Source organism: Triturus cristatus, chromosome 7, assembly GCF_964204655.1.
Source record: "Triturus cristatus chromosome 7, aTriCri1.1, whole genome shotgun sequence".
NCBI lineage: Eukaryota > Metazoa > Chordata > Amphibia > Caudata > Salamandridae > Triturus > Triturus cristatus.
The window spans coordinates 1,186,505,812-1,186,577,900 of NC_140590.1; the positions used below are offsets into that span (position 1 = coordinate 1,186,505,812).

At 46.1% G+C, this 72,089-nt stretch overlaps 1 long non-coding RNA gene across 1 annotated transcript; it reads right to left on the reverse strand.

Annotated features, from left to right (window-relative positions):
- Window positions 1–1,982: 1,982 nt before the first annotated feature.
- LOC146811421 (uncharacterized) lies at window positions 1,983–49,660 on the reverse strand. Its single transcript, XR_014965825.1, has 3 exons — window positions 49,587–49,660; window positions 41,164–41,223; window positions 1,983–2,041 (listed from the first exon to the last, which is right to left on the reverse strand). It is a non-coding gene; the product is annotated as an uncharacterized LOC146811421 (long non-coding RNA).
- Between the last annotated feature and the right edge of the window lie 22,429 nt (window positions 49,661–72,089).

A 72,089-nucleotide genomic window follows, 5' to 3' on the forward strand; every position in this document is an offset into this window, starting at 1 on the left:
TTTGTATATATAGTGTCAGTATAGCAGACAGAGTGCGGTGCAGACAGAGTGCGGTGCAGACAGAGTGCGGTGCAGACAGAGTGCGGTGCAGACAGAGTGCGGTGCAGACAGAGTGTTGTGCAGACAGAGTGAGGTGCAGACAGAGTGAGGTGCAGACAGAGTGAGGTGCAGACAGAGTGAGGTGTAGAGAGAGTGTGTTGTAAAGAGAGTGTAGTGAAGAGAGAATGTGTTGAAGACAGTGTGGCGTAGAGAGAGTGTGGGTAATAGAGAGTTGTGAAGAAAGAGTGTGGTGCAGAGAGAGTGTTTGAAGAGAGAGTGTTTAAGAAAGTTTTGTGATGCGAGAGTGTGGTGCATAGAGTGTTTTTGTAAGAGTGTGTTGGAGAGCAAGTGTGTTGGAGAGCGAGAGTGTTGGAGAGCGATTGTGTTGGAGAGCGATTGTGTTGGAGAGCTATTGTGTGGAAGAGAGTATGGTGAAGAGAGTGGTGTGGGGAAGAGAGTGGTGTGGGGAAGAGAGTGGTGGTGCGGAAGAGAGTGGGGTGGGGAAGAGAGTGGTGTGGGGAAGAGAGTGGTGTGGGGAAGAGAGTGGTGTGGGGAAGAGAGTGGTGTGGGGAAGAGAGTGGTGTGGGGAAGAGTGTTTGGGGAAGAGAGTGTGGGGAAGAGAGTGTGAGGAAGAGAGTGTGGGGAAGAGAGTGTGGGGAAGAGTGTTTGGGGAAGAGAGTGTGGGGAAGAGAGTTTTGGGAAGAGAGTGTGGGGAAGAGATAGTGGGGAAGAGAGTGTGTGGGAAGAGAGTGGTGGTGCGGAAGAGAGTGGGGTGGGGAAGAGAGTGGTGTGGGGAAGAGAGTGGTGGTGCGGAAGAGAGTGGGGTGGGGAAGAGAGTGGTGTGGGGAAGAGAGTGGTGTGGGGAAGAGAGTGGTGTGGGGAAGAGAGTGGTGTGGGGAAGAGTGTTTGGGGAAGAGAGTGTGGGGAAGAGAGTGTGAGGAAGAGAGTGTGGGGAAGAGAGTGTGGGGAAGAGTGTTTGGGGAAGAGAGTGTGGGGAAGAGAGTGTGGGGAAGAGAGTGTGGGGAAGAGAGTGTGTGGGAAGAGAGTGTGTGGGAAGAGAGTGTTTGGGAAGAGAGTGTTTGGGAAGAGAGTGTGTGGGAAGAGAGTGTGTGGGAAGAAAGTGTGTGGGAAGAGAGTGTGTGGGAAGAGAATTTTTTGGTAGAGAGTGTGTGGGAAGAGAGTGTGTGGGAAGAGAGTGTGTGGGAAGAGAGTATGTGGGAAGAGAGTGTTTTGGACGAAATTATGTGTGAAGAGAGTGTGTTGGAAGAGTCTGTTGTAGAATAGAGTGTGGGGGAAGAGAGTGTGTGGGAAGAGAGTTTGTGGAAAGATCGGGTGTGGGAAGAGTGTGTGGGGTTAGAGAGTGTGGGGGAAGAGAGTGTGAAGGGAGAGAGTGTGTGGGAAGAGAGTGTGTGGGAATAGTGTGGGAAGAGAGTGTTGTGCATAGAGAGTGTTGTCCTGAGATATTTTGTTGCTGAGAGAGTGTTTTGAAGAGTGTGCGAGTATTGAATAGTTTCTGTGAAATCTTTATTAACTTTGTAACTCTATATTGTACTTATAAAAATACCTCAGATATTGTCCCCGATATGGTCATTAATGTCCATAATTTGGCTTCTCTTATTGTTTTAATAGGTGATACTGGTGGAGCTGGTGGCTTTAGTATGTTTTTTGCTTCTTGTAGGATTTCACTTGGAAGCGTTAAAGGTAGCATCCTTGATATTTTTGTATGTTTGGTCAATAGAACAACATTGTTCTTGGCCAGGAAATTCCTTATAATAATTCCATGTCCTTGTTTGGTTTGATTGTAAAAATCGTTGTTATAGCAAGTGGCTTTAATAGAACCAATTTCATCTGCTAGTGCAAGGTGGTACAAGTTTTTGTTTTCTTGCTTAGCATTTCGGTAGTGTGTTTGTTGAGAACATGTTAAAATATTTGCTCTTATTGCCCTCTGTAAAGGTTTGCTCTCCTCTTGTTTTCCCATCTTAATTTCTTGTATAGAAATCATCTGAAATTAGAATAAATTGTGAGTATACATTTTGGATATAACTGTTGAAAAATTTTACTTTATCCCAAACTAACATATAAAATTATACAACATGCTTATTAAATAGAGAGAGTTATGTAGTGAGAGAGAGTGAGGTAGATACGAGAGTGAGGTAGTGAGAGACAGAGAGAGTGAGGTATTGAAAGAGTGATGTAGTGAGGGTGAGCAATGTTGTGAGGTAGTGAGATAGAAACAGAGAGTGATGTTGTGAGGTAGTGAGAGAGTGAGTTAGTGAAAGTGACAGTGTAAGTTATTTAGTGTGATAGAGAGATTGAGAGAGTGAGGTAGTGAGATAGAGAGAGAGTGATGTAGTGTGTTAGAGAGAGTGAAGTTGTGAGGTAGTGAGATAGATAGTGTTTTAGTGAGTGAGTGATGTAGTGTACGTTTCAGAGAGTGAGTCGTGATATAGTGAGGTAGTGAGAGTGAGATAGTGAGATAGAAATAGATAGAGTGATGTAGTGAGATAGAGAGATAGTGAGGTATTGAGTTAGAGAGTGAAGTTGTGAGGTATTGTGTTAGAGAGTGATGAAGTGTGAGAGTGAGGTATGTAGAGTTATTGAGGTATTGAGTGAGATAGTTAGTGATGTAGTGTTATTGTGATGCTGTGATATAGAGAGAGTTGAGTAGTGAGGTAGAGAGTGAGGTAGAGAGAGTGATTGAGTTAGTGAGAGAGAGAGTGAGGTAGTGAGAGAGAGTTAGGGAGAGAGAGAGTGAGGTAGTGATAGAGAGAGAGCCAACCACACACACATACAGACCCACACAGACAGAGCCACACACACACACCAAGGTGCCAATTACGATCCGGCAAAAAAATTCCCCGTGCGACTCGTATCCGGTCTTTTTACCGTACGAATCGTACAAGTGCCGTACAAACTGCCAATTACGATTCGCATGGTAAAAAGACCATACGAACCGCATCGGGAATGAGTCCCCACACGTCCTTGAGTCGGAAATTGTGTCCGACACGTCCTCGGACTATTTACCGTACAAATGTGAAAGGTGAAGTCCGACCGAGGAATCACGATCCATCCCGTGCGTCCGATGTTACAACCGGACGGAAAAAACACCGTCCGCACCGAACTCCCATAGCAACCATGGAGACATGTGCCCGCATACGCGCCCAACACTCCCCCCAGCCCCCGTACGTTCGAGTCGTACCCCCCCGTGTATGGACACCCGTGTATGTACGGACCGTACCCCCACCCCAACCGTGTATGTACGGACCGTACCCCCACCCCAACCGAGTATGTACGGACCGTACCCCCACCCCAACCGTGTATGTACGGACCGTACCCTCACCCGCGTACGTATGGAGCGTACCCCCACCACAACCGTGTATGTACGGACCGTACCCACACCCCAACCGTGTATGTACGGACCGTACCCCCACCCCAACCGTGTATGTACGGACCGTACCCCCACCCCAACCGTGTATGTACGGACCGTACCCCCACCCCAAACGAGTATGTACGGACCGTACCTCCACCCCAACCGTGCATGTACGGACCGTACCCTCACCCGCGTACGTATGGAGCGTACCCCCACCACAACCGTGTATGTACGGACCGTACCCACACCCGCGTACGTATGGAGCGCACCCCCACCCCAACCGTGTATGTACGGACCGTACCCCAACTGTGTATGTACGGACCGTACCCCCACCCCAACCGTGTATGTACGGACCGTACCCCCACCCCAACCGTGTATGTACGGACCGTACCCACACCCGTGTACGTATGGAGCGTACCCCCACCCCAACCGTGTATGTACGGACCGTACCCACACCCGCGTACGTATGGAGCGCACCCCCACCACAACCGTGTATGTACGGACCGTACCCACACCCGCGTACGTATGGAGTGTACCCCCACCCCAACCGTGTATGTACGGACCGTACCCACACCCGCGTACGTATGGAGCGCACCCCCACCCCAACCGTGTATGTACGGACCGTACCCCCACCCCAACCGTGTATGTACGGACCGTACCCACACCCGCGTACGTATGGAGCGTACACCCACCACAACCGTGTATGTACGGACCGTACCCACACCCGCACCCGTGTATGTACGGAGCGTACCCACACCCGCGTACGTATGGAGCGTACCCCCACCACAACCTCCTAAGTACGGAGCGCACCCCAGGCCCCAACATCACGACCGCAAGTACGAGTCGTACCAAGCCACACACAAGGACAGCACCGTACAACCAAATGGCCCATGTACACACCGTACACACGCTAAAAACGCACGTACACAACCAGGACAAAACAAAACAACACAAGAATACACCATTCGAATGGCACAAAGCCACTAAACATGTCCAACAACCACTAAAATAACACATTCACTGACCTGCAACTGCCAAAAACAAACAGAGGCCCAATACACCACCACTCCTTATAACACACCCACCCAAACTTCAAACACAGCCACACCCACCAATGGACCAATAAAAAGGGCCCACACACACAAACCATGAGCCTTTGCAACAGACTCACTGCTGCCAGACCCCACAGACAACCTACAGCACCATACTACAAGCTACACCACACCTTACACTTGCACACCTTCACACAACCACCTTCACAAACACCCCCTCATCACATTCACACACACACACACCAGCACAACCACACCCACACACCCACAACCATCCACCCCCCCCCATCCACACCCCTCACCATGCCCACTACCAAGAATCCAAAGTTCAGTAACCGAGAGTTGGAGGTTCTAGTCGATGAAATCCTCAGAGTCGAGCCACAGCTCTTTGGAACATTGGTCAGAAACACCAGCATGTCAGCAAAAACAGCCATGTGGCAGACCATCATCGATGCTGTGAATGCTGTTGCGGACACCAGAAGGACCAGGCAGGAATGCCAATCCAGGTGGTACGATCTGCAGAGGAGGGTCCGAGCGAAGATGCTGGAGGAACACAACCAGGCCAACGCCACTGGAGGAGGGCCCTCCCGCAGACCCGTACACTACCAGCCCTGGGAGGAGAGGGTGATGGCCATACAGCCGGTGGAGTCAGTCGAAGGATTAGGAGGACTCCGAGACCCGGGTGAGTACACAAGCAACGCACCTCACATGGGGGGAACCTCATCCACAACCAAAATCACTAACAGGCACGCAACCCCCCCAAACAATCGCATTACTCAACCACACTCCATGAACACGCACATGCCACTGCCGCCACCATGCCCCATGCACCCAGCTGGACAATGTCAAGTCACAGGCCACAGAACACACCAACACATGACACGGTAACCCGGATGGCGGGAGGGTGGGCCCCAAAAATCACACAGTGCAACTCAGAAGCAGACAACAATGCCCCCTGCCCATATGGCCTAGGTCACAGCCAGACAAACAGTGTGTACCCACACAGGAAAGACTCGCCAGCAAATGGCGGACGCCTTGCATCAACGCATGGGGGTGAAGGCACTGTTTTGCACATGACAGCAGCTAATGAACAGCCAACATTGTGAAAGAGTGGCAGCACACACCACCACAGCAGCAGCGCACAGACACACACTACACCCAATGGGTGCCTGGAGATCAGAAACAAACGCACATCAACAAGTCAAGGGCCATTCAAAGATCTGCTAACAGTGTGTGCCCAGGAAGCTGGGCTGAGGTGACAGAGGCTGACACACAGAGGGAGGGAGAGGGGGACAGAGAGGGAGGGAGAGGGGGACAGAGAGGGACGGAGGCACAGGGAGACTGACAGAGGGAGGAGGCTGACACACAGAGGGAGGGAGAGGGGGACAGAGAGGGAGGGAGACACAGGGAGAGCAAATCAGCCGTGTGGTGTGTGGGAATGTCTGCTCGTCAGCCGGTAGACCGCGTGCATGTAGCCAAGGGTGGTCAGTGCCAGAACCCCCCCTCTTCCCCATGGCAAAACACAGGGCCATGTCACAACCTGTTCACGAGCACAACGACAGCTACCTGCATTATATAAGTGTGTGGATACACTCCATGTGCACATGTACAGTGCTACACGGAAGGCGCCAATGCATGGCTCGCCTCACCTGCCCACTCCACTGCTGACTGCAGTCACACTTGACGCAGCAAGTAAGACTGTGCCACACATAGTCAAAGGGGCCAAAGTGGTGCCCAAGGGACACACCCATGCACAAGTGCACTGTGAGTGGAATGCAAGACAGATCCTGATTTCAAGAGGAAATGTGCCAACTTTGAAACTGATGAAACATGGATGTTGCATGGACCAAAATTAACATTGTCTCTCTCACACACAGGTCAACGTCGTGGTTCACCCCCCAACACTGGGGGGGAAGACTCACAGGACCCGGATCTGCAGGAGCCCGATCCCACCGGCAGCGACCACTCTCACCACTCTGCGGACGACCCCGACCGACCTGGCCCCTCTGGTGTCCAACCACCTGCAGCACCTGCGTCAGGTACAACTGTGCCAACCACCACCCCCACTCCTGCCACATCCCAGGACACACCCAGGATCCCTGCCCCACCACCACAATGCAGCCAGGCTGACCAGGATGGACACGGTGTACCGGGCACCCAGGAGGAGGCAGGCGACAACGCCAATGCCACCCCTCAGGGGTCCCGGAGACCCGATGTACCCACAAGGGCAGGCCAGGTGCAAGTGGGCAGGGGTGGTGGGAGTGGAGGACGGCGGAGGCGCGAGCCTGACCAGTTGGCTGGGGAACCGGTATTTTCCCATGTCCGTAACATCCTGGACACATACCGGCAGGACACCACGGGCATGGGCCAGGTTGTGTCCACCCTCAATGAGATCAAGGGGACCCTCGATGAGATAAAGACCCAGCAGGCCCAGCAACATGCCTGTCTACTGCAACACCAACGGAGGATGGAGGACAGACAGGCTGAGCAAGTGACGGTGTTTCAGGGGATTCACGATACACTCCGTCGGATGGCCGACAACATGGGCAACCCTCCCTGTGCCAGAAGGCGGAGAACATCACCACCCACAGGGAGGGAGGAGGAGGAGGAAACATCTGACGGAGCTTCCCAAGCATCGTCACGGCCTGCTTCCGAGGGTTCCCGCAGGAGGCCGGGTCGTCCACGGAAAGGACCGTGAGGGTCGGCGCTACATCACCATCTCCCAGGACACCTGGCCTGGCACCTGGCCCACTGGAGCAACAGCATCACAGCATCAAGAGACATTCTCTGCCACATGGCCCTGCTGGTCACTGTCTGACCAATGTTGACAAAGACTGTGGCATGGACTCTGAGGATTTCAAATGGCAAGGACACCAACTCCCCTACTGAACTTTGGATTCAAAACTCCCGGAAAGCCCCTCACTTTTACCCCCCCCCCAAATAAAATGTCACACCATGAAGAGAAGATGCCTGCTGGTTGCATTATTAACTTACATGTGTGTCGTAAAGTCTAAACATGCCTGAGTTCTCATTTGACTTCAACCATCCACACCCTGGGGCCTGAGTCTGGCACAGGACACACGGGTCACAGTGTATCAGGCAAGACAGACATGGAGCACCATACACACCCGTGATGGGCCCAGCCAGCTGAGGGTGTGGCCGCACAACCGTGCTGACAGACACATTGAGTACAGTAACAGTCATGCACAGAGGTCAGGGATCATGTGGAGTGTCCTCGGGGGCACCCAGGTATGTGTAGACAGGTGGCAGAACCATGTCCCGCAAGCTTGAGTCCGGTGGATGCAGAGAATGGGGGCCTGGCCAACGGTGGATGCATGAAGACGGCACATGTCACAATACCCACACAGTCATGGACATCATGCACAATACACAGTCTCAGCCCACACACACAGCTTGTATCTTGCTACTCGACACATCGACACATAGCCACTATCCGGGAAAACCATGCCAGACACGCTGGATGCACCGTGGCAACACACCAGCATTGACTGAGAAGAGGCACCTTGGAGGCATAGGGACACCTTTATTAGTCATGTTTTCGGGATTGCAGAGGCAACTTGAAGTACACATGAACACATCTTGTGGAGTAACATGTGGGTCCAACACTGGCACCCCCCTTCTGCAGCACAAATGCGTGTTAGCCATGGAACTGGCACACAATTGTCGGCTAACAGCTAAACACCCACAGCTGCTCACGGAGAGCCTGCCATACACCATAGATCCGCTGATGTGGAAGTCCCACACCATGTCAAGCCAATGCTAACCGTATGTGTCCGAGGCCAGTGTCACACACATTGATGCCATCATCACAATCCACTATCCCATCACTGATGACTGTCAACCAGTCAGGCCATCTATTCAGGTGTACACAGCTGCATGTCGTGTCCCATGGTGATGCCACATGGCTGCTGAGGAACCAAACATCTACAGGGGCAGTGTGCATACATCGTGAACAACTGCCACACCCAATACACCCCTGATGCATCCCTTACCCTATGGAGACTTCCAAACGTGTCCGTGCCTGTAACGCTGAGTCAGCCCACGATGACGTGTCCATGAGGAATAGCAGTGCCACAACAATGCAAGCAGCAGACGGCATGCGCAAGTACCTGGGGAAGAGAGACACACAAGAAGTCAGCCACAAAAAGCACAGCCACTTGCATGTGCATTTACTCGACACATGTATGGATGACAACATGCTAGGTCACAATTATGACTGGGGAAATACAACCATCACTGCCAACATCACTCCAGTGACACACCCACACACACCTCTGACTCACGTGCCATACATGCAGGTGGAGACACACATCACAACACATGACACACGGGGACAAATGCGTGCACACTCAGACACTGGTACTCACCACTAAGCAAAGAAGTCGCGTATGAGCCGAGTCCGGATGTCCTCTTGCGGCTCCACATCCTCCACATCACTAGCCCCATTGCCAAGCCCTTCGTCCTCCACGGGTGGATGGTCCTCGTCATGTTGATCCAGGATGAGTGGCACAGCTCTCTCAACTGCCATGTTGTGCAGCATGCAGCAGACCATGAAGATTTTGCAGACCTTCGCAAGGGCATATGGGAGCGCGCCGCCGGTCTTGTGGAGGCACCTAAATCGGCTCTTCAGCAGGCCAAACGTCCTCTCTATCACTCGCCTTGTCCGGCCATGGGCGGTGTTGTAGCTGAGCTGGGCCGGCGTGATGGGGTTGTGGAGAGGTGTGAGCAGCCATGGCATGTTGGGATAGCCAGCGTCCCCTACATGGGAAGCACAAGGACATCGTTGAGACTGGTGAAGCGGTCGTGCTGGTAGGCTATGCAAATTACAGGACAGACAGACTGTACCCACCAACAACACATGCTCTTTCGTTGCGCAGCTGCATCATCATTTCAGGCATCCTGCTACGCCTCATGATGTAGGCATCGTGTGCTGATCCTGGAAAACGAGCACAGACATGTGAAATCACCATGTTGGACTGACACACCACAAGGGCATTGATGGAGTGGTAGTGCTTTCGATTGCGGTACGCCACCTCCCGTGCGTGTGGTGGTACCAAAGCTACATGTGTCCCATCTATGGACCCAATGACATGGGGCATCCCTCCCAGGGCATAGAATCCACGCTTGACCGCAGTCAACTGTTCAGGGGTTGGGAACTTGATGAAGTCATCCAGGTGAATCAACATGGCCTCTAAGAAATCATGCAGCAAACGGCAGAACATGCTCTGGGACATGCCACCAACATGAGCTATGGTATTTTGAAAGGTACCCGTGGCAAGAAAATGTAGGGCAGCCATTACCTTCAGCTGGGGTGTCAGTGCCGTAGGATACCTGTGCTGCGGTTGCAGGTGTGGTGCCAGTCTCGCCGTCAACTCCAGAATCAACGGTTGGGTGAAGCGGTAGAGCCGGATGCTGTCATTCTCCCGCATGGCAGCCAAGTCCGGAATTGGTCGGGCAAGAGGCGGCGCTCTGCAGTAATTTGGAAGTGACAAGGAAGAGTGAGTGCACTACGACAACAATTCACATGTACTGAGCACATGTTAATCTGTCAATACACATATGCTACATAGGGAGTCAGGTATGTGCTACATGCCCAGGACACGTATGGATGCAAGGTGACACTCCTACCAAGACCCAGCTACACACGGTGATTGAGAACCTCCCCATGCCATGCCATGGGAATAGCTGTGTCCCAGTGCAAGTGAACAGCCAGACGCAAGACAGGAGTGACATACGCCCACACATCAGCAGAAGTAGGATGCCGATTGCAGAGACTGGTAGCGGGACACTAGAGCCACAGGTCACATGACATTACACTAGGACAGCCCACACACCTTGCCATGAAGGTGCACATGTCATGACTCACCACACATTCATTGTGAGGATGCAGACATGTCCATGTCACGCTACTCCGTGTCCCATGCATACATGTGCACCTCACATCCGATACCACATGTGGCATGGTGTGCGGAACAGTGTGCAATGTCAATCTACACACAGACACATGTTGGTTGCTGCAACAGCTGCAGCTTTTGAGGGTGCTCCGACATCAACCTGATGGGAAGCCCCCACACATACATGACATCGTCACATTGTGCACCGTGGGTAGTGACAAAGCAGGTGTGGTAACCCCTGTACCGGGCATCAGGGGACACATCCGTGTGTTGGTGTCCGTGCCATGCCAGTGACGCTCACCCCAAGTGTGCAGTTCGACATGCACACATGTCGAAGGAGTCAAGGGCATGCCTGGCACACATTGCACCGTCACACAGTACATCTGTACACATCTCATCATACATCTGGTGCCTTCTCCACTCAGGAGTAATGTTCCACATCACAGCCTGTCACACCTGTGCCCCACACATGTAGTAATGCACAGACGATGCCTTGATGTCCATTCATGGACAAGTATGTCCACCCTATTCCTACCTGTGTGCCGCCTCTCACCACCGTGATGTGTGAAAACCGCCGTACTGCTGCTAAGAGGGCCTGTGTACGTTCCCATATCACTATGGGAGTGCTGCCGTATGTGTACCCATCATGATGGCGAGTGTACAGGCATTTGTATGGTTCGTACCACTACGAGTACGCATACGCAAGAACACCCAGAGTGGTAGGGCCGTACACGCGCCTGTACGCTCCCTATCACCCTGGGTGTCCTCGGGTATGCGAACTCGTAGTGGTACGGGCCGTACACACGCATGTACGCTCACTATCACTACGAGTACGCATCCGCGAGGACACCCAGAGTGATAGGGAGCGTACAGGCGCGTGTACGGCCCTACCACTCTGGGTGTCCTCGCGTATGCGTACTCGTAGTGGTACGGGCCGTACACACGCATGTACGCTCACTATCACTACGAGTACGCATCCGCGAGGACACCCAGAGTGATAGGGAGCGTACAGGCGCGTGTACGGCCCTACCACTCTGGGTGTCCTCGCGTATGCGTATTTGTAGTGGTACGGGCCGTACACACGCATGTACGCTCACTATCACTACGAGTACGCATCCGCGAGGACACCCAGAGTGATAGGGAGCGTACAGGCGCGTGTACGGCCCTACCACTCTGGGTGTCCTCGCGTATGCGTACTCGTAGTGGTACGGGCCGTACACACGCATGTACGCTCACTATCACTACGAGTACGCATCCGCGAGGACACCCAGAGTGATAGGGAGCGTACAGGCGCGTGTACGGCCCTACCACTCTGGGTGTCCTCGCGTATGCGTACTCGTAGTGGTACGGGCCGTACACACGCATGTACGCTCACTATCACTACGAGTACGCATCCGCGAGGACACCCAGAGTGATAGTGAACGTAGGCACGCGTGTACGGGCCGTTGCAATGCATTTGGGGTGCCCTAGGGCCCCGGAACGCACCGTACCTGTGTATGAAGCTCCAAATTACATAGGGGACACATGAGGGCCAAGTATTAAGGCCTACATGCATGCTGGTTGTCATGGAGACCGAGTTCAAATTTCGATTTTGTTCTGGAAGGTGCACAGCAGAAGGCAGTTGGAATTCTTCTACTTTGTTGCAATGTGTTTGTGGGGCTGACATCATGCAGGAGAATGAAACCGATAGAGAACCCACAGACTGCTTGGTTTGAAGGGATTGGAGGAAACATAGGATGCTAATGTGAGTGACCAATCACTCTGTACTCCTGTGCATGATATGGGCCAGCAAGGCAGATATAAGGCAGCCAGGTCCCATGAGGGAGCACTTGCCTGCACATCTCTGTATTCCACGACCCAGCTGCTGCTACTGGAACCATGTCAAGGGCTGTGGAGAGGTCACAGCCATTCACCCTGGAGGAGAACATGGCTTTGGTGGATGTGATCCTCCCACGGTACCCCATGCTGTATGGGCGACCAGGTTATCAGGTGAGTGCAGTGTACACTGGCACAGACTGTGTCCCTTTTTTGTGACTGTGACTTCTGCCATTGTGTCCAGGTGTGACACACATGCAATGTACTGTAGGGGGGGGCCAGGGTGGGGGATGCCTGATGTCTCCCAGCAGTGCCCAGACATGAGAGGGGTGGGTGCAGAGTCCTCCCAGCAGAGCCCTGAGACAGGAGGGGTGGGTGCAGAGTCCTCCCAGCAGTGCCCAGAGGCAGGAGGGGTGGGTGTGATGCACGGTGTGAGCCTGGCTCATTGATTGTGTAGTTGCCCTCATTCCACCTGTGTCCTTTCAGTGGCACGTACTGCTTTTGGCCTTCCCCCAGACGATCATGTCCCTATGACAAAGGTGCAATGCGTTGGATGCATACTATGCCTTGTTGTAAACAGCAAATGTGTTCTAATCTGTGTCCCTGTGACATGTTGCAGGTGTATTGATATAGTGTCACTTGTTCATCCTTACAGGTAGACGCCTCTGCCAAGGCGCAGATATGGTTGGACGCCGTCAGCGCCGTGAGGAGTGCGGATGGTCGGAAGCGGCGCCTGTCCCAGGTGAGGAAACGCTGGCAGGATATCCGGTGCTGGACGCGGAGGATCGCACGGGTCCTGCTGGGGGACTCACCTGAGAGCCACAAGAACCGCGGGCGCCGCCGTCTCTCCCACATCCAGAAACGTGTGCTGGCGGTGGTCTTTCCTGACTTGGACAGGCGCCTACAGGAGATGCAGCAGCCGGAAGGGGGTAGGTACATGTGTGTGTTTGTTGTGTTTCACCAGCATTTGTAAGTGCACTGTTCCATGGATACACTTCCAGGGTTTATGGTGCTGTGCAGATCCTATATAAACACAACAGAATAGGGGGTCTATTGGTCGACAGCACAAGATTAGAGAAAAGAAAAAGTAGTGTGTGAAATATCAAACCCATACATAGTCAGAGCAGAGCACGGAAAACCATCAAACCGACTCAACCAAAGAGACCAAAATTGAGAGCAAAGTCACCTCTCACGATCAGTTTATATCATGTGGTCTCCACCTAGAGCCGAGGTATGCCTCTTGATCATAGAGACTTCCTCGTTAGTGTAAGGCTCTATTGCTCATTTGGGTTGATAAAGAGAAGTCCAAAAGTCACGTGACAGACTGTGACCACCAGACAGAAGAAGTGCAGTGCAAAGAAAAATGTGAAATTTAAAAGGAGATTGTGTGAAGAGTACGATATAATTCACTCATTTCTACACATCTCGATTAAAAAAGTGTGTGAACAAAAAATATATACCAAGCAGTGCCAACTAGTCACTGTTGAATGAGGGTCAACATGTTTCAGCCTTCACGGGATTATAGCCCACGGCTTTCTTCAGGACCTATACAAATTAATGCTACTGCATTCAATTTGATGGATTCCAAATAGTGCATATATAAAATGTGAAAACTTAGCATAAGAAGAAGTAATCAATACAACCTCACTTTGTCCTAATCCTCTATATCACAGGGTGCTAGCATCACCTGAGGAGAAAGGACAGTTAACACACATAGTAGACCAATTCAGAAAAAATGTGCCGTCTACACACAAGCAAATTTAACTTAAAAGTGCCTGGTTGATTGCTCTGAAAGAGACAACGCAATGCTTACCCAACATGATCAGGGATTGCACCTCACCTACCCTGGAACCTGGCTCAGGTTAAGGAGGCCCCGCTCTAAATCGTGGGTAAAAAGAAACAAAAACATCTTTTTTTTATATTATTTATTTTATAATTATTTAATGCCACATTGGAACAACAAAGAGCCAAAATGTACTCCTAGTTGTTCAAACGCGTTAAGTTAAACGCAAAGAAATCCTAACACCCTTAAAGTGCTCTCCCATACAGTGCAGATAACCCCTCCCAGTGAATCAACTCTTTGAAGTGATATTGTTATTACAAGTACAAAGTATAGGCTGGCTAGTATCCCTGGCTAGTAAGAGACCAGAAAGAATCATCATCTGTTTCTTTAACAACTACCGAAAAATGACAGCCATTCTACCTCGTTGTGCTGTTCAGGTGTCTTAGTTCTAAAGAGTGAGGCGCGTTTGTGAGCATGCCTCATCCGAACTCTACTAAAGACTAGTGAGCGAAAAAGAAAACAGAAAACACAGAGATTTGAGCGCTCGGTTAGCAGCACATCTCACCTGTCCGTCGTTGCCCCTGGCTTTCCTAAGCAGGGTGGGAGGCAACGTACCGGAACCGGGAGTGTGTTCAAATACTGTCACCACACAGAGCACGCCTTACGCTGCGTAGCAGGAGACTACGGTGGGCACCGTGTCCAAATGGATAGAACTACAGAAAAACGGCATGCCTAATGGGAGATGTAGTTAAGCGCTGTCAGTGTGCTTCAAGATTCACGCCTTCCGCTGCGTAGCAGAAGACTACGGTCAGCACCATGTCCAAATTGATAGAACTACAGAAAAACAGCATGCCTCATGGGAGATGTAGTTAATCGCTGTCAGTGCGCTTCAAGATTAACTACGCGCAAAGCCTGAAAACATACAAAGCACTGTAGATACAGGGTTGCCGTTGCATTTAACCCTCGGTAAACTTGCCAAACTGCAGTTTTGCTCTATGTCTATTCCAATCTCAAACAGACCCGAGAGTCCCAAATCAATACCATCTACTGTTCAGGTGTCATATACTATTCTGACTGGGCAAAGTCAATTATAGCGTTACAGTGGGAGGAGAGCTCATTATGTATACTCTGCTTTCTGGATAATGTACTTAGTGCACGTCGTGTATTATAAAACGCTTATTTGCATGCTGGTATACCGCAAAGGTTTAATAATTGGTAAGCTCATCTCTATTAGTTTGAATTTGGTTGCAGTAGTTCACATCTAGTGTTCCTATTGTCTGCTTGTTGGGTAATGTGGTGTATTGTAAAAAGCTCATTTGCATGCTGGTGTCCCGCAACGATCAATAGTTGATAAGATCTCCTCTGTTAGTTTCTATTCTGTTGCAGTAGTTCACATCTAGTGTTCCCTCTCAAAGTCCTAAAAGTAAACACAGTAGTGTAGCGAAGGGCCGAGGTTAGTTCATCATCCATTGTATCAATAAACAGCATGTGTGATAAACTAAGACCCGGAGTATCACGATGCCTCATACTGCTGCCCCGCACAGTTATGCAACGCCACTCCTTAATATTGGATGCTCGTCCAGGGAATATCATCATTTAATCCCAAAGTGTCACAACATAGCCTATGGACCCATTTTTGTTCTTTGGTGAACAAAAACCTGGAGATATCACTGATGTGTTGTGGAATGATCGGTTTCTCCAGTATTGTCCAGTGGAACTCATCTGCAGTGTGATTGGCTTCTGTATAATGCCTGGTGAGTTTTGTGTTGGATTTGCGGCACCTGAAGGTGCTCTTATGCTCTGACATGCGGAGCCTCACCTTTCGGGTGGTCATACCCACATATCTCGTCTTACACGGGCATGTGAGTAAATAAATAACATTACTGCTGTTGCAGTTTGTGAAGTGGGTCTGCATCCAGGGTCTATCAGTCCCAATATCCACCGAAGAGCTGTGGGTGGTTTGTGGGCACACCGAACAAACCCCACAGGGATGGTGTCCTGTCACTGCTGGCAGGTCCCATAAAGTACCTAGTGGTCTACTGGGCCCAGTTGGTGGTCGTGTATGGACCAATCTGTCCTTGATGTTGCCTGATCTTTTAAAAGCAAAGAGTGGCATCGCTATTTTCTCCTGGCAACTGTTTAATATCCGCCAGTGTTTTTTGATGCTTTTCTTTATATCATTGGATAGTGTGCAGAAAGTACTGACCATCGTGAGACGTGAGGTTCACGGTTGAAGTGAACAAGAGCCGTTTGGCATTTCTGGACCTATCGATTTTTGTAACCCCTGAGGGCTTAGGTAGTGAATTATACCGCAAGCCCATGTCACGCAATTCGCTTTTGCGTTATGACAGTCAGCACCCAAAGGCCCTTAGGGATAATTTACCCTACGGCCAGTTTCTGAGGGTGCGTAGGAACTGTTCTACAACAGATGGCTTTACCAAACATGCTAATTTACTATCAGAGCAACTTATGGAGAGACACTATCCCCGCAAGTTGGTCAAACGGTCTCTCAAAAGGGCCTCAAATAACAATCGGGAAGCACTGTTGGAACCGCCTGTACCGAAGCCACCATTGGAACGTCTCACGATGGTCAGTACTTTCTGCACACTATCCAATGATATAAAGAAAAGCATCAAAAAACACTGGCGGATATTAAACAGTTGCCAGGAGAAAATAGCGATGCCACTCTTTGCTTTTAAAAGATCAGGCAACATCAAGGACAGATTGGTCCATACACGACCACCAACTGGGCCCAGTAGACCACTAGGTACTTTATGGGACCTGCCAGCAGTGACAGGACACCATCCCTGTGGGGTTTGTTCGGTGTGCCCACAAACCACCCACAGCTCTTCGGTGGATATTGGGACTGATAGACCCTGGATGCAGACCCACTTCACAAACTGCAACAGCAGTAATGTTATTTATTTACTCACATGCCCGTGTAAGACGAGATATGTGGGTATGACCACCCGAAAGGTGAGGCTCCGCATGTCAGAGCATAAGAGCACCTTCAGGTGCCGCAAATCCAACACAAAACTCACCAGGCATTATACAGAAGCCAATCACACTGCAGATGAGTTCCACTGGACAATACTGGAGAAACCGATCATTCCACAACACATCAGTGATATCTCCAAGTTTTTGTTCACCAAAGAACAAAAATGGGTCCATAGGCTATGTTGTGACACTTTGGGATTAAATGATGATATTCCCTGGACGAGCATCCAATATTAAGGAGTGGCGTTGCATAACTGTGCGGGGCAGCAGTATGAGGCATCGTGATACTCCGGGTCTTAGTTTATCACACATGCTGTTTATTGATACAATGGATGATGAACTAACCTCGGCCCTTCGCTACACTACTGTGTTTACTTTTAGGACTTTGAGAGGGAACACTAGATGTGAACTACTGCAACAGAATAGAAACTAACAGAGGAGATCTTATCAACTATTGATCGTTGCGGGACACCAGCATGCAAATGAGCTTTTTACAATACACCACATTACCCAACAAGCAGACAATAGGAACACTAGATGTGAACTACTGCAACCAAATTCAAACTAATAGAGATGAGCTTACCAATTATTAAACCTTTGCGGTATACCAGCATGCAAATAAGCGTTTTATAATACACGACGTGCACTAAGTACATTATCCAGAAAGCAGAGTATACATAATGAGCTCTCCTCCCACTGTAACGCTATAATTGACTTTGCCCAGTCAGAATAGTATATGACACCTGAACAGTAGATGGTATTGATTTGGGACTCTCGGGTCTGTTTGAGATTGGAATAGACATAGAGCAAAACTGCAGTTTGGCAAGTTTACAGAGGGTTAAATGCAACGGCAACCCTGTATCTTCAGTGCTTTGTATGTTTTCAGGCTTTGCGCGTAGTTAATCTTGAAGCGCACTGACAGCGATTAACTACATCTCCCATGAGGCATGCTGTTTTTCTGTAGTTCTATCAATTTGGACATGGTGCCGACCGTAGTCTTCTGCTACGCAGCGGAAGGCGTGAATCTTGAAGCACACTGACAGCGCTTAACTACATCTCCCATTAGGCATGCCGTTTTTCTGTAGTTCTATCCATTTGGACACGGTGCCCACCGTAGTCTCCTGCTACGCAGCGTAAGGCGTGCTCTGTGTGGTGACAGTATTTGAACACACTCCCGGTTCCGGTACGTTGCCTCCCACCCTGCTTAGGAAAGCCAGGGGCAACGACGGACAGGTGAGATGTGCTGCTAACCGAGCGCTCAAATATCGGTGTTTTCTGTTTTCTTTTTCGCTCACTAGTCTTTAGTAGAGTTCGGATGAGGCATGCTCACAAACGCGCCTCACTCTTTAGAACTAAGACACCTGAACAGCACAACGAGGTAGAATGGCTGTCATTTTTCGGTAGTTGTTAAAGAAACAGATGATGATTCTTTCTGGTCTCTTACTAGCCAGGGATACTAGCCAGCCTATACTTTGTGCTTGTAATAACAATATCACTTCAAAGAGTTGATTCACTGGAAGGGGTTATCTGCACTGTATGGGAGAGCACTTTAAGGGTGTTAGGATTTCTTTGCGTTTAACTTAACGCGTTTGAACAACTAGGAGTACATTTTGGCTCTTTGTTGTTCCAATGTGGCATTAAATAATTATAAAATAAATAATATAAAAAAAAGATGTTTTTGTTTCTTTTTACCCACGATTTAGAGCGGGGCCTCCTTAACCTGAGCCAGGTTCCAGGGTAGGTGAGGTGCAATCCCTGATCACGTTGGGTAAGCATTGCGTTGTCTCTTTCAGAGCAATCAACCAGGCACTTTTAAGTTAAATTTGCTTGTGTGTAGACGGCACATTTTTTCTGAATTGGTCTACTATGTGTGTTAACTGTCCTTTCTCCTCAGGTGATGCTAGCACCCTGTGATATAGAGGACTAGGACAAAGTGAGGTTGTATTGATTACTTCTTCTTATGCTAAGTTTTCACATTTTATATATGCACTATTTGGAATCCATCAAATTGAATGCAGTAGCATTAATTTGTATAGGTCCTGAAGAAAGCCGTGGGCTATAATCCCGTGAAGGCTGAAACATGTTGACCCTCATTCAACAGTGACTAGTTGGCACTGCTTGGTATATATTTTTTGTTCACACACTTTTTTAATCGAGATGTGTAGAAATGAGTGAATTATATCGTACTCTTCACACAATCTCCTTTTAAATTTCACATTTTTCTTTGCACTGCACTTCTTCTGTCTGGTGGTCACAGTCTGTCACGTGACTTTTGGACTTCTCTTTATCAACCCAAATGAGCAATAGAGCCTTACACTAACGAGGAAGTCTCTATGATCAAGAGGCATACCTCGGCTCTAGGTGGAGACCACATGATATAAACTGATCGTGAGAGGTGACTTTGCTCTCAATTTTGGTCTCTTTGGTTGAGTCGGTTTGATGGTTTTCCGTGCTCTGCTCTGACTATGTATGGGTTTGATATTTCACACACTACTTTTTCTTTTCTCTAATCTTGTGCTGTCGACCAATAGACCCCCTATTCTGTTGTGTTTATATAGTCTTGTTATGGGGATTAGAATTTGGGTAGGTCTTTAAATATTTTTCCCTTAGACCCTTTATCCAGGTGGCAGTTTTGATGTTTTTGAGCAGCTTTTTGGCTGCGGGTCTATCACAAGGATTATACTGCCTTGGCGGATAATCCCCTTTTCAATGCAGATTTATATAACTGCGTAGCCTACACCCTTTTGTAATCTCCTTTCTGTTAGCATTTAGCCTCTTTGCTGTATCTCAACTTTTGCTTTGGTCATCACAAAATGGCTGAATTCAGCGGTTTGGCGTATGATGACGCAATATTCCAATCCATTCTTGACAATACACCTAGTATACTTGAGGGTTCGAATGCTCCCCTCACAGAGACAGGTAACGATTGGGGCAGAGTCCTCATTCTGAAGAAATCCCATTCACGCTCTTCTATTCATGGCGCCATCATGGCTGAATATTTGAGAGCGAACTGTGCGCCCCCCGGATTGATAGTAACCAATGCCCCTAGGCTTTTTCTAGATGATAGAGCGTTTCTCAAAGACTGGTCACTTATAGCATGGCGCTGCACGCGTGACTGGCTGATTTTAATTATCAGCACAGCGAAGAGAGTGGCTGATTCCATCCTTATAGAGATACAGGCCCTGGAAGCCCAAATCAAAATTACCATCACTGCCACTTTATTTAAAAAGAACTTGGACGAATCAAATAAGAACAATAAGGAGTTTAAGGACTCTATTCTCCTTTCCAAAATTGAAAATTTTAAAAAAGATTTGGCCAAGTTCAAACATGAAACGGTTTACCCTTATACCAGTGAGAATTATACACCTCTTGAGTTCAAGAGTAATGGGAGAAGATATGGTTCTTCCTATTCAGGCTCCAGCTCCGATGAAACATCCAGCGACACTGAGAGACCTACACAACGTTCCAGAGGTAGAGGTAGATACACTAGACCCTACCACCAAAGGGGTTACGGTACACCACAATTTCAACAGTGGTGGCCACCCACCCCTTGGGGTTTTCCACCACAAGCTTTTCCACCACCTATGACAGCATACCAACCAGAATTTGACAACCAGTCTTTTTTAGGGTATGGCCCCCCAAGAAATCGAGGCAGGCGAAGAAACGCACAAGCCCAAGTTCATTGGGATCTAACCTCAGGTCCACCCTCAGGTCCTCATGCCGGGACACGGAGCAACACGAGGAAGAACTCGGCTCCACCCGCGGGCAGTGCCAACCAAACCTCGTAGTGAATCTGAGCAAGCGTATCCTGTCAACAGACAGTTCTCAACAGGGGCCTTGGCTTCGTCACCACCTCCACAGGGGACTCTTTTCAGATCCAATGCGAATTGGCACAGTTTTTTAGAAAACTGAGGCTTCATCACTTTTTCAGGGACAAAACAATAGCTGATCCTGAAGAGAATGAACAAAACACGGGGCTCAGAGTAAAGTCAACATTCAACCCTCCTACACACCTGGTTCCTCCACAAGTTCTCACTTTCGAAAAAGCGGTCACGTGCGAGATCAGCGCCATGTGTAACACAAGGAGTGAGAGGTTTAGTAACTTACCACGAGATGAGAGGCAGGCACTTACTTCCTTGTCCAGAGCAGAAGAAATTACCATCAAACCTGCAGACAAGGGGGGTTCCATCGTTATCCTGGATACCGTTGAATACAGAGCAGAATGCCTCCGCCAATTGGGCGATGAGCGTTCTTACAGGACTCTAAGTCATGATCCTACTGCTAGACTGCTTAAATCTATCGGTGAAATCACCGAAGAAGCTCTCTGTGAAGGTTGGATTACCAACCACGAAGCACAGTTCCTACAGACCAAATTTCCCGTCATCCCCTACTTCTATGTACTGCCAAAGGTACATAAGGCCCAGAGACCTCCACCTGGGCGACCAATCATCTCGGGACAGGGTTCCCTTTTGGAACCACTGTCTATGTTTGTGGACCACTTCCTAAGACCTATCGTCCAGAAGATGCCGACGTATCTGCAGGATACCAAGGATGTCCTGCGGTTGCTTCCCACGGTAGAGTTCGACCCGGAGCGAGACTTTTTAGTCTCCTTCGATGTCGAATCTCTATATACATCCATTCCCCAAGATGAGACACTGGATACAATACGTTCCATCCTAGAGGGTACCGACTTACAGTCTATTACACCTGTACCCTTCATTATGACGCTGGCCAGAATGGCGATGAAGGAGAACTTTTTTTAATTTGAGAACACCATCTACCTGCAAACGTCAGGGACCAGCATGGGCAGCGTTTTCGCGCCCAGCTTAGCGAATCTGTATGTCCATGCGTTCGAGCAGGAACATGTCTTGGCTCCCACCAACCCCTTTTTCTCATCAATCCGCTTATGGAAGCGGTATATTGATGATGTTTTGGTGGTGTGGAGAGGAGATCAACAGTCCATTGGCCATTTTCACCAGTGGCTTAACTCACGGAATGACTATCTGAAGTTCACGGTTGAAGTGAACGAGAGCCGTTTGGCATTTCTGGACCTATCGATTTTTGTAACCCCTGAGGGCTTAGGTAGTGAATTATACCGCAAGCCCATGGCACGCAATTCGCTTTTGCGTTATGACAGTCAGCACCCAAAGGCCCTTAGGGATAATTTACCCTACGGCCAGTTTCTGAGGGTGCGTAGGAACTGTTCTACAACAGATGGCTTTACCAAACATGCTAATTTACTATCAGAGCAACTTATGGAGAGACACTATCCCCGCAAGTTGGTCAAACGGTCTCTCAAAAGGGCCTCAAATAACAATCGGGAAGCACTGTTGGAACCGCCTGTACCGAAGCCACCATTGGAACGTCTCACGATGGTCAGTACTTTCTGCACACTATCCAATGATATAAAGAAAAGCATCAAAAAACACTGGCGGATATTAAACAGTTGCCAGGAGAAAATAGCGATGCCACTCTTTGCTTTTAAAAGATCAGGCAACATCAAGGACAGATTGGTCCATACACGACCACCAACTGGGCCCAGTAGACCACTAGGTACTTTATGGGACCTGCCAGCAGTGACAGGACACCATCCCTGTGGGGTTTGTTCGGTGTGCCCACAAACCACCCACAGCTCTTCGGTGGATATTGGGACTGATAGACCCTGGATGCAGACCCACTTCACAAACTGCAACAGCAGTAATGTTATTTATTTACTCACATGCCCGTGTAAGACGAGATATGTGGGTATGACCACCCGAAAGGTGAGGCTCCGCATGTCAGAGCATAAGAGCACCTTCAGGTGCCGCAAATCCAACACAAAACTCACCAGGCATTATACAGAAGCCAATCACACTGCAGATGAGTTCCACTGGACAATACTGGAGAAACCGATCATTCCACAACACATCAGTGATATCTCCAGGTTTTTGTTCACCAAAGAACAAAAATGGGTCCATAGGCTATGTTGTGACACTTTGGGATTAAATGATGATATTCCCTGGACGAGCATCCAATATTAAGGAGTGGCGTTGCATAACTGTGCGGGGCAGCAGTATGAGGCATCGTGATACTCCGGGTCTTAGTTTATCACACATGCTGTTTATTGATACAATGGATGATGAACTAACCTCGGCCCTTCGCTACACTACTGTGTTTACTTTTAGGACTTTGAGAGGGAACACTAGATGTGAACTACTGCAACAGAATAGAAACTAACAGAGGAGATCTTATCAACTATTGATCGTTGCGGGACACCAGCATGCAAATGAGCTTTTTACAATACACCACATTACCCAACAAGCAGACAATAGGAACACTAGATGTGAACTACTGCAACCAAATTCAAACTAATAGAGATGAGCTTACCAATTATTAAACCTTTGCGGTATACCAGCATGCAAATAAGCGTTTTATAATACACGAGGTGCACTAAGTACATTATCCAGAAAGCAGAGTATACATAATGAGCTCTCCTCCCACTGTAACGCTATAATTGACTTTGCCCAGTCAGAATAGTATATGACACCTGAACAGTAGATGGTATTGATTTGGGACTCTCGGGTCTGTTTGAGATTGGAATAGACATAGAGCAAAACTGCAGTTTGGCAAGTTTACAGAGGGTTAAATGCAACGGCAACCCTGTATCTTCAGTGCTTTGTATGTTTTCAGGCTTTGCGCGTAGTTAATCTTGAAGCGCACTGACAGCGATTAACTACATCTCCCATGAGGCATGCTGTTTTTCTGTAGTTCTATCAATTTGGACATGGTGCCGACCGTAGTCTTCTGCTACGCAGCGGAAGGCGTGAATCTTGAAGCACACTGACAGCGCTTAACTACATCTCCCATTAGGCATGCCGTTTTTCTGTAGTTCTATCCATTTGGACACGGTGCCCACCGTAGTCTCCTGCTACGCAGCGTAAGGCGTGCTCTGTGTGGTGACAGTATTTGAACACACTCCCGGTTCCGGTACGTTGCCTCCCACCCTGCTTAGGAAAGCCAGGGGCAACGACGGACAGGTGAGATGTGCTGCTAACCGAGCGCTCAAATCTCGGTGTTTTCTGTTTTCTTTTTCGCTCACTAGTCTTTAGTAGAGTTCGGATGAGGCATGCTCACAAACGCGCCTCACTCTTTAGAACTAAGACACCTGAACAGCACAACGAGGTAGAATGGCTGTCATTTTTCGGTAGTTGTTAAAGAAACAGATGATGATTCTTTCTGGTCTCTTACTAGCCAGGGATACTAGCCAGCCTATACTTTGTACTTGTAATAACAATATCACTTCAAAGAGTTGATTCACTGGGAGGGGTTATCTGCACTGTATGGGAGAGCACTTTAAGGGTGTTAGGATTTCTTTGCGTTTAACTTAACGCGTTTGAACAACTAGGAGTACATTTTGGCTCTTTGTTGTTCCAATGTGGCATTAAATAATTATAAAATAAATAATATAAAAAAAAGATGTTTTTGTTTCTTTTTACCCACGATTTAGAGCGGGGCCTCCTTAACCTGAGCCAGGTTCCAGGGTAGGTGAGGTGCAATCCCTGATCATGTTGGGTAAGCATTGCGTTGTCTCTTTCAGAGCAATCAACCAGGCACTTTTAAGTTAAATTTGCTTGTGTGTAGACGGCACATTTTTTCTGAATTGGTCTACTATGTGTGTTAACTGTCCTTTCTCCTCAGGTGATGCTAGCACCCTGTGATATAGAGGATTAGGACAAAGTGAGGTTGTATTGATTACTTCTTCTTATGCTAAGTTTTCACATTTTATATATGCACTATTTGGAATCCATCAAATTGAATGCAGTAGCATTAATTTGTATAGGTCCTGAAGAAAGCCGTGGGCTATAATCCCGTGAAGGCTGAAACATGTTGACCCTCATTCAACAGTGACTAGTTGGCACTGCTTGGTATATATTTTTTGTTCACACACTTTTTTAATCGAGATGTGTAGAAATGAGTGAATTATATCGTACTCTTCACACAATCTCCTTTTAAATTTCACATTTTTCTTTGCACTGCACTTCTTCTGTCTGGTGGTCACAGTCTGTCACGTGACTTTTGGACTTCTCTTTATCAACCCAAATGAGCAATAGAGCCTTACACTAACGAGGAAGTCTCTATGATCAAGAGGCATACCTCGGCTCTAGGTGGAGACCACATGATATAAACTGATCGTGAGAGGTGACTTTGCTCTCAATTTTGGTCTCTTTGGTTGAGTCGGTTTGATGGTTTTCCGTGCTCTGCTCTGACTATGTATGGGTTTGATATTTCATACACTACTTTTTCTTTTCTCTAATCTTGTGCTGTCGACCAATAGACCCCCTATTCTGTTGTGTTTATATAGTCTTGTTATGGGGATTAGAATTTGGGTAGGTCTTTAAATATTTTTCCCTTAGACCCTTTATCCAGGTGGCAGTTTTGCTGTGCAGATCCTGTCACCCACAGTGTTGCAGTGCTCTCCTGCCTCCCTTCCCCTCCTTGCAATGTGTTCCCTGGTCTGTGTGTAGTCACTCCATCACCAGGTTATGTAGCCTGACACCTTCTCCAAGTGTACAATGCCTGCAGCATCATGTGTGGGGGTGGTGTGTAACAGGTTTTGTGACCTTGCCTGTGCCCTGTCCAGTTCTGGACTTGTGGGTTCCATGTCAGTTGGCACTAATGCTGAGTCCAGACATGGGAGTTAATCTCTCGAGTGCCAGGCCTTCCAGCAGGCATGTCCCATGTGGTGGCCTGTGACATGATGTGCATGAGTGTGCGTTAGGCATAGTGCAGGGATGTTAGCGTGTGTTGCAGTCATTTGCATTCAGGAGCATGGAGTTGTGTGGCCACTACTGTCCCCAGGGGCATCTTTTCCTAGGTATCATGTGTGTAATCCGAGAATGTCGACAATCTCTGTGTCTACAGCATAGGTTGTGCTCTGTGCCATTGTCCCCTGGCAACATGTATATTGACGTGAGATGTATTACAAGTGTCCACTGTACAGCCTGACCTCATTTCCCATTTACATACTCACGGTGGCCATTGCCTTTGTGTCTTGTTGCAATCATCTGATGCTGCCCATTTTTACATGATAATTTGCACTGCCGCACCTTGGGTTGTTTGTGTGCAATATAGAAATTTTGCATCCCATGTGTATTTCACCCAGACTAAGAGATGTAGGTGCTTCCTGTGTCTCCATAGATTTGTCTCATGTAGGGGGTGGGTGGTGCGGCATGTCCGACATGTCAAGACCTGATTTCTCCTTGCTAGGACTGGCCAGTGTGTGATGTTTTCCTGGACATACACTCAAGGTGCAGTGTGGCTGTCAGGGTGGGCATGTTATCAGTGAGGAACAACCTTTACAACGCAACTTTTACAACGCACTACACTTACAACGCATTTTTTACAACGCATAATCCATTACAACGCATGACATTACAACGCATGACACTACAACGCATTTTTAAAAAGTACCTTTACAACGCATTCCATTACAACGCATACTACCATTACAACGCATACCATTACAACGCATAATATTACACTACACTATCCAACACTTACCCTACTGTTGCACCCCCTGGAGTTAGAATAGTAATTTTTACCCCTATACTATCCAACACTTACCCTACTGTTGCACCCCCTGGAGTTAGAATAGTAATTTTTACCCCTATACTATCCAACACTTACCCTACTGTTGCACCCCCTGGAGTTAGAATAGTAATTTTTACCCCTATACTATCCAACACTTACCCTACTGTTGCACCCCTTGGAGTTAGAATAGTAATTTTTACCCCTATACTATCCAACACTTACCCTACTGTTGCACCCCCTGGAGTTAGAATAGTAATTTTAACCCCTATACTATCCAACACTTTCCCTACTGTTGCACCCCCTGGAATTAGAATAGTAATTTTAACCCCTATACTATCCAACACTTTCCCTACTGTTGCACCCCCTGGAGTTAGAATAGTAATTTTTACCCCTATACTATCCAACACTTACCCTACTGTTGCACCCCCTGGAGTTAGAAAAGTACTTTTTACCCCTATACTATCTAATACTTACCTTAAATGCAATTTAATGTTATGCGTTGTAATGGTATGCGTTGTAAAGGTAGTATGCGTTGTAATGGAAATGCGTTGTAAAGGTAGTTTTTAAAAATGCGTTGTAGTGTCATGCGTTGTAATGGAATGCGTTGTAATGGATTGTGCGTTGTAAAAAATGCGTTGTAAGTGCATGCGTTGTAAAAGTATGCGTTGTAACGTCATACATCCGTTATCAGTATTACCTATGCTGCATGTGCCTCTACTTCCTGCCTATGGTCCCTGCTCATCCCTATTTGCTGCCACGCTGTGTGGTGCAGATGCAGTGCTGTCTTGTCCCCAGGGCCTTGCTCCTCAGTCAAAATTTCTATATCATCTCATTTGCTATAGTGTCATGCTCGCCATAGTTTTTCCATGGCATGGTGGGTCAAATAACTGTGTCTTGCATGCCCTACATATGTACCTTGTTTTGTAGATGTAACTCTTCCTTTGTTTCAGGCTATGCACTGTAACCTACGTGGATTTGACTCATGTGACATATGTATACAGGTGTATGATAACTTTCTGTCTCTTCACCCTGCCCACAGCATCGTTGGGGGACACGGAGGGAGACATGGACACAGACGGCGCGGAGGGACCGAGCACCAGTGCCAGCGGTGACATCGGGGCTGGCACTTCGAGTGGGACTGAGGCGGTGGAGAGTGAACCCGGGGACCTGTCGACTGGCACAACAGAGTATGAAGCTGACGGGTCCGAGGATGATCACTCCGAGTGGGCGGTGGCTGCCCCACCATCTGACAGCAGCCCTTCATCTGGCACCGCCCCCTCCATTGGCATCAGCCGCCTCCCACGTGCTCGTGTCCCTTCCCAACGTGCCCGGTCACCACATGTCTCCTTCCTGCCAGGCACCGCACCCCCTGCCCCTGTCTCCACTGCTGCCGCCAATGCTGAGTCTGTGGACATCCAGCGGCAGTTGCAGATTGGTCAGACTGAGATCCTTAATGTCCTCCATGGCCACAGCCAGGTCCTCAACAACATGGAGGCATACTTGGAGGGCATTCATTCATCGCAGGCTGACCAACGCAACTTGCTGAGGTCCATAGACTCCACACTGACTGCAGCAGTGGGTCTCCTGCAGCGCTACGTCCCACCCCCTACCCCTGCCCCTTCCACACTTCCCACTCCCATGCCTGTCCCACATACACCCAGACGTAAGCATGCACCCACCACAACAGACACAGGCACCACACCAGCTGGGAAGGTCCGCCGCACACCTCCTGACACGCACACACAGGGTGAAGTAGGCACACCCACTGGGTCGGGGGGCAAACGTGTGACACGCAGCCAGAGTGGGAGTCCGCATTCCACCCAATCCACTCCCTCCAAATCCCCTCCCCTCAGCTCTCCTGGCCACATCTCCCCCAAAGAGTCATTCATGGCCGCTCTGTCCCTGAGCCCCACAGTGACACCACCCCGCAAGCGGTCAAGGAAGTCCACGGTCAGGGTGCTTGAGTCCCCCCCCCTCTCCACACCCTCCCCCAGTGGCGCTGCGACCCATCCCTCTGACCCACCTTGGGGCCTGTGGTTCCTTCGGGTGCAGGGGAGTCCCTGGAGGACCTTGCTAAGGTGTGCAGCGCGCTCCTAGAATCCACCTTTGGCCCTGCCCCACCCCCTGTGGTGGAGTCCTCCATCCCTGTACCCACGACGCCTACCCTTCACCCTCCTGTCCCTGCGGTGCCTGTTTCTTCCCCCCCACATGATGCCCTCACCCCTGTGGAAGACAATGGATTGTAACTGTGCAGGCAAGCTAGGGGACACGCATCCCACTGTGTTCCCCATCCAGCTGTGACTTCTGGACTGCCCTATGGGCTTTGTAAATATTGAACTTTCTACGTACATACAATTTTTGGTCATGCTGATTAAAGCCATTTTTGTTTCCTTTGAACACTACTGCTTTTCTGATATTGCTGTTGGTGGGGCTGCTACATGATTTTGGGTGGTGATCATGTGTTGGTTGTGTGGGATATGTAGTGGTGTGCTGGTCATAGGGGGGACCCTGGGATCTGTGTGCCTCACACGGTGTTGGCTACCTCTCTCCATTCATGTTAGCAGTTGCTGCATGTTGCAATTGTCCCAAGGTGTATTCCTTCCTCTGTGTACTCTGACTTCTTCCCTGCAGGGTGTCCCCTGACTTTAGCACAGAGCTGTGTGTCCATTAGCTGGGTGTGTGACGTAGTCCTTCACCTTTGCACATGCATGCTGAGCGATGTCTCCACCTGCATCATTCGTGGCATCCTTGGTAGTCATTGTACTTGTGTATGTGGCCTATTGACATGACTTCATGTGTACATGTTTTCTTTTCTGCGCTATGCATGCGTATACTCCCTGCCTCGCACGCATGTGGTACATGTACTGCAGGGTCTTTGTGCACCTGACTGACATTTGTGGGCATGGTATCTGTGACTACTCCACCCTTTGCGTTCCATGGGCACTGCTGGGAGTGATGGGCACCCACCCCTCCTGTCTCAGGGCTCTGCTGGGAGGACTCTGCACCCACCCCTCCTGTGTCTGGGCACTGCTGGGAGGACTCTGCACCCACCCCTCCTGTGTCTGGGCACTGCTGGGAGGACTCTGCACCCACCCCTCCTGTCTCAGAGCTCTGCTGGGAGGACTCTGCACCCACCTCTCCAATTTCACAATATGTACGCTCATGACATGCACGGATGTGGGTACGCTCCATACGTACGCGGGTGGGGGTAGGGGTCGTACTTACACTGTTGGGGTGGGGGGTACGCTCCTTGCATACGTGGGTGGGGGTACGGGTCGTACTTACACTGTTGGGGTGGGGGTACGCTCCATACGTACGCGGGTGGGGTACGGGTCGTACTTACACTGTTGGGGTGGGGGGTATGCTCCATGCATACGCGGGTGGGGTACGGGTCGTACTTACACTGTTGGGGTGGGGGTACGCTCCATACGTACGCGGGTGGGGTACGGGCCGTACTTACACTGTTGGGGTGGGGGGTACGCTCCATGCATACGCGGGTGAGGGTACGGGTCGTACTTACACTGTTGGGGTGGGGGGTACGCTCCTTGCATACGCGGTTGGGGGTAGGGTCCGTACATGTCCGTCCCCACGCTATGTGATGCTTGTGCGGCCCGTCCCCAGGCCTTTGCCACGTGGGTACGGGCCGTCCCGCCATTGTTGGGGTGACGTAGGTGTGGGCGTGGTACGACTCGTACCCACACTCTTCAGGCGTGGGTACGGAACGTACCTGTATTGTTGTGTTACCGGTTCGCGTCGTCAAGGACTTCCGTTGTGGCGGTCGCTGGCTTAGCTGGACACGCCCCCACCCCCGCGTAGTGACCAGGGCCTGTGGGTCAGGTATGTCCAGGGCATGTGTGCTGTGTGACTTGGGTGGGGGTTTAGTGGCCTGCCCATGCTCCTGCCCCCCCCCCTTTTCCCCCCTCCCTTAGTTGTTCTGACCTTCTGCGGCGTCTGCGTCCGAACCTGTAGAGGAGGTCGAGTGCTATGAGGGCCGGGATGACACGTAGGTTCGGGTCCATGTCTGTCCGTCGCATACGGGTCCTCCTTGTTCGCGTCATCCTGTCTGTCCGTCGCGTACTGGTCCTCCTTGTTTGTGTCGTCCTGTCTGTCCGTCGCGTACTGGTCCTCCTTGTTCGCGTCGTCCAGATTTCCCGGCTGTTTTTGGCAGCCGGAAAATATTCACCGTGCGGGATGACGTCGGTGCGAATCGTAATTCCTGGTTCGTGAATGGCAGGCTGCGAGCGTCCCGACGTCAGGTCGGCGCTTTCCCGGATCGCATTCGTAGGTTTTTTTTGTTCGGTCGGGGTTTTTTACGATTCGTACGGAAATGATGTTCCCGTGCGAATCGTAATTCCAGGTTTGTATATTTGTACGACCGGGTACGCGTCAGACGGAGAATCTGCTCCGTCCGACGGTTCGTACCCAGTTTTTACAGGATCGTGATCGGCACCCAAGTGTATCACTCAGACACACATACAGAGCCACACATACTGAGACAGCCATACACACAGAGAGCTATCAACACACATATACAGAGATACAGACATACACATACAGAGCCACCGACTTACACACATACAGAGTCACCTACAACACATACTGAGCCAGCCACATAAAGATACAGAGCCACCTATACACACATATATACAACATGCTTATTAAATTGCTACCCATAAGGCTTTGTGATCACTATAATATGACTCTAATATGCCATAGTTCGTTAAGTGTACATTAGTATAGATATGATCTAATGTTGACTTGTAGTCTGTTGTATATTGTGTTATTTTTTGTTGACATTGAAATTCGTTTAGCATATATTGTAATAGTAGTGCTGTGTTTTGTGTTTCTTGTGTTAAATCTATGTTGAAGTCACCCATTATTATGTAGTTATAATCAGGGTAAAAGTTTAATATGCTACTTAAAATTTGGAAAAGTGTTTGTATATGTACATGTGGAGGCTTGTATAGCATTACAAATAAGTAGTTGCAATTCTTAAGATGTAGAGTAAAATGTAGAATATCAATTTCGTGTTGTGTTTCATATATTGGCAGTAAGTCAATATTTTACGTTAGTAAATTGCTATTCCATGCTTAGTTATGTGATGGTGGAATTTATCAAATATTAAAAGATGGTACTGTTCTATCAAGAAAGTATTGCTATCTGATGTTCTAGTAGTGTTTATTTCAGTTAAGCATAGAATATCAGCATTCATTATATTTGTGTCTGATTTCAGTGCTGTGTAATTTTTTTGCAGTGATCGTATATTATGTACAATTATATTACACAGTTCGTTATAGGTACACAATTGAGGGACTGATATTTGCAATTGCATATCTGTCCTTAATCTGGCCATTTCTTTATGTACTTTTGAATGTACAACTATTTTGTCTTGCTGAAAGTTTTTAATATAGATGTTAGCTAATGATTTGGCTCTGCTTAAAGCTACATAATGCATATGATGTACTTTGCTATTGTTAAAATGTATGTAAAGTGGTTCAATTGTTTTTCCTTGTGTTCTGTGTATAGTACGTGCAGATGATTGGCGTAGGGGGAATTGTTTGCGTACAATTGTTATAAATTTTTGTGTAAATTGAAAGTGCCGTGTTATAGCATGTATTGGTGTCCAATGAGGCAAAATGTTAGTTGTATACATGTATTTATTTTCTAGCCTCGTACTTTTACCAACATTTTCTTTATCAAAATTAATCCATATTACAGTAGGGGTGTTATTTATTGTTTCTACAAATTCAACTATACCTGTAGCACCATTTGTTAAACCGTCATTAACATTAATATTGGAAGTTATATCATATCTTAATTTTAAGGCAATATGTACTATAAATGGCAGGCCCATTGTTTTAGTCGCGTTTGTAGGTAACTGAGCTAGTATTTTCTTTTTAACTATTTCAGTCAAGTCAGCTGCTACTGTATCTATGGCTGTTGCTGTGTAGACAGGCTAGTTCATTATGTGATGTAATAAAACTTCACTATTAATGTTATCAACTTCTTTGTTTGTTGGCGTAATATAAGGTATAGTTTTGCTAATGCTTATTGGTGGTTCTAATTCTCGTGTTTGTATCTGAATTATATCTGCATCATTTTGGTTCCCTTCTCTAAATCTGTTTAGCAGTTCAGCAAACGGCAAGTCATTTAGCTGTCTCATAATTTTTGTTAACTCAAATAACTTAAAATTTTCTTGCCATAGATGAGTACTTACTGGTCTGTATGAATGCCAAGGGTTTTCAAATATGTACGTGTCAAAAACTGGCTTTAATTGATAAAAATCTCCAATTGCTAATATAGATATTCCACCAAATGGGAGATTGGACATTTTTATTTCTTGGAATCTATTATGTATGAAATTCAATAAATTACCATTGATATCTCATCAATTATTAGCAATTTAAGATGCATTAACTCGTTTTGTAGTGTACTCCTCTTCTCATGAGTTAGTGGTTTATGAGTTAGTGTTTGTGAAACTGGCATTTTAAACGTACTATGTAGCGTTTTACCATGAATGTTATGTGCTGCTTTGCCTGTAGGAGCTGTAAGCAGTACATATATGTTGTCAAGATTTTCTCCTGCTCTAGTATTGTAGTATCGTAGTAATGTTTGGTAAAGCGCTGTAATAAGGAAGCTTTTACCTACTCCTGCACCACCTGTACAAAATGTGTAGCAGGGTTCTTCTTTTGTTTTTATCCAATTTAAGTGATGATATATAAAGTTAAGTTGTTGATTTGTAAGATTTTGCATTATGTTGTCATACTGTTCATTTGGTATTAAATTATTGGTTAGTGCTTCTTCAATACTTGTACTTCTAATTCCTAAATCGAATGATAAGTCATATAGTAATTGTTCATTAACTGGAATTTGAGGATATATGTTGTCATGTGTATCTATATCTGTTTGGGGTAGAATCAATGGTTCTAATGTAATGTTTTCTGTCTCATTGTTTTTTGGTGTTTTATTATATCTATTATGATGAAAGGCAACAGTGCTTTTAATTTCTAGATACCGTTCATAATATGTTTCTTTGTGGCCAGTTATTAGATGTTCTACTCTCCATGGATAATAAAGCATTATCATTTCTCTATAGTAATTTTCTGAGTCATTCTTTTTGTTAAATCTACAATAGCGAATTATTTTAGGGTTTTTGCGTTTTATATAGTCAGTTTCTATTATTTCTTTTTGTATATTAATTTCAAGTTCTTCCTCATCTGAGCTATAAAAGTTATTTTCTGCGAGACAATTGTCATGGTCTGTTTCTTTTTTTCCCTTTCTTTTTTTTTTTTCATCATACCTAGATGCATAGTCAGCTAATGTACAGGTTTCTAATTCTTCAGGCCGTTTGCTGTACTTTACTATAAGGTTTTCAAATTGTATTTTATGAGAAGTATCTGGCAATAAATTAATAGTCTCTATGTCTTTTAATAAGTGTGTACGCTTTTCTGGTGGGCTTGTATTAATGAATACAAAAGAGCTAGAACTTTTCCGTAATGAAATTTGAAGTATAAGATAGACTGCTTCTTGTGCACTTATTTCTGTACAGTTTAAGAATTTGTTACCTATATGCTTAAGTTGATCTTTTATACTAGGATTGTGATATACTTCTTTTGCAGCTTGTGCAATTATTCTGCTCATCCCACGTTGAGATTTACTAATATATGAAACTATATATACAGCACACACATATGCATCTAATATGTATTGTATATCTATATTTGCTTGCCATGCTTGTAAAATTGTAGTATTGTAGTTATTTATAAAGCATTCAGCTGGTGTTCTTTTGAGAAAAATGTTTTTTTCCCTATCATTGACTGTATACATAAAAGATACTGTTTTAAATCTAGTTGCATTGTATTTAAGAACTCATCAAAAGTATAACTTTGGCAGTCTTATGTGTTGATAGTTAGATGTATTAGTTCGATTTGTTGAAGGAGTTCTTGATTAGTTTTGTCTAGTTCTAATTGTTCTAATATATAGGTTTCTGGCATGGGATATTTTGGGTACTGATATTTGCATGTTCTTTTATGCTTGATCCGGCAATTTTTGGTATGCCCATGCCTTTGGAGGGGTACGAAAGGCTCTATATTTGGATCTTGTGTCTTTGCACATGTTATATACTTATTTATAAAAGTAATAACTTAATTGAGCTCAGAATTTTCATATTGTGGGGCATTCTCTATCCATATTATAGCATGTATATGTGGTGATCCCCGTTGTTGGAATTCTACTCTATAAAAGTAATCTAAAATTTTGCCAATTGGGTTACTTTCATGTAATAAAATACAATTAAATAGCTTTCTAACTTGGAAATCAAAATGCCTTGCACATGTAATTGGATTTTGTATTAATGCGCATTTTGTTTCCCATGACATATTGGCAAATTCTTCTTTTGTACATTCTTTTTTTTTTCAGTACGTAATAATATATTGATTAAATGATACCATTTTGTTTCTGCAGCTGATAAAGTTAAAAAAAAAGTTGGTATTCCCAATTGTCTTATCATAGCAAATAGGTCTTTTTTGCATTGCTCCCAATATGGTGGTGAACTACGTATAGTTTTTAGTATTTTGTACCCCTCGTTATATTGGAGAATACTGTTTAATTTTTCTTTTATGTCTTTTACAGTTATAATCTTCCCATTATTAAAGTATTTTCTAAGTGAGATGTATATTTTGCTATGTATTTGTTTTATACGTAATTTAGTCAATTTAAAGAAAACATTTGTCATAGACTTTGCTACTCTTTGATTATTACTTCTTAATTCCCATTGACATATTGTGCTATAATGTATTGGTACATGCCTTTCTTTATTAGTTGGTCTTCGCTTTCCACAAAATATTGTAGGGAAAGCTAAATATTCAGAATCTATATCTTCATATAGACCTCTTGGTGTAGTTATTGTTTCATTAGTTAGCATAGTATCTAAATTCCCTGCGGCAATGTTGTCTTCAGAATCTGATGTATTATTTGTATCTGAAGTGTCATTACAAGGTGGTATAGTTGGCGTTGTATATTCCCAATCTGGATTAATGGTAACTCCATATTCCTTGAACATAGTGCTAGTAGTTGCTAGATATAGAGCAGCATGTTTTACTTTATTTGGGCGAACATTTTCAAAATGGGTATAAGATTTATAACTTAATTTTCTTTTTAATTTAATGGGAATGGTCATGTTATCATTGATTTGCCTTGGTAAAACAGTAACAGTTGTCATAACATCTGCAGGTACATTAACTACTGCAGCAGCGCATGCTCTTAATGGACAAGAGTGGTTCTATGATGCTCCACAGTCTTTCGTGTTACAGTGCATAGAACTTACCCTTACACGGAACTATTTTTGTTATAAAGACAATATGTACCTACAAACTACAGGTACTTCAATGGGCGTGACAATGGCGCCCAGCTTGGCCTGTATTTAAGTGGGACAGTTTGAAGAACACGTCATATATCATCAGTCCAATCCCTTCCAGAGCAAGATCCGTCTCTGGAAGAGGTATATAGACGACGTGTTCTGCATCTGGTCGGGACAAGAAGATGGGTTACTGGAGTTTCTTAACTGGCTCAACCATCAAGGTGCTAGCCTTAGGTTCACATGGAATTACAACAGCCAGACGGCGGTATACCTTGATTTGGATATTTATGCAGAAGGGGACACACTATGCTCCCGAGTACATCAAATACCCACGGATAAGAACTCACTTTTGTCCTACAACTCTTACCATCCCAGAGCCCTCAAAGATAATCTACCGGTGGGGCAGTTCCTTCGGTATCGAAGGAACTGTTCCTCCACCGCAGCATTCCTTGATCAGTCAGAAGGATTATGTGCGAAACTTAAGATGAGGCAGTATCCTCGTAAAATCATCAGACAAGCAAGAAAAAGAGCGATTAACACACCACAGAGTGTATTGCTCCAGAAAACTGAAAAAACAAAAGACGAGTGTCAGCCCGTGGTCATGACGTTTGATCCACTAGCAGCACGGATCCGTCAGTCTATATGCAAGCATTGGGCATTATTGTCAACCAAAGATTTCACCATGCCTCCCCCTAGGTTTGCTTTTAAAAGATCTAGCAACTTAAGAGATAAACTTGTACATACACGGGTGGAAATGTTACAGAAATCGACAGAGTCAACATTACCTTCAGGGCACTATCCGTGTGGAGCATGCTCTGTATGTGGACTTACCAAGAAGACACTGAGTATTGTTTTGAGTTCAGGAAAGATCTGGTACTTGAGACGTTTCAGTAATTGTAACACCGCGAATGTGGTATATAGATTGACTTGCCAATGTGGCCTTCAATATATAGGTCTCACGACGAGGAAGGTGAAAGTTAGAATGCAGGAACACCTGAGTACGATCAGAGCAGGCAAGTTAACCACTAAACTGGTGCAACATTGCCATGAAACTAAACATACTTTTACGTGGGTGGTACTTGAGAAAATAATAGGTAACCCCCAAAATGTCGAGGATCTGTTGGCCTCGAAAGAAGCACGATGGATTTTTCAGGAGAAGTGCGACCAAATTGGGTTAAATGACCAAATCGAATGGAGCAAGGCAAAATATTGAGCTGACAAGTATCTCCCCTTTTTGTTAGGGTGCTGTGGGTGTAAACAAGAGTCAGTATAAGCTATTTTTGCTTGTAAGATGTTAATAAGCTCGTTCTTGAGGAGGAGTATTAGGCGAACACAGTGCACCGTGGGCGTTTTGTTAATGCACCATATGAACAAGATCTTGACAAATAGCAGTATGACGAGTAAATGAGTAGAAACTATCCACTTGTAGAAAGAAAGTTGGATAAATCACCCCAATCTAAGATGGCTCCCATAGTTATGACGCGGGGACGTTGCCGTCTTCCCGCGAAAGATTAAAAACAGAGGCGGAGGGTGAATACGGCTAACCGGTGGAGATAAGGAGCTCCGTGGGGCCTTGGGTGGTAAGGAGGAATGACTGAAAAGGAGGGTGTTGTGTGTTAACATCTTTAACATCTTTAAATTGCTAACAAGTTCGTTTTGTTAATAGTACTATTAGTAGGTGAGCACAATCCATCCTGGGTGGTTTGTTAATGTATCAGACGATTTAGACTCTGATAAATAGCAGAGTGACGAGAAAAAAAGTGTGTTCCACTTCCCAATATCCAATTCTGTGGGATATCCGTGAGGATGCTGAGAGATGTATGAAAAATGATTTGTTCTCCTTTTTTTAAAAAAAATACACCGGGTCATTTGGCATGCCGGGTATGAGTTTTTATATATATATAAAAAAGAAGGGGAATGTAAATAAGCATGCATTTAAATGGCAGAGAGTATCTGCTCATGATTACGCAACATAATCAAGATGAAGTGGCGAGCCCCAATGTAGCTCAGTTAGAACTCGGTGCGCTAGATAGAGGATATAACGAGGGCTACAGGGACTAATGAGAAACTTCATTACCTCCAGATTTGCATTACAGCTGAATGCGGATTCACTGTGAGGACTCACATATGGAGCTCGTGTTGTGACCTGTAAAAAGGAGCTGGTACGCGGATCTGTGGCTCAATAAGGGTAATGAATAGATCTAAGCGAGAGATATAAATATATCCATTGGTGTAGAATTGGTTATCGAGTGAGAATTATGTGTGCTGTGTGTTTTTACTTTTGGCAGTCCCCGAATAAAAGGCTAAGAGGTGTCCCCGACTGGTGCCAAGCGACTGTATTTGCCCTGAAGAAATCGCTACAAACATTTTGGCGATGAAACATGTTGGCATAGTATAATGGTATGCATATTAAGCAACCTTTTTAAGTTTTGAATTGGGTGCGCATATAAGGAGGAATAAAGTTGGTCCTATAGAAAGTGCATCCTTTTCATTTTTTATTCTCACATTTCAGTCGCATCTTGGTATGTGATTATTTCACTATCTACCTTCAAATTTTGGGTTTAATTTTGTGGACACTTTATTTACCTATTTTTTTGGGGCAAGATGACAACCGATGATGATAAAAGTGGGCAGAGCTGGTGAGTACCAATCAGCAAGCTCAATTGGTGTTGCGCACGTGAGGTGTCATCTTGTCTTTTCACATTTTTTCAAAGGATTGTAAAAACACCTGGTGTAATTGACGTGGGAGTTCTTACACTGAGAGGATCATTTATGGGGATTGCTTTTTTCTAAGTTTTTATAAAGAAATTTAAAAATTGAAGGTGAATAGCTGTTGGTGACTGCCTCAAATTAAGAAAGGAGGGGAGTACAAAATACCTAAAGACTTAGGGATTTGAGCCACAGTTTATTGTGACTATACCTTCTTAGACCCAGCCCTGTGTACATGATTATTGATTGAGAGGAGGGCGACTTGGGTTTATTTCCCTCTGCAGCTCCTTATTGTTTGCACATTACCTACTGCACCTGAGAGACATTTTTGGAACCCACGTGGTAGTGTCCTAATTTGTACAAAAGGGATTCTTGGTGCTACTAATCTTTCTTCTAAATTATGCAAGTGTAAGGCTGCTGGGATATCTGGAAGAACAAGGTGGTATTTTTTGTTTAGTAATATAGCTATAACATGTTTTACATATCTCATCTGTTTGTAGTTTACTAATGTTACATGTTATGAATTTTTTGTTCTTTCTAATATTGTTTGTTTTTAGCAAATTTTGCTTATGCCACAATTGATTGCAAATTGTGCAAGCATACTCTGGACCATAGGTTATTTGGGCCTGAAAGTTAGTAATTATGCTATTTGTTGTTTGTAACCTTTTATTAATATCTGTGCTATGTGTATTATCTTGTTCTTGCGTACGCTTTATTTTTCTTTTATTTAGCTGACCGCAATCCTCTGCTGATGCTAATACTGTATTTAGACACTTATTTACCCATGTCTTCTTCCATTAATTTTTAGCTATACATATATTACAAATATTTTTTTTCAGAAAGACACATATGTCATCAGTGATGTAATATCTGACGTCATCAGCAGAGGATTGCGGTCGCGTGAGTTATAGTTGCCTGCACTAGCTATAACGGGGGAATTTCAATGGTTTTTCACGAGTGAAATGCCCAGCTAACTATAACATGTGTGAAACCTATGGTTTTTTAAATGAATTTGCAAGGTTTTTTAAATGCTAATTCCTAACTATAACGTGTGTGAAACCCATGGTTTTTTCAGTGAATTTGTACGGTTTTTTAAATGCTAAGTTATGTATTTATTTATTTATTTAAATTTTTTTAAGGTTTTTCACCATGCGCGCACCGCGCGCACACGTTACGTAGTTCGCGGAATTTTTCCGTTTCTACCGTGCGCGCACGCTACGCGCACTCCGCGATTTTTCGTAAAAAATGTAAAATACATTTTTGCCCTTGGTGGTCCTTCTGGGACCCCCTGACCAAGGCTAGGGGGTCAGGAACTGTCCACCTTGCCCCCTTTTCACGTTCTCCACCTTTGTTTTTCACCCCCTCAGACTGCGAGAGACAAAATGGCGGCCGACACTTCCTGGTTTCGACCGATTCGAATGTTTACTAAGATCTAACAACCAATCAGAATCGTGCTTGCACACGGCAGCGTGCGCGTACGGTAAGTTTTACCGTACGCGCACGGTGCGCGTCTATAGATATATTGATTTAAATGCTATTTTCTCAGGAAATACTGAACAGATTTACACCAGACCTGCAAAAGGCACATCCCTGACCTGAGGACTACCTCTCTGCCAAATTTCAAGTAATTCTGTTCAGCCGTTCGGGCTGTAGCTTGGACTAAAGGTCCTATGGAAAAATGCATGGGGAAAACGCGTTTTGGGACCCCCCCTTTTTCTCAGCCCCCGCTTGACGAATCCCCCCAAGACTTTCAGGAAAGGAGCGGAGCGCCCCACCTATTTTGAAAACTTCACGAGGATTCGTCAATCGGCGCCAAAGTTATTCAAAATAGAATGTTGCGGATTTCCTATGGAAACACGATCCTAACTATAACTATCTACTGGCGACCGGCAGTAGATAATATAGATCTAGAGTTTTTTTTAACAGGTATATATAAATATGTTATATTAAGATATTTATTAAATATTTATTAAGAATTGTTTATATTATACCACTAGGTGTTTTTGTAGCTATAGTTTATGATATATATAGCTATATGGTTATTGATATCTATCTATCTATTTATATATATATAAATATATATATATCACGAACAACACTCCTTCCACTTCTACCAAGGCCTCGGCAGAGAAGAAAGAGATACGAACCACTTCTTTTCTCAGGCAAGATGTTTATTTGAAACCTAGCAGCAGTCAACAGATGACGCGTTTCGGGCTAAGGCGCCCTTGTTCACATAAAGGCTGCAAATGGATTTCGCCATTTTTAAATGATATGCCCTTCCCACCAAAGTCACATGTTCCAAAAGTTAATGAAGAACATAGTAAACAGACTACATACATATATATATATGTATATATTTATATATATATATATATATATATATATATATATATATATATATATAGAGAGAGAGAGAGAGAGAGAGAGAGAGAGAGAGAGAGAGAGAGAGAGAGGAAGTGAGTTATAATCTGTTTTTTATATGTATACTATACAGATGTTTTGCAAACACTCTTGTTACAAGTACTTAGTTAAACATAATAGTTATGTACTTTTACCTCGATGTTGTTTTGTCAAGGAGTTAGCAGCGTGCGAGATTGTTTGAAAGAATTGGCAACCTATGAAAAAGGAAAACAAACATTAATAATGAGGTAACATAATGGTATAAACTAAACTTTAGTATTATACGAAAAAAAAACATTAGTAAATTAAAGTGTTTAATAGAGAAGTTGTATTGTTGAGCAAGTGGTAATAATGTAGTTGAGTATTACTATAGAATGTAGATAAGCATGTATTAAAGATTGTGTAGTAGAGAGTAGTAAATAGTGTTGTGTACAGTAATGTGTAAAGAGAGTTTGTGTGAAGACATAGTGTAGTGTGTGTGTGTAGATAGTATGTGTGTAGACGTTGTGTCTAAGCAGACTATGTGTGGTAAACAGTATGTTAAAGTGTGTGTAATAAAATATGTTTAGCAATGCGTAAGAAGTAATTTTTTGTTAAGACTAGTATAGTATTACTAGTAGAGTTATACAGTATGTTAGTATTTTTATAATAGAGAAATAGTAAGTTATACAAGTGATCTGAAATGTTGGCAATGCTCCAGGTAAATAATACTGTAGGAGTTCCATATCTGCTGTTACTTGCATGCTTATTTTCCCATCCCCATGAAAGTATACATTTTTTATTGTGCATGCATGTTTACTTTTTCAGTAGGAGCTTTTGGCAAAAAGTTTTGTGAAATAGTAGAAGGTGAATAATAAAGTGAATGCGAGTGAAGAAGATAGAGTGTATATAGATATGTGATACAGAAAATGTGTAAGTGTATGTTAGAGTGCGTGTGTACTAGAATGTGTTTGTGTGTGTTAAAGAGAGTATGTTAAGAGTGTGTGTTAGATAAAGTGTGTGCTAAATAGTGTGTGTTAGTGATAATGTTAGAGACAGTAGTAGTGTGTGTGTGCTGGAGATTGAGTAGTAATGCGTGTAATAGATAGTGTGTGCGTTTTAGAGAGCATGTATTAGAGAGTGGGTCTTAGAGAGTATTTTTTAGAGAGCGTGTCTTAGAGAGCATGTTGTAGAGAGTGTTTTGTAGAGAGCGTGTTGTAGAGATTATCATAGAGAGCATGTATTAAAGTGTTTCTGTATGTGGAGTGTGTAAAGTGTATGTGTGTCATGTGTGAGCGTAATACAGAGAGCGTAATACAGAGAGCGTAATACAGAGAGTAATAGATGTAGAGTAAAAGATGTTGAGTAATACAGAGAGCGTATTACAAAGAGCATATTATAGAGAGTGTTTACAAATAGTAATATAGTTAGAGTAATATAGAGAGGGTAATACAGAGAGGGTAATAGAGAGAGGGTAATCAACAACATGTGTGATACAGTGTTTTTTAGAGAGCGTTCCTTAGAGAGCGTTATTTAGAAAGCATGTTTTAGAAAGTAGTTGTAGAGTGTGTTTAGAGTATGTATGTGTGTGTACAGAGTGTGTATAGTTTGTGTGTATAAACAGTCTATTTTTAAAGAGTGTGTTTGTAAAGTGCATGTGTACAGGATGTGTGTGTAGAATACGTGTGTGTACAGGCTGTGTGTGTAGAGTATATGTGTGTATAAGGTGTGTGTGTACAGAGCGTGTGTGTATGGACGTGTGTGTATAGAACATGTGTGTAGAGGGCATGTGTGGAGAGAGAGCTTTTAGAGAGCATGTGTACAGAGACTATGTGTGTAGAGAGCGCGTGTAGAGAGCATGTGTAGAGAGAACATGTGTTGAGCTTTTGCATGTGTAAAGAGTGTATCTATAGAGTGCATGTGTTGTAAGAGTGAATGGTAAAAGTGGATGACTGTAAAAACTGGATGTAAAGTGTGTATGTAAAGAATCTGTAGTTAAAGTATGTATTAGGGAGTATTATTAGAGTTATAAGGATGTATTATTAATGAGGTAATCCTTGGTAGAGAAAGTAAAAAGTAGTGAAGAAATTGACAATGCAAAGTAAAAAGTAGTGAAGAAGTTGACAATGCCTCACGTAAGTGACCCAATAGGAGTTTGCAGATTGGTTCTCACCTGCACTCACTTTATCATCATTAGCTATTGTCAACTTATAGTGCACCACGCTCTCTGCACCATGCTCTCTGTACCACGCTCTTAGTATCACGATCTTTGTGCCATGCTCTTTGCACTACGGTCTCTGCATCATGCTTTCTGCATCATGCTCTCTGCACCATGCTCTCTGCACCATGCTCTTTGCACCATGCTCTCTGCACCATGCTTTCTGCAGTACGCTATCTGCACTACGCTCTGTGCACCATGCTCACAAGTGTGGTACAGAGAGTGTGGTACAGAGAGTGTGGTACAGAGAGTGTGGTACAGAGAGCGTAATACAGAGAGCGTAATACAGAGAGCGTAATACAGAGAGCGTAATACAGAGAGTGTAATACAGAGAACTTCATACAGAGAACGTAATAGAGAGTGTAATACAGACAGCGTAATACAGAGAACGTAATACATAGAGAGTAATAGAGATAGAGTAATATAGAGAGCATAATACAGAGAGCTTATTAGAGTAATACAGAGAGAGTAATACAGAGAGGGTAATACAGAGAGGGTAATACAGAGAACATGTGTAATACAGTGTGTTTTACAGTGTTTCTTAGAGAGCATCATTTAGAAAGCATGTCTTACAGAGTATTTGTAGAGTGTGTGTATATTTAAAGAGTGCATGTTTAAAGAGTGTTTGTAAAGTACATGTTTACATGGTGTGTGTACAGGGCGTGTGTGTAGAGGGCGTGTGTGTAGAAGGCGTGTCCTTTGTAGAGAAAGTAAAAAGTACTGAAGAAATTGACAATGCAAAGTAAAAAGTAGTGAAGAAGTTGACAATGCCTCACGTAAGTGACCCAATAGGAGTTTGCAGATTGGTTCCCACCTGCACTCACTTTATCATCATTAGCTATTGTCAACTTATAGTGCACCACGCTCTCTGCACCATGCTCTCTGTACCACGCTCTTAGTATCACGATCTTTGTGCCATGCTCTTTGCACTATGCTTTCTGTATCATGCTTTCTGCATCATGCTCTCTGCACCATGCTCTCTGCACCATGCTCTCTGCACCATGCTTTCTGCAGTACGCTATCTGCACTACGCTCTGTGCACCATGCTCACAAGTGTGGTACAGAGAGTGTGGTACAGAAAGCGTAATACAGAGAGCGTAATAGAGAGAGCGTAATAGAGAGAGCGTAATACAGAGAGCGCAATACAGAGAGCGCAATACAGAGAACGTAATAGAGAGAACGTAATACAGAGAGTGTAATACAGACAGCGTAATACAGAGAACGTAATACATAGAGAGTAATAGAGATAGAGTAATATAGAGAGCATAATACAGAGAGCTTATTAGAGTAATACAGAGAGAGTAATACAGAGAGGGTAATACAGAGAGGGCAATACAGAGAGGGTAATACAGAGAGGGTAATACAGAGAACATGTGTAATACAGTGTGTTTTACAGTGTTTCTTAGAGAGCATCATTTAGAAAGCATGTCTTACAGAGTATTTGTAGAGTGCATGTTTAAAGAGTGTTTGTAAAGGACATGTTTACATGGCGTGTGTGTACAGGGTGTGTGTGTACACGGTGTGTGTGTAGAGGGCGTGTGTGTAGAGGGCGTGTGTGTAGAGGGCGTGTGTGTAGAGGGCATGTGTGTAGAGGGCGTGTGTGTAGAGGGCGTGTGTATAGAGGGCGTGTGTGTAGAGGACGTGTCCTTTGTAGAGAAAGTAAAAAGTACTGAAGAAATTGACAATGCAAAGTAAAAAGTAGTGAAGAAGTTGACAATGCCTCACGTAAGTGACCCAATAGGAGTTTGCAGATTGGTTCTCACCTGCACTCACTTTATCATCATTAGCTATTGTCAACTTATAGTGCACCACGCTCTCTGCACCATGCTCTCTGTACCACGCTCTTAGTATCACGATCTTTGTGCCATGCTCTTTGCACTATGCTTTCTGTATCATGCTTTCTGCATCATGCTCCCTGCACCATGCTCTCTGCACAATGCTCTCTGCACCATGCTTTCTGCAGTACGCTATCTGCACTACGCTCTGTGCACCATGCTCACAAGTGTGGTACAGAGAGTGTGGTACAGAAAGCGTAATACAGAGAGCGTAATACAGAGAGCGTAATACAGAGAGCGTAATACAGAGAGCGTAATACAGAGAGCGCAATACAGAGAGCATAATACAGAGAACGTAATACAGAGAACGTAATACAGAGTGTAATACAGACAGCGTAATACAGAGAACGTAATACATAGAGAGTAATAGAGATAGAGTAATATAGAGAGCATAATACAGAGAGCTTATTAGAGTAATACAGAGAGAGTAATACAGAGAGGGCAATACAGAGAGGGCAATACAGAGAGGGCAATACAGAGAGGGTAATACAGAGAGGGTAATACAGAGAACATGTGTAATACAGTGTGTTTTACAGTGTTTCTTAGAGAGCATCATTTAGAAAGCATGTCTTACAGAGTATTTGTAGAGTGCATGTTTAAAGAGTGTTTGTAAAGGACATGTTTACATGGTGTGTGTGTACAGGGTGTGTGTGTACAGGGTGTGTGTGTAGAGGGCGTGTGTGTAGAGGGCATGTGTGTAGAGGGCGTGTGTGTAGAGGGCGTGTGTGTAGAGGGCGTGTGTGTAGAAAGCATGTGTGTAGAAGGTGTGTGTGTAGAGGGCGTGTGTGTAGAGGGCGTGTGTGTAGAGGGCGTGTGTGTAGAGAGCGTGTGTGTAGAGGGCGTGTGTGTAGAAGGCGTGTGTGTAGAAGGCGTGTGTGTAGAAGGCGTGTGTGTAGAGGGCTAGGTGTAGAGGGCTAGGTGTAGAGGGCTAGGTGTAGAGGACTAGGTGTAGAGGGCTAGGTGTAGAGGGCTAGATGTAGAGGGCTAGATGTAGAGTGCTAGGTTTAGAGGGTTAGGTGTAGAGGGCTAGGTGTAGAGGGCGTCTGTGTTGAGGGCTAGCTGTAGAGTGCGTGTGTGTAGAGGGCTAGATGTAGAGGGCTAGATGTAGAGGGCTATGTTTAGAGGGTTAGGTGTAGAGGGCTAGGTGTCGAGGGCGTCTGTGTTGAGGGCTAGCTGTAGAGTGCGTGTGTGTAGAGGGCTAGGTGTGGAGGGCTAGGTGTAGAGGGCTAGGTGTAGAGGGCTAGATGTAGAGTGCTAGATTTAGATTGCTAGGTGTAGAGGGCTAGGAGTAGAGTGCGTGTGTGTAGAGAGCTAGGTGTAGAGGGCTAGGTGTAGAGGGCTAGATGTAGAGTGCTAGATGTAGAGTGCTAGGTTTAGAGGGTTAGGTGTAGAGGGCTAGGTGTAGAGGGCTAGGTGTTGATGGCTAGCTGTAGAATGCGTGAGTGTAGAGGGCTAGATATAGAGGGCTAGGTGTGGAGGGCTAGGTGTGGAGGGCTAGGCGTAAAGTGCATGTGTGTAGAGGGCTAGTTGTAGAGGGCTAACAAACATTGTTAAGTATGAACGTACCGTGTTCTATTAACGAAGTGTAAAGATGTATAGTCGATGGTGTGGTTGTAGCAAATGGCTGTAAGTGTTTTTCCCCTGTGTAAGTAAATTATACTGTTATTAAAAGATTACGAAAAAGCTCTTTAAATGTACTACATTTTAAAATGGACTTTCCCCTGCTATGCAATTGCTAAAGTCGTTTTTAAATACATTGTATTTTTGGAAACGAAAGCAGGAACAGCCCAACTTGCTATAACCCTGTATTATATCACAGCTTGTTCCTGACGACATTGTAAAACAATATAAAATGTTAACCTGAACAAAACATTTTTAAATGGAAGTTATCTTAATGCGCCATATACTGAAATATACTTTGCTAAGGCTATGGAATTGGTAAAGTACTTTCAAAATACATCGTATCATTTTTAGCAAAAACAAATACAGCCTAGCCTGCCATTACTCCGCATTATGGCACAGTTTATATGTGACAATTGCAAACGGACATAGTGTTGCAGTGGGTGAAGGGGGGAGGTGTGCTGTGCAATGAAATGGCGCTAACATTAATGGCTGCAGCACAATCAAAATATAAATTCTACGTAAGTCGCTAAATTTTCTATGCAGCACAATTAAAATTTAAAGTCTTCGTACTGTTCCTGTTTGGTATGTACGTATAATAACCTTGAAATCTGTGCACGTTAAAAGCGCTGTTAAATTTAAATAAATCTCTGTGAAAAGTGCACGGAAATAAACAACATATTACAAATACAGGCTAGCCTGCCATTACTCAGCATTATGGCAGTGGGTGGAGGGGGGAGGTGTGCTGTGCAATGAATTGGCGCTAACATTAATGGAGGCAGCACAATCAAAATATAAAGTCTACGTAAGGCGCAAAATTTTCTATGCAGCACAATTAAAATGTAAAGTCTTCGTACTGTTCCTGTTTGGTATGTACGTATAATAACCTAGAAATCTGTGCACGTTAAAAGCGCTGCTAAAATTAAATAAATCTCTGTGAAAAGTGCACGCAAATAAACAACATATTACAAATACAGCCTAGCCTGCCATTACTCAGTAATCAGAAAAGTAACATTTTAACTTATCGTCGTGCATGGTGTGTCTTATTTAATAATACAGCACGCGTATAATAAATTTTCTCCTACTTGTAAGTGGCATATAATATCCAAAAATTATTTACACGCAATTAAAAGTAGGCAAGCCTGCTATTAAGCAGCAATAACAATACAGCGTGTTCCCGAAGTAATTACAACAAATTGACAATAAGTTACAAAAAGCAATTTCAGAAGGCATGATTATAAATTGCGAAATATAACGTCTACGTACTGTTCGCTGCAAAAAATAACTAATTCTCTGTGAAAAGTGCACGCAAATAAACAAAATATGTACACAATGGTCTGTAAAGTAAACTTGAGCAAAAAAGGTGTTAAATGAAGCTTTGTAAATGCGCCACATTTTCAAATTTACTTTGATATTGCTCTATTTACCCAGCTAATATTCACGGATGTAAAAGAAACGTGAGCTAAAAATACCTATCAATTTAAACAAAAACAGGAGCAGGCCAGTATCTCAATATCCTGCATAATGGCAATTTTTTGGGTGACAATTGCAAACAAACATAGTGTTGCAGTGGATGGGGGTGGCTGTGCTATAGAGTGAAATGCCGCTAACAATAATGGCAGCTAGTAATGGGAAAACGAAGCTTGTAATTTATTGTCGTGCACATTGCATCTAATTTGGTACAGCAGCACGTGTATAATATATTTTTTCCTACTTTTGAGTTGCACATAAGACAAAAAAATGATGTATACATACTTTAAAGTCGAAAAGCCTGCTATTACTCTGAATCACGGTACAACTTATTTGCGCGGTAATTCCAACAGAACCATAATAAGGAACACTTTAAGGCGGCATGCTTAAAAGTCAGTAAATTTTAAATGCAGCACAATTAAAAAAAAAAGTCTACGTACTGTTCCTGTTTAATATGTACGTTAAAAAACCTAGAAATCTGTGCACGTAAGAAGCGCTGCTAAAAATCAAAAATGTTGTGAAAAGTGGACGCAAATAAACAACATATTTACACAATCGTCTGTAAAGTAAACATGAGCGAAAAATGTGTAAAAGGAAGCTATGTAAATGCACCACATTTAAAAATATTCTTTAGTAGCGCTATATTTACACAGCTAAACTTTCCATATGTTAAAGAAACGTGAGTGAAAAATACATAGAATCATTTTTTTTAAAAACAGGAGCAGCCCAGCTTTCCAAAACTCCGCATTATAACACAGTTTTAGGCTGACAATTGCAAACGGACAGTGTTGCAGTGCGTGGGGGGTACTGTGCTATAGAGTGAAATGGCTCTAACATTAATGGCGGCAAGTAATATGGAAAAGAAGACTTTAAGTTATCGCTACGCACGATGTATCTAATTTAGTACTGCAGCACGGACGTAATAATTTTTTTTCTTCTATTAAGTTTGACTTAGTAAAAAGTTAAACACACGTACTTTACAGTAGGGAAGCATGCTATTAATATGCATCACTGTACAGCGTGTTGGCGAGGTACTTTAAAAATATTCACAGTATGGAAGAAAAATAACAGTAAGAAGGCATACTTTAACTCGCTAAATTTTATATGCGACACAATTAAAATATAAAATTGACATACTGTTACTGTTTGGTATGTGCGTATTAAAAAACAGAAAAATGGGCACGTAAGAAGCGCTACTAAGAATAAATAATTCTCTGTGGAAAGTGCACGGAAAGAAACAACATTTTTACACAATGGGCTGCAAAGTAAACATGAGCAAAAAATGTGTACAAGGAAGGAATGTAAATGCGCCACATTTGCAAATAATTTTCCTGCGAAGTAATTAGCAAAGTTTAAAAAACAATATAAGTACAGAAAGCACAGAAAAAAGTACAAATTAATGAAAACACGCTAATGCAAGAGGCTATTTAATTTCGCTATGGATTAAGTTACTTACTTGTTTTTCAATGAGGTATAGGTCCGCTGTCTCGAAGTATACCTGCTGGGCTCTCTTCAAGAAATGTTTCCAACTGCTGCTTCGCTCCTTTAAATACTGGAAAAGACAAAAAATGCCGGTTACTCAATTAAATAACAAAAGAGAAAACACTTTGCACTTTAAAAGAGCATGTAGGTGAGATGTTGTTGAGGATGTTGCTGTCTGGCCGTATGTAAATTGGAGATAGGGTTGAAAGGATTGTGGAGGTTGTGACTTGTTAGAATCGTTAGTGCTGATGTGCGAGTTCTGCCTATCTTGAATAACAAAGCATGGTGTTCGTCGTCTGCAAGCGACGTGGCTCCAAGTGGTCTGGCTGTAAAAAAAAAAATGAAAACGTGCAGTTAAATGCAATCTTAGAAAAGTACAAATAATACACAATATAGCTTACCTTGAACATTTTGCTGCACAGACATGACACGATATGGCCTATCTGTACAAAGAGAACATAAAAATAATATAAAGTAGGAAAATACACAAGATGTTTTACCTGACTTTAACAAACAGCATCCGCTGAACCCAGGAAACACGAGATTAGCACGAGCCTGTAAGAGGTGACAAACACGACAAAATCTGAACACGAGCCTGAGAAGAAGGGCAAAAACAACATACAGGCGGGGATAACATTTTTTTTTAAAAAAAATATGACAATACTATTTAAAACTTAAAATACATTATAACAAGCCTAAAAATAAGCTGCCTTACATGACTAGAGCAAACAGCATCCGCTGTACCGAAGAAACGGAAAAGTACATAAAAAAAGCATTGAACATACCATGTTTTCAAAGGAGATGTTAGGACACGAGACAAACGGGCAGGAAAAAATTACTAGAGGCGCAAAAACAAGATGGCTTACCTTACTCGTGCAAACTAACTGCATGATGGACACGAGCCTGTGAAGATCTGAAAAATAAAGTGGCCCAAAAACAAAGCAATACATTACAAAACGAGTAAACACAAAGGTGCCGATTCCGATCCTGGAAAAACCGGGTACGAACCGTCGGTCGGAGTGTTTTCTCCGTCCGACTCGTACCCGGGAAAAAAACCCTACAAACTTGCAAGTACGATTCGTACGGAAAAAACACCGACCGACTGAAAAATACATACGGATGAGATCCGGACATGACGAACGGACGGAGGTAGGCATGTTTTTACGTACCAGCAAGTACGATTCGTACCCACAGCAGTCCGGACGGCAATATTTTTACAACACCCAAAAAGTGCCGGGAAAGCGAAGTACGCCGCGAAACGAGCAGATTAGGGGGCCCGGTACGCGCCGTACCCCCCCAGCCCCCGTAAGTACGCGCCATATCCCCCCCAGCCCCCGTAAGTACGCGCCGAACCCCCCCAGCCCCCGTAAGTACGCTCCATACCCCCCAGCCCCCGTAAGTACGCGCCGTACCCCCAGCCCCCGTAAGTACGCGCCGAACCCCCCCAGCCCCTGTATGTATGCGCCGTACCCCCCCCAGCCCCCGTATGTACGCGCCGAACCCCCAGCCCCCCCGCGGATGTACGGCTCGAACCCCCACCCGTGTATGTACGGACCGTACGCCCACCCGTGTATGTACGGAGCGTACCCCCACTCCACCCGTGTATGTACGGAACGTACCCCCACCCGTGTATGTACGGAGCGTACCCCCACCCGTGTATGTACGGTGCAGACCCCCAGCACGTAGCGCTGGGGATCCGCACCGTACATACACGGGTGGGGGTACGCTCCGTACATACACGGGTGGGGGTACGCTCCGTACATACACGGGTGGGGGTACGCTCCGTACATACACGGGTGGGGGTACGCTCCGTACATACATGGGTGGGGGTACGCTCCTTACATACACAGGTGGGGGTACGCTCCGAACATACATGGGTGGGGGTACGCTCCGTACATACACGGGTGGGGGTACGCTCCGTACATACATGGGTGGGGGTACGCTCCGTACATACATGGGTGGGGGTATGCTCCTTACATACACGGTTGGGGGTACGCTCCGTACATACACGGGTGGGGGTACGCTCCGTACATACATGGGTGGGGGTACACTCCGTACATACATGGGTGGGGGTTCACGCCGTACATCCGCGGGGGGGGCTGGGGGTTCGGCGCGTACATACGGGGGCTGGGGGGTTCGGCGCGTACATACGGGGGCTGGGGGGGTTTGGCGCGTATGCGGGCACATGTCTCCATGGTTGCTATTGCAGTTCGGTCCGTACAGTGTTTTTTCCATACAGTTGTAACATCAGATGGCCGGTACGGATCGTACTTGCGCGCTCGGACTTCAGTTTTCACATTTGCACGGAAAAACGTCCGGGGACGTGTCGGACACTTTTTCCGACCCGAGGACGTGTGGGGGAATTTTCTAATGCGATTCGTATGGACTTTTTCCCATACGAATCATACTTGGCAGTTTGTACAGTACTTGTACGATTCGTACGGAAAAAAATCCGGATACGATTCGTACGGGGAAAATTTTTCCAGGATCGGAATCGGCCCCAAAATGTCTTACCAGACTATCCAGCAAACAGCATCTACTGTACCAAGGACACACGGGCTGTGCTAGATCTGTAAAACAAACGCAAAAGTACATTGAAAAAAACATTTAACAGATGATGTTTCCTATGGAGAGGCCACGACCCGAGATGGACCTTTAGAAGCCAAAAAAAAATATCAATGAAAGAAATGCAAAGTAAAGACCCTGTGATAACCTGTAAAACAAACATAAAAGTATATGTTAGCAGTATTAAGAACCAAATTCACATTACAAGAGACCTAAACACAAAATTGGTAAACTAATTTGAGCAAACAGCATCCGCTGTACCTAGTAAACACGAGCTGCGAGCACTCAGAAACGTAAAAGTACATTTTAAAAGCATGTAACCAACTTTGTTTTCCTTGGAGAGGGCAAAATCCGAGATAAACATGCAAAATACATTAGTAGAGGCTAAAAGTCAAGATGGCTTACCTTTTTCGGACGCACGGCATTCGCTGCACGAAGACATTAGGAGGCCACCAGGCTGTAAAGATCTGAAAAAGAAAGCGGCAAAAAAACAAATCAATACATTAACCCCTACAGCGCTGCGCGGATTCCCCCGCGGTGCTGAAGGGTTCGAGCGCGGGCGGGGCCATGATGGAACGGTTCCGTCATGAGCACAGCTCAACCGATGCTCATGACGGAATCGTTCCGTCATGAGCATGGAAGGGGTTAAAAGATTAATAAACATTACATGTCTTAGTACACTATACACAAGATGGCTTATTGAGCGGAGCAAACAGCATCCGCTGTACACAGGAGACACGAGTTGCGAACAATCAGTTAAAAAAACCAAAAAAGCAATTTTTGAATGCATTTCACATACGATGTTTTTCATGGAGTGTCACATCTCTAGATAAATCCTGAAAAGCAACCAAAAAAAGTAGATTTAAGAACTATTACCGAGATGGGAAGACAGGGGGAAAAATCTAGAAAGCAAACACAAGGTGCATTAGATTGGAAGCTTAAATGACAAAATGGCGAACTTGTAAAATGCATAAGTCCATGCACAACAATAAAACAGAACTTACCGGGCAAAACAGTCCATGGCAGACGGGATAGTGAAGTTGGGAAATAACACGGAAGGTACACAAACACGAAGCAAACAGTAAAGACAAAAAACCATTATAAAAAGAAAACAAAAAGTTGAACTTACCTGTATACTTTCCGTGAAGATATCACCAACTGCCGAGGTAAACAGATACATGCACTATGGTAAACGGAGATGGGAAGACACGGGGCAACAAACCAAATTCAAAAGATATGTTAGATTGTAAGCTAAGTCTACAAAATGGCTAACGTGTACAACGCATAAGTCCTTACACAACAATCAAAGAAAAGTTACCGGGCAAAGCAATCTATGGCCGACGGGACGGTGAAGTTTGGAAATAACACGGAAGGTACACAAAAATGAAGAAAACAGTTAAAAACAAAAAATAAATGACATTGCCAAGACACAGGACCCACCTACAAAGTCTAAAAAAATACACATTAGTACAAAATCAGTCAAAATGGGTTACCTGTAAACGCAAGGCTGTCCATTCACGACGGGCAAAGCTGTCTATGCAGGAACGAAGACGCCAAGACACGGGGCACACCTACAAAGTAAAAAAAAATACAAATTAGTACAAAATCATACAAAATTTCATTACCTATAAGATTGTATACTAATGTCCGCGACGCACAAGAGCAAGAAGATCATCACGGGCAGACGAGACGAACGAACAGACAAATATTGGCTTACCTGGAGCATAGTTTCGTCATGCCCTCGACGCACAACAGCAAAAAATACACATTAGTACAAAACCAGACAAAATGGCTTACCTAGAATACTGTTTCCTAATGTCCTCGACGCACAAGAGCAAGATGATCCTCAGAAGCACACGATACGAACACAGAAATGGCGGACACAGAAAAACAAAAAAAAGTTACCTGCAATCACAGAGAAGTTACCGGGCAAAGCAATCTATGGCCGATGGGACGGTGAAGTTTGGAAATAACACGGAAGGTACACAAAAACGGAGAAAACAGTTAAAAACAAAAAATAAATGACATTGTCAACACACAGGACCCACCTACAAAGTCTAAAAAAATTACACATTAGTACAAAATCAGACAAAATGGCTTACCTAGAATACTGTTTCCTAATGTCCTCGACGCACAAGAGCAAGATGATCCTCAGGAGCACACGATACGAACACAGAAATAGCGGACACAGAAAACAAAAAAAAAGTTACCTGCAATCACAGAGAAGTTACCGGGCAAAGCAGTCTATGGCCGACGAGACGGTGAAGTTGGGAAATAACACGGAAGGTATACAAAAACAAAGAAAACAGTTTAAAACAAAAACCAATGACATTAGAAGCAAAAAGCTTTCTAAATAAGATAACAAAATGTCGCACTTACTTGTATACCTTCCATGAAGATATCCCCAACTGCCGTTTACCTAAAATACGTGCCCCACCCTGACGTATCCAAATCATGAAAGGCAGCGAAATGCACATTCGACAAATATCGAAACAATTCTAAAAAATGTTAAGGATATTTTTTTTTAACCGCTAAATATTTTTTGAGAACAGAAAAAACATTATAAAATATAACAAACCACAAACTGTATCTAGTTTTATTTTTTAAAGAAAGAACTTACCTGAATGTCGCGGTAGACGGACGTGTATTCTCCAAGTCACAGCACCACATAATTCACAAGTCACAGCACCACATAAACATCTGAAATAGAAAAAAAAATGGAACATTAAAAGAATATAAAGGAAAAATAGCTTACGCACAAGAGCAAGACGATCCTCACAATAAGACGCCACAAACAAAGAAATGGCGGACACAAATAAAAGTCAAAATGGGTTACCTGTAAACGCAAAGCTGTCCATTCCTGACGAGCAAAGCTGTCTATGCAGGAACGAAGACGCCAAGACACGGGGCACACCTACGAAGTCAAAAAAATACACATTAGTACAAAATCAAAGACAAAATTGCATTACCTATAAGATTGTATACTAATGTCCGCGACGCACAAGAGCAAGACGATCATCAGGGGCAGACGAGACGAACAAACAGACAAAAAATGGCTTACCTGGAGCATATTTTCGTCATGCCCTCGACGCACAACAGCAAAAAATACACATTAGTACAAAATCAGACAAAATGGCTTACCTAGAATACTGTTTCCTAATGTCCTCGACGCACAAGAGCAAGATGATCCTCAGGAGCACACGATACGAACACAGAAATGGTGGACACAGAAAACAAAAAAAAAGTTACCTGCAATCACAGAGAAGTTACCGGGCAAAGCAGTCTATGGCCGACGAGACGGTGAAGTTGGGAAATAACACGGAAGGTATACAAAAACGAAGAAAACAGTTTAAAACAAAAACCAATGACATTAGAAGCAAAAAGCATTCTAAAGAAGATAACAAAATGTCACACTTACTTGTATACCTTCCATGAAGATATCCCCAACTGCCGTTTACCTAAAATACGTGCCCCCCCCTGACGTATCGAAATCATGAAAGGCAGCGAAAAGCACATTCGACAAATATCGAAACAATTCTAAAAAATGTTAAGGATATTTTTTTTTTAACCGCTAAATATTTTTTAAGAACAGAAAAAAACATTATAAAATATAACAAACCACAAACTGTATCTAGTTTTATTTTTTAAAGAAAGAACTTACCTGAATGTCGCGGTAGACGGACGTGTATTCTCCAAGTCACAGCACCACATAAGTCACAAGTCACAGCACCACATAAACATCTGAAATAGAAACAAAAATGGAACATTAATAGAATATAAAGGAAAAATAGCTTACGCACAAGAGCAAGACGATCCTCACAACAAGACGCGACAAACAAAGAAATGGCGGACACAAATAAAAGTCAAAATGGGTTACCTGTAAACGCAAGGCTGTCCATTCACGACGGGCAAAGCTGTCTATGCAGGAACGAAGACGCCAAGACACGGGGCACACCTACAAAGTCAAAAAAAATACACATTAGTACAAAATCAAAGACAAAATTGCATTACCTATAAGATTGTATACTAATGTCCGCGACGCACAAGAGCAAGACGATCATCAGGGGCAGATGAGACGAACAAACACACATATAATGGCTTACCTGGAGCATAGTTTCGTCATGCCCTCGACGCACAACAGCAAAAAATACACATTAGTACAAAATCAGACAAAATGGCTTACCTAGAATACTGTTTCCTAATGTCCTCGACACACAAGAGCAAGATGATCCTCAGGAGCACACGATACGAACACAGAAATGGCGGACACAGAAAACCCAAAAAAAGTTACCTGCAATCACACAGAAGTTACCGGGGAAAGCAGTCTATGGCCGACGAGACGGTGAAGTTGGGAAATAACACGGAAGGTATACAAAAACGAAGAAAACAGTTTAAAACAAAAACCAATGACATTAGAAGCAAAAAGCATTCTAAATAAGATAACAAAATGTCGCACTTACTTGTATACCTTCCGTGAAGATATCCCCAACTGCCGTTTACCTAAGATACGTGCCCCACCCTGACGTATCCAAATCATGAAAGGCAGCGAAAAGCACATTCGACAAATATCGAAACAATTCTAAAAAATGTTAAGGATATTTTTTTTTTAACCGCTAAATATTTTTTAAGAACAGAAAAAACATTATAAAATATAACAAACCACAAACTGTATCTAGTTTTATTTTTTAAAGAAAGAACTTACCTGAATGTCGCGGTAGACGGACGTGTATTCTCCAAGTCACAGCACCACATAAGTCACAAGTCACAGCACCACATAAAAGAATATAAAGGAAAAATAGCTTACGCACAAGAGCAAGACGATCCTCACAATAAGACGCGATAAACAAAGAAATGGCGGACACAAATAAAAGTCAAAATGGGTTACCTGTAAACGCAAGGCTGTCCATTCACGACGGGCAAAGCTGTCTATGCAGGAACGAAGACGCCAAGACACGGGGCACACCTACAAAGTCAAAAAAAATACACATTAGTACAAAATCAAAGACAAAATTGCATTACCTATAAGATTGTATACTAATGTCCGCGACGCACAAGAGCAAGATGATCATCAGGGGCAGACGAGACGAACAAACAGACAAATAATGGCTTACCTGGAGCATAGTTTCATCATGCCCTCGACGCAGAACAGCAAGACGATCCTCAGGAGCAGAACGTAGACGCCAGGACACGGGCACACCTACAAAGTCAAAAAAAAAATACACATTAATACAAAATCAGACAAAATGCATTACCTATATTATTGTGTACTAATGTCCGCGACACACAACAGCAAGACGACACTCAGGAGCAGAATGTAGACGCCACGACACGGAGCACACCTACAAAGTCCAAACAAAAATACACATTAGTACAAACACAGAAAAATTGCATTACCTATAAAATTGTATACTAATGTCAGTGACGCAAAAGAGCAAGACGATCATCAGGGGCACACGAGACGAACAAACAGACAAAATGGCTTACCTGGAGCATAGTTTCCTCATGTCCTCGACGCACAACAGCAAGAAGATCCTCACAGCCAGACGATAGCTAAAAAATGGCGGATGGAAGCTTCAAAACTTTTTCGGCTTCGAGGGTGTGTTCCTGCTGTTCTAAAAAGGGCGTGGTTAAAAAGTGGAAAGAACAGCACGGAACACGCCCCCGAATCTGAAAAAGACGGAGTCTATTTGGAGGGACGGCTCTCTCCTCCAATGGCTGGCCTCCGTTTAAGTAGCCAGCCAATGGAGGAGAGCCAAAAAGAGAGGCGGGCTAAATAGCCACTCTAAGCATCATAAGATCTCCGGACTTCCGGTTCTGCCTTCGGCAGACCGGACGGTCCCTCGACCTAAAAAGGCAAGGACAAAGGGTCAGAGACAAAGAGAAGGGACAAAGAGAAGGGACAGAGAGTGAAACAAAAAGCGAAAATCAAGGTGGAAGAGAGATGAAAGGAAGAAGAAAAGACAAATGTGGACAGAAAAGGCAACAGTGTGATCACTCTCTCTCTTGCTCCGTCTTTCTCTATATCTCTCTCTCCTTCCCTTTCTCTCTCCCCTCTCTCCTTTCTCTCTCTCTCTCTCTCTCTCTCTCTCTTCTCTCTCTCTCTCCTCTCTTTCTCCTCTCTTTCTCCCTCTCCTTCCATATCTCCCCTTTCTCTCTCTCCTTCCATCTTTCCCCCTCCTCTCTCTCCTTCCATCTTTCCCCCCTCTCTCTCTGTATCCCTCTCTCTCTCTCTCTGTCTCTTTCTCTCTCGCGCCCCCTCTCTTTCACCCTCCTTCTCCCTCCCTCCCACTCTCTCTCGCCCCCTCTCTCTCCCTTTTTCTCTCCCTCTCTTGCTCCGTCCCTCCCTCCCTCTCTCTCCCTCTCTCTGGCTCCCTCACATGCTCTCTATTTATCCCTCTCAATCTCTCTCTATACCTGTCCCTCTCTCGTTCTCTGTCACTCTCTCCCCCCCTCTCTCGTCCTGATGTTCTTTAAGGTCATCATCTACTATTTACTGTGCTTTGAAAGTTGATACAATTTGAAAATGTAAAGAAAAATGTGCTGTAAAATTCACCATTTTGGTCTGTCGTTTTCCCAAATTTTCTTGGGGGGGGAGAACCCCCAAAACACCCCTAGTGGCGGTCGGGCGCGCTTGCTGCGCTCGCTCACGACGCACCGGACGGGGCTGGTCTGGCAAAATTTGCCAGGGCTGCTTTCATTTCCCAGTTGGGCCCTGGTCAGCATGACAGTACCAGACTGCACGCAGGCTCTGCAATCGCAGACCTTAGACACATTTTACAAGGCTGCTTCTGTGGGTGGCATAACCAGTGCTGCAAGCCCACCAGCAGAATTTGGATTTACAAGCCCTGGGCACACTCAGTGCACTGTACTAGGGTCTGACAAGTAAACCAAATCAGTCAATTATGGAATCACTAAGTCATACATCAATTTACAATAGGGAGAGCATATGCACTTTAGTACTGATCAGCAGTGGTAAAGTGCCCAAAGTCATAAAACAGCCAACAACAGGTCAGAAAAAATAGAGGAGGAAGGCAAAAAGTTCAGGGATGACCCTGCAAAAAGGGCCAAGTCCAACACTGATGTTGTTCTGTTACATCCACGGCCACAGGAGGGGATAGCTCCACGGACCAGGAGGAGCCACAGAGCCTTACAGGGAAAGAAGGAGAGGAGTCGGGTGGACCCAGTGGCACAGAGGGCGAGTGCAGCCACACAGAGGAGTCGTCAGCACCATCCCCCCCAGCTGAGGGCCACAGCAGCTCTAAGGATGACTCCCTTGTGGAGGCGGATGACAGCAGCCCCCAAACCCCAGCTAGTGAGGCTGACCCCGCCCCCGCCACCACCACCACCCCCCTCCCATCGGATCCCATCCCAGAGGTCCCTGTGGGCTCTCGTGTTCGTGAGCATGTCCCCTTTGTGCCAGGCATCGCACCCTGCCCCTGTGTCCCCTGCTGCCCTGAGTGAGGAGTCTGTGGACTTACTTAGACAGATCCATGTAGGGCAGACGTCGATGCTGAAGGTCCTTCATGCACACACGGGTCTGTTGACACAACTGGTGTCATTCATGGAGGGCATTTCCTCGGGCATGTCTGCCCTACAGAGGACCAATCAGTCCGTGGCCTCCCCCCTGACGGTAGCAGTGTCCCTCCTCCAACAGTCCCGCACTCTCCTACCCCTGCACCACCCACGATTCCTAGCACCCTACCTGTCCCAAGCACAGAAACCCCCAAACCAAGGTCTAGACGTGCACACAAGCAAGCACAGGGGACTGATTCCACACTCACAGGGGCTGGTTTGCTGACACACACACAGTCATCCACAACCACTCCGCAGTCCTCCAAGACCTCTCCCTCCCAGCCCCCTTCCCTTGCCTCACCTGCAACCCCATCCCCCCAGAAGCTCTTCCTCTGTGACCTTGGCCTCTTCCCCACCGACCCTGCAGATCCTGATTACAAGGGGAAGAGGAAGTCCCCACACACAGAAGGGAGTGCCCCTCACACCCAGACACCCTCCCCCAGTTGCAGTCAGACAGAGGCGCCCACACGCAAGTCCCCCGGCGCCAGAAGAGCAAGACCCCCCCGCCACCACGCAGCTCCAAGGCAAAGTCTCCGTCCTCCATCCCCCAGGCCACCACTCCAGAGGTTCCTCTGCCACTCCCTGCCCCGGGTTCCCCCACACACACATACACCATCCCCAAAATGCTAACGCCACCCCCCCCCCCTAGCACTTGCTCCTCCACACCTGGTCAGACAGTTGGTGCCACTGATGTGGGGACCGCGTCCCCCCCTGCCCTGCCGACCTCACCTGTCCCCCATTCCTCTCCCATGGATGTAGGCACTGCTTTGGAGTCCACGACCACCCCGTCTGACTTGGACACTGCAGTGGTGAGCCAATCCACTCCATCTGACCTGCCCACTGGAGTTGTGCCGGCACCCACCCCATCTGACTTGTGCCCCACAGTTGTGACAGCACCCACCACTTCAGTCAGCTCCACTGCAGTTGCAAGTGTCTCGCCTGCATCCCCCACCTCTTCACTGCCTCCTTCTGCTGTGCCCTGATCCTGTCCCTGCGGTGCCTGACCTGCCCCCATGTATGCCCCTCCGAGGGGATGACCCCGGTCCTTAGCAGTGCAGGCAAGCAAGGTGTAACAGTTGTCACTCTACTTCACTCCTTGGCATTTGGACATGGACTGGCCATTGGCCTTTTGTTTGCACAGACGCTTAGATTTTTATATACTGCATTTGTCACTCTAGTTCACTCCTTGGCATTTGGACATGGACTGGCCATTGGCCTTTTGTTTGCACAGACGTTTAGATTTTCATATACTGAATTTGTCACTCTAGTTCACTCCTTGGCATTTGGAAATGGACTGGCCATTGGCCTTTTGTTATAACAGACGTTTCACTTTTAATATGCTGAATAAAGCTTTTTTCTTTATCTCTGTGAACTTGATTTAGCTGTACATTATGTTGATGTTGTTTTACATGCCCTTGCACCTGTAATGCTTGGTTTACAATGTTGAATACTGATGTGTTGATGTGAGGCACTCACTGTGGTCCATGAGATATGTATTCTATTCTGGTGGGTATCCATGTCATCCTTTGCAGCTACCTGGTTGTGTCAGGATCAACTATTTGTGTACATCTCTCTGTGAGCATTTCACTTGCATGGTCACATCTGTGGCTAGCACCCCTGCACATATGATGTGCTTCCCATTGTCCAATTTGTCACTTCCACATACTTTGTGCTCATCAACACTGGACCTACAGGTGTGGGCATCATTGTAATAGGAGCAACTGGGGCCTCTGTGCAACTTGCTAGACATATGTTTTGGGTAGGTGCAGATGACTTAGGGGAGACTCACGTACCCAGGCTGTTGTGACCAGAGCCTTCATTGTGTGGTAACTGATGGCTGACTGACAAATTGTTCTGCAGACACGAGTGGGACTTGCGGTGAATATGTTTGGCACAGCTGGGCTCCCACAGGAGTTGTGTCCCCTCAAGTAAGTGTGTTGTCCAGTGACATGGCCTGGGCCCATGGTGTGTGTTGTATGAGCATGTGTGTGTGTCAACATCCCTGTTCATACACAGACAGTGTTCCCTTAATATGTTCCTGCTGTTGATGCTTGCTGAGTGGTACTGGGTTCATCCCACTACTTTTCCAATGGGCTACCAGATGTGTGGGTGCATGACACTACTGTTAATTGGTGTATCATCATTGGGATTTGTCAGTTCTGAGTGGTGATGATGTTGTCAGACACAGATGGGACACAGACAGGGTTCCTCAAGGCACCTGTTTATTTGCTAAATCATGTAGTTGTCCCTAGGTGGTAGTTTTCAGTGATTAAGCCATTTGTATGTGTGTGTGACTGCTCCCACTTGTCGGGTTCATGGCTGCGATGCTGGCAGGTGTCAGCATGTGTACCTTGTGTTTCTCTTTGGCATCTGCATTGTCCTGGGACTGTGGCAGGGATTCTGAAGGTTACATGAACTTTGAGGTCATGGCCATGTACCACATACTGTGCAGTATGTCTGTCATTCTCCAGGGTTGTGAACTGTCCTTGTGTGATGTGTGTGTGCACCTTAGTTCCTCCCAACATTCCTGTGTTTGTAATGGGTGCATGTGCAATGTCACCTGTCCATGTGGGCTTCACAGATACACATTGTTGCAGTTTAGGGTGTGTGGTATTGAGGGTGGACTGATGTGAATGTTTGCATAGGTGTTCCCCTAGCTCCCGTTTGTCCATGGATGAGGGGCCATGCTGAGTGATTTGTGTTTGTGTATATGTGATGTACGTTTGTGGCACAGGACACATGTCTGGGTTTCCCAGTTTGTATGACATCTGCCTTTAGCATCACAGTGGAGGTGACATGCATGCTTGTGTCACCCCAATGTCTGTTCCCTGGGGGTAGTGGTGTTGTGTGTCAGTCTCTTGCTGTGTTAGTTGGTGTTCACATGTGTCTGTTGTGCTCCCTCTCATCTCCCAACACCTGATTGTCCACTGAGGGTGTCGCAATGATGGTTTACTTTTGTATGGCACTGTGTCCACATCTGTGTCACTGTGGTTCAGCCCCCCTCATGTGTTGTGTAGTTGCCTGGGGATACTGTGACACACACACACATGTTGTGTCCGATGTGCAGTGTGAGTTTGCCTGTTTGTGTTTGTGCATCTGCACCCGTGCATTGGTATTGCTGTTGTGAGCCTTTGTCTGGATGTTGTTTCTGTGATTTTGCATGCTGTCCCTGTGAGTCATTTCACATTATTGTGCACATTCATCCTGGTTGTTGGGTGCCATTGCTGGCATGGAATGTGAGTTTGGGATCTGACACCTACAGTCTACACATTTTGTTTTGATTGGTGTGTCTATTTTCGAGATGTGTGCATGCTTGGTGATGGTCACTTCTGCTGTTGTGTCATTGTACGCTGTATGCATTGTCAACCCCCATGTGTGGTGCTTGTCTGCACATGGCCAAGAGTGTGTTATGTTTTCACAGCACTGTTAGCCTCACCACATCTCTGTGTGTATGGGACACAACCACTAGTTTGCCCTAGAAGTGTTTGATGTGTTGGGAGCAGGGATCATACATGATGTTTGTTATTTGCAGCTTTGACCATGATGACACTTACCTTTTGGTCACTGTGATGAGGGGGGTTTAGTCCCCATCACCACAATGCTCTATATGCAGCAGCTGCATTTTGGGAGCCCCCACTTAACTTCTGTTCTACACAGTGAGGGGGTGTTCTTTTTACATTGCCACCGTGCTATGGTGATGCTTGCCTTGTGTATGTCACACTCATGTTTTGGTCACAGATGTGCTGTTACTTACATTGTATGCTCGTAGCCATAATCACTGTTGTGGGCATGTGTCAAAGACTACACACTGTTGTCATGATGTTAGGGGGGATGTATTTTGCGGACATACCTGATGTTGGAGTATACTAGATGTGTTTTGCATCACCCATCCTATGGCTGGGGGTAGCTGTAGTAATGGGCAACATAAGCCGTATGGCTGGGGGTGGCAGGGGTGATGGGCAACAGGTCCACTATGAGTGGGGGTGGCTGTAGTGATGGGCAACAGGTCCACTATGGGTGGGGGTGGCTGTAGTGATGGGCAACAGGTCCACTATGGGTGGAGGTGGCTGTAGTGATGGGCAACATAAGCCCTATGGGTGTGGGTGGCAGTAGTGATGGGCAACAGGTCCACTATGGGTGGGGGTGGCAGTAGTGATGGGCAACATAAGCCCTATGGGTGTGGGTGGCAGTAGTGATGGGCAACAGGTTCACTATGGGTGGGGGTGGCTGTAGTGATGGGCAAAAGGTCCACTATGGGTGGGGGTGGCTGTAGTGATGGGCAACATAAGCCCTATGGGTGTGGGTGGCAGTAGTGATGGGCAACAGGTCCACTATGGGTGGGGGTGGCAGTAGTGATGGGCAACATAAGCCCTATGGGTGTGGGTGGCAGTAGTGATGGGCATCAGGTCCCCTGTGAGTGGGGGTGGCAGTAGTGATGGGCAACATAAGCCCTATGGGTGTGGGTGGCAGTAGTGATGGGCAACAGGTCCACTATGGGTGAGGGTGGCTGTAGTGATGGGCAACATAAGCCCTATGGGTGTGGGTGGCAGTTGTGATGGGCAACAGGTCCCCTGTGAGTGGGGGTGGCAGTAGTGATGGGCAACATAAGCCCTATGGGTGTGGGTAGCAGTAGTGATGGGCAACAGGTCCACTATGGGTGGGGTGGCTGTGGTGATGGGCAACATAAGCCCTATGGGTGTGGGTGGCAGTAGTGATGGGCAACAGGTCCACTATGGGTGGGGGTGGCTGTAGTGATGGGCAACATAAGCCCTATGGCTGGGGGTGGCTGTAGTGATGAGAAACATAAGCCCTATGGCTGGGGGTGACAGGGGTGATGGGCAACATCAGCCATATGGGTGTGGGTGGCAGTAGTGATGGGCAACAGGTCCACCATGGGTGGGGGTGGCTGTAGTGATGGGCAACATAAGCCCTATGGGTGTGGGTGGCAGTAGTGATGGGCAAGAGGTCCCCTATGGGTGGGGGTGGCTGTAGTGATGGGCAACAGGTCCACTATGGGTGGGGGTGGCTGTAGTGATGGGCAACATAAGCCCTATGGGTGTGGGTGGCAGTAGTGATGGGCAAGAGGTCCCCTATGGGTGGGGGTGGCTGTAGTGATGGGCAACATAAGCCCTATGGCTGGGGGTGGCAGGGGTGATGGTCAACATCAGCCATATGTGTGTGGGTGGCAGTAGTAATGGGCAACAGGTCCACTATGGGTAGGGGTGGCTGTAGGGATGGGCAACATAAGCCCTATGGCTGGGGGTGGCAGTCGTGATGGGCAACAGGTCCCCTGTGATTGGGGGTGGCAGTAGTGATGGGCAACAGATCCACTATGGGTGGGGGTGTTAGTGGTGTTGGCCATGCAACCCCTATGGTGGGCTGTTGTTAGTGGCCCCCCCACAGGATGTGGATCCCCTGTGTGTGTGTGCCATTTTGGGGGTACGTGTCGTTTGTTTGTGTTGTAGGTGTCTGACTTACCGCCTGCACCGTCGGCGTCGGTCCCTGAGCCGGTCATAGATGTAGAGTACTGGTATGACCTGTGCGATGGGATTTATGATGTGTTTGTGTCGTACACGCTGCTTGTTGCTCTGTCTCGTACCCGCTGCAAGCTGGTCCGTCTCGTAGCCGTGTATTGATTTGTGGCGTCAATCGTAGCTGATATGCTTGTTTTCCGGATGCTGTGACGTGCCGTACGTGACGACCCGTCCGGCGCGTAGGAAGTACGCATCGTACTTGTCATGCTGGAAACTGCTATGGATACTGCATCCGGGCGACTCGGTTCATCTTTAGGAGTTACGGCTCGGACGGAGAATGGGGCTTGATTCACAGCCTACATGTCGGTCGTGTTTTTTGGCAGTGATGCGCATCGTACTTACTCTACAGGACGGACCAGCTCCGGGTACGTGTCGGTCGCACGGTAAGGCTACGGACAGCTGTCCGACCGGCTATCGGAATCGACCCCTCTATGGGGTCGATTAGGATGGCGGTCCGAAAAAACACCGACCGCCATGGTAGCGGGAAAACACTGCCCGCCAGGACCGCGGCACAACCGCTGGTCGTATTATGATAAACCGCCCGAAGAAACCGACCGCAGCAGTAGGAGGCACAGAAAAACCACCCGTAAAACGGCGATGCCAGGGGAAATCCGAACGCGCCGGTCGGATTTACAGCAGAAAACAAACAAACCGCCGCCATGCGTGCGGAGTAAGCCTCCGTGATATCATAATATCCCCGCTTCCACAGTGGTACGTTACGATGCATCGGACCGCCGCGGTCACGAACAGTGATGAATGCGAAAGCCGGTGGAAGGGCAGCAGCACAGCCAACACTGCGGAGTGGTAAAAATGGCGGCCGGGAACAAAAACACAAGAAGGCCACCAAATGCACGCTGTGAAGTAGCCCAGCAGTCATAGTAACCAAAAACAGCACACTGACATCCCCCCATGGCAAAATCAAACCCACAAATCACAGGACAACCCACTCAAAACACCTGACAGCAATACACCAGCTTGCCACACCCACATAGCTGAACACAAAACCAGCCCCTTCCCTGACCACAATCCTTTGTGAAACTACACAGCAGAAGGAACACACACCAGAGAACAAAGGAGAGCCAAACCTGCACACATCACACCACCACCACCACACACACAACCTACACCACCCACACCACCATCACAACTGCACCCCAATACATCAGCACAGCACACACCATGGCACCTCAAAACATGCCAAAATTCACAGACACAGATCTGTCAGTAATGGTAGATGAGATAATCCGAGTGGAACCACAACTCTATGGTAACATGGTCCAACAGACACCATTAGCCACCAGAACCCAAATGTGGGTGAGGATAGTGAGCAAGGTGAATGCAGTAGGGACCCCCCCCCCCCTCAACAAGCAGGAAATACAGAAGTGGTGGCATGACCTGAAGACCATGGTCAAGAAGAAGAGGGCCAAGAACCGTGAGCTGGCTGACAGGACTGGCGGAGGCCCTCCCATTCCACCAAGGAGAAGGTGCTTGCCATCCTGTACCCAGAGAGTCTTGAAGGAATAACTGGGACTTACCAGCTTCCACTCCCCCAAACAAATGTATACCATCAGACTGCTATGGACTGCCCTGCCCAACTACAAACCTACCCCTCCTAGGCCCAAGTTCATTATTGCACACCACAACATCCAAAACAGATCTCCCAGATGTAACCTCGTCACAACTTGATACACCACAAAGGTAGCCAACATCAACTGACTCCTACGTGTCCAGACAACAAGCACCACAATTCCCACCATGCCCCCCTATCCCACCCCACCCAGAAGCACGTGGCAGCCATTTTATGGTTCCCCCTCACCTAACAGATAGGTAGCCATCTTCACAGGGAGGGATGTTTGGGCTAGGGAGGGCTGCTCCACAACTCCACCATGCCCCCTTGTCCCACCCTTCAGCAGGATGGAGCACAACACCCCACCCAGAAGCATGTGGCAGCCATTGTATGGTTCCTCCTCACCTAACAGGTAGGTAGCCATCTTCACAGGGAGGACTGTTTGGGCTAGGGATGGCTACTCCACAATTCCCACCATGCACCCCTGTCCCACCCCAACTAGAAGCACGTGGCAGCCATTGTATGGTTCCTCCTCACCTAACAGGTAGGTAGCCATCTTCACAGGGAGGACTGTTTGGGCTAGGGAGGCTGCTCCACAATTCCCACCATGCCCCCCTGTCACACCCCACCCAGAAGCCCGTGGCAGCCATTGTATGTTCCCCCTCACCTAACAGGTAGGTAGCCATCTTCACAAGGAGGGGCAATGTGCCTTGGGCCTCAGCACCACAACTTCCACCATGCCCCCCTGTCCCACCCCTCAGCAGAATGGAGCACAACACCCCACCCAGAAGCATGTGGCAGCCATTGTATGGTTCCCGTTCACCTAACAGGTAGGTAGCCATCTTCACAGGGAGGGCTGTTTGGGCTACGGAGGGCTGCTCCACAACTCCCACCATGCCCCCCTGTCCCACCCTTCAGCAGGATGGAGCACAACACCCCACCCAGAAGCATGTGGCAGCCATTGTATGGTTCCTCCTCACCTAACAGGTAGGTAGCCATCTTCACAGGGAGGACTGTTTGGGCTAGGGGTGGCTACTCCACAATTCCCACCATGCACCCCTGTCCCACCCCAACTAGAAGCACGTGGCAGCCATTGTATGGTTCCTCCTCACCTAACAGGTAGGTAGCCATCTTCACAGGGAGGACTGTTTGGGCTAGGGAGGCTGCTCCACAATTCCCACCATGCCCCCCTGTCCCACCCCACCCAGAAGCACGTGGCAGCCATTGTATGTTCCCCCTCACCTAACAGGTAGGTAGCCATCTTCACAAGGAGGGGCAATGTGCCTTGGGCCTCAGCACCACAACTTCCACCATGCCCCCCTGTCCCACCCCTCAGCAGGATGGAGCACAACACCCCACCCAGAAGCATGTGGCAGCCATTGTATGGTTCCCCCTCACCTAACAGGTAGGTAGCCATCTTCACAGGGAGGGACAATGTGCCTTGGGCCCCAGCACCACAACTCCCACCATGCTCCCCTGTCCCACCCCTCAGCAGGATGGAGCACAACACCCCACCCAGAAGCATGTGTTTGAAAGTCCACCAAAAGAACAGAAATTGCCAGGTAAGCAGATATTGCATGCATCCCATCAGCCCTCATGAAAAGCATTGCGCCATGACTACACAAGGCCTCACTGAACAAGAAACTACACCCAAACAACATATCCAATTACAGAATGCATACAGCTAAGGGTACGTAACTGTGACATTAAAAGAACTCTGACTCACCATAACATCTGTGTAAGCAAATTGGTGACCAGACATGCCCTGCCCAGATTGTCATCTGTAACTTCCATGGCTGCTGAACATGAAGGATCAGGTGGAAACTAAACAAGCATGGTATGTACTATGAAGAAATACAAGCACAGGACATGATAACGGTATGCATGAGATGACAATGGCTAGTACATGTGCACCTGTAATGGCTGCCAGGCAGGGTAATGAACAAACATGCACCACATCAGGCTGGAGTTATGGCAGTTGTCAGATGACATCCTCACATTGTAACTAGAAAATGTACACGTGGGGCATGGAATCCAATCACAAGTCACACCGTGGAAAACAATGATTGTCACTCAACATCATGGCATGCCACACATCACTGTGCAAAAATACAACGTGTGAAATACTAAAATTTGTACAGCAGAACATCTCTATAAGAGACATGAAACACAGCAAGCTTCAGGTGTGTAAGTCAATGACCATCTCCCCACTGTCCCACAGGTGACCAACAACTGACTGCTGAAGACGAGAACATCAACCTGCAGTCAGTCTCCTCCCCCGGAACATGGACACTCTGACGATGGCTCACCGGATACAGAGGATGTGGAGGACAAAGCCGGACCATCTGGTGTGCCAGGGCGCAATCTGTCCCAGGCCCCCACTGACCACCCCCCCTCAGCAACTACATCAATGCTGATCCCTACCGGAACAACCTATGCTACCACCACCACCACCACCACTACCACCACTACAGCTCCCTGCAACACTCGCCCTGCCAGAGAGGACAACCAACCCACACCAACAACTACAGAGGTCATGGAGAAGCGCAGGCGGCGACAATGGTGAGGCAACGGGGTCATGACAGCAGGTCCGGTGGGAGGCTGAGTGGTACACCAAGCCAATTGGAGCCTGGGACAGAATCCCTGGCATACATCACAAGAGTTGTTGGGGCATATGAATAGGCACAGGGACAAGTGCTCCAGGCCCAGTGTGAGAAGTTGGCCTGGTATATGCTGGTCACTAGTTAAAGTGGCCACCTTGCACCAGTACAATTCGACTCTTATGGTAGATAGGTTTAAGACAACCTTTTAAAGAAAGCTATCCTAGTGGTAGCTGTGGAGAGCAGCCTTCAGGCTAAGTCTTTAGAGGAATGTAAAGCAGCTTGTTTTACCTTATAATCTCTTGAATTACTAAATGAAAGAACACCACACAGGTATATATATAAAATATATATGTATTTATCTCTAACACACTCTATTAATCTCTTTATGAGATTAGAAGTCAGGAACATATGCAAAAAAACAACAGTTCACAACAAGTTAAGCACAAATATGGCTGGGGCCCTAGGGGCGTACCAGACCATATACTAAAAAAGAGACTTAGGAAGATCGACTTGCGAGGGGACAAGGCCTAGGGCCTTCAGAAGCACAGGGGCCTCACTAATCCACCCAAGGCAGGTAAGTAAAGGACCCACGGGAGAAGCATGCAATGTGAGAACACAGCCGCGGATCCCAATTGACTTCAAAGGAGCAAGTCACAGTTGGAATTTTAAAGTTTTAGGATACTCTGGGAGAGTCTACAAGCAAGTCACTTACAGGGTAAGTAGCTCTAGAGCCAACAAATACAGGAGCACCGTAGTGCTGAAGTTACCTCACCCAGGGAAGCCGGGTGCATAGGTGTCTTTTGGTGTCGGGTTGCGGCGTCGTTTTCAATGGGGGCCAAAGAAGACTTGCTGCTTGTGAAGACAGGAGAAGTGTCCGGTGGAATCCAAGGCTTTATTCAGAAGAAGGAAGACCTGAAACCAGAGGGGATAGTGTTCAAAGTCACTTGGTAGTGACCCGGGGCAAGGAAGATGGATGCCCACAGTCGTCGGGTGATTTCAGGTGATCACGGGTGTCGTGACTCTTCAGCCATGAGGTCCAGAAGGCGTCGACGACAACCAGGAGCTGGATTCGGTGTGTCTCACAAAGTCTGCAGCTTACTGCGGTGTCGGCGACCACACTGGAGCCAACAATCCTTGGCAACACCAAGTCTTGTGGAAAGTGTAAAAAGTCAGCGGTGCAGACCAGCAAGGTCTGAGGGACTCACCCAGTGAGGGTAAGTCAGGGCAGGCCTGGAGCAACCAGAGGAGCTCTTTGTAATTGTAGAAAAATCTTCAGGGGACTCACAAGCCCACCGGCAAGGGATCGCAAAGACACCTCGGAAGGATTCACTCACCAGGAGAACTGAAGGAACTACGGAAGAGGGACCCTGATAGAGTTCATGAGCGTGGAAGGATACAGGGATAAATGTACTACATAAAACACAAAACTTCCTACGCTAATTCTTTCAAAAGGGCAATATGTCCACAATTTTAACAACAACCACAGACCACGGTGTAAAAAACAAAATTATTTCATTTATTTGTTCATTTTGTTAAATTTTTTTTTCACTCACCAGGAGCCCACGGTCACTCGGGACGAGGTAGGCCTCTGAACCTCAGAGGAAATCCTGCTGGAGGCTTGGACCACACGTGGTCCAATGCACAAGTTCGTAGAACATCGTGAATGGGTTGCACTTGACAATAGTGCACGGTACCCGGGTATTGCTGTTCCTCGTCACTCATGGGGTCCACTTGCCTCAGCGTCACTGGGGACTCACGGTGGCCGTAGAGAAGTCAGGAAATCCACTTCCAGGGCTGCAGGGACTTCGGACTCCGGCAGGAGCGGGAAAGTTTGCGACCGTTGATGCAAAGTTTTGGTGCCTGCCAAGCAGGGGAGTTACTCCGTGACTCCAAGGGAGATTCTTCAGTCTTCCAAAGGTAGTGGAATGTCGAAGGTCCAGGATTCTTTTTCAGAGCGTCGTCCAGGGATATCTAGTTTGCAATGGCAACGGTTCCCTAACTTATACTGAAAGGAAGGGAGGGACTAGCTCTATGACCCCACCTATGGGAGGGTCAGGGGAGTGGGTGGCTACACCCACTTCCCTTTGTCCAGTTTCGCGCCAGAGCAGGGGCTGGTAGCCCCTGAACCGGTTTGAGCTGGCATATGCACAGAGGAGCCTACTGCTCCCCCAATGCAGGACTTCAAAGCACTCTAGAAGTGCACCCACCCAGCCCCAATACACTAAATCCTGTCTGGAAGGTGGTTACACCTCCCTGTGACAGGATGCCTATTGTTGGGCCTCCTCCACTGCGAGTTTCGGTCAGCAGCAGGAGGGCAGCCCAGTGTCTGTGATTGGTGGCATCCATTTTGTGATGCCAGGGCTCTACAGTGTTTCCACAGTTGGTACATGTCTATCCCTCTAGAAGGGTGGGATCATACTCCCACACCAGTTACTGGTGTGGGGGTATGATTCCAAAGCGGTTGACACCAAACACGACATGTTTTGATGCAGTCATTCCAGAGTTAGCATTTACCGCGAGGTTATAATGCACTTAAGAGTATATGATTTAACCGCATCCACCAACAGCCACAGAAAATAGACTCTGAGAGCTGCAGAGGGGCCCTGCTCAGGCAGAGGAACCCCCTCACATGGAAA